The sequence below is a fragment of the Mercenaria mercenaria genome, chromosome 9, assembly GCF_021730395.1.
Source record: "Mercenaria mercenaria strain notata chromosome 9, MADL_Memer_1, whole genome shotgun sequence".
Classification (NCBI taxonomy): domain Eukaryota; kingdom Metazoa; phylum Mollusca; class Bivalvia; order Venerida; family Veneridae; genus Mercenaria; species Mercenaria mercenaria.
The window spans coordinates 266,721-338,809 of NC_069369.1; the positions used below are offsets into that span (position 1 = coordinate 266,721).

At 36.0% G+C, this 72,089-nt stretch overlaps 1 pseudogene; it reads left to right on the forward strand.

The window, feature by feature from the left end:
* The first annotated feature begins 20,630 nt into the window (after positions 1–20,630).
* LOC128559624 (uncharacterized) lies at positions 20,631–23,603 on the forward strand (annotated as a pseudogene).
* The last annotated feature ends 48,486 nt before the right edge of the window (positions 23,604–72,089 follow it).

The following is a 72,089-nucleotide window of genomic DNA, read 5'->3' on the forward strand; positions in this document are numbered from 1 at the left end:
TTTTCGCCATATTGTTCGTGATTTTTGCTATTGTGTCACAAACATGCCCCCTGACGTCACTTTTCGTGCAACGCCCAGTTCCGAGTGTTTTCGGCATTTTTCCTTTCCCGCGCTCTGAATGTCATATAAATGAAAAATACAAAATAATTGTCATTTTGCAAACAGAAAAAACTACTCAATGGTATAAAATTCAGTGAAATGAAATTGACGCTTAGGACATCAGTGACGATTTTGTGACGTCAGTACGGAAAACATCACATCAAGTTTTGCTATAAATTTTGCCTTAAAATTCAGTTTATTAAAAATCGGCTCGATAAAAAAACGTATAATTTTGGTATGTTGTTTCGCAATGTGTGTACATCTAGTAGACACATAAATACTTAAGGGTCACCGACTTTAATTTTTCGCAATATAACGTAACTTTACCCTCACCCCCAAATGGTTTGTGGCTATATGACGTTAGCGTAAAAAAGAATGTGTTTCAACTTGCACAACTCACGTTCGTATTAAAAACGAGATGTATTTATTATAAGAAATTTTCACGATATATTCGATCTCAATTTCAGATGCCATATCCTAGTGAAAGGAAACACCTTTGACAAAATGTATATCTTGTACAATTGTCCGTAAGTATTTGACCTGACACTCATCAGTCTTCGCTAATATGTTCGGACGTTTTCGTTACTTTACGCAGTATATTGTATCCTGAAATGATCTATAACTGCACAAATAACTTTTTAGTTAACCGTCTGACTTCCACGCACGTTACAACGGGTACGAAATTACCGCAGATCATTTTTTAAATTCAATATAATAAAGTGTTACCGTATTTGCTTTTATTCTTAAAATGTCTTTTGCAACGATTTTCACAAATTCTAATTGTTTTCTCTTGTATTATCTATTTTCGGGAGTAATTTGTCTTTTTATCTAAGATAACTTTAAAGATTTTATTCGACACTTACTACAAAATATCTTGAATACAAGTATATTTCTTTCAATAAATGAACAATAAAAAAATAAATAGATAAGTGTATTAATTTTCCGTCCTGTAAATTTGGAGATAAAATTTGAAAAAAAGAAAAGATGTTAGAGTGAGGACTACAACCCACAGCTCCGAGATTGATGGCTAATCGTTTTGTCCCCGCAGCTACTTGAACATGCGACATTTTTTAAATCATAAAGAATACTTACGCAGTAGTTATTTCTCTATCGAGGGTCCGGTCAATACTTCAAAATGGTCAAAATGCAGATTCGAAGTCTTTTCTGTTACTAATCTTCTCAGTCTAATGCAAAATGCTAACTTAGCTTTCTAAATAAGCTAGTATGTGGACAGTTGATTTGATTTCGTGAAAATAGATACTTAAACACGTTTTAAACATTTAGAAGTTTCGTTCATATGTAATTTTATGATCGAGGGTTTGCCTGATATTACCAGAAATATTTATTGACGCATGTCGGACTGTTGCTCCATTTCACATGTATAATCAGCACTAAAACAACATTTATATATTTATATAACATCAGATTCTATATCTGATATGAAATCAATATTTTTTACACGGATTAATTTATTGTGAATCATGAAACAAATTCTACCAATTGTGACATTAATCTCCACATCTAATTCGTGCGAGATTACGAGTTGAGAGAAGGGTCTGTTCTATACGCATAATGCTGAGCAACAGGTATCATTTTTTATATCCTTGGTAAACGACTAGCGATCAAAGTCTCGACCTTCCGCACGAGAGAGACAAAGACAGCGAGGTCATAGTAAGGCAGAGTAGCTAGTCCAGAGAACAGACTTTATTCTTTAAAAGAAAGATCTTCAGATGACTATTATTGCAGCTGGTCAGACGCAAAGAATTTATTCTTGAGACAGTGTCTTTTATTACAATCAAGCACAACTGCTGGTCCGATGCAAATAATTTATTTCTTGGCGGGAACCTCCTGATCAAGTGCAGTTACAAGCTCTTAAAAATGAATAATAAAAGATATTTCATAAAACCCTCACTAGTTGCAGCGTTCAGATTTAAGAAGTACGGAAAAAACTAAAAGCCATATCTGTTTCTCTGGATGCTCTGGATATATAGATGTAGAAATGTAGTTTCGTGTTCACAATCTAAACACCTGAATTTAAATAATTTTAAGTCATATCAAGGAATCAACACACATAATGCATGTTGATTAACCAATGATCAAAAGTCTTTTCTATATTGCGAAATGTCATTTACATAATATACACCCTTTATCAAATAGCTCATTAAGATATTTCATATATACAACTCTTCCTTTCAGAACAGGTCCGTAATCACCTGAATGTTATTACATGTTTTAAAAAATTCGACTTTTTTCTTTAACACTTTTTTAGCAAATCTCACCAAATGTCTCTCAATATTTTCATGTCGATTCATTTCATCAATTCATTCCGAATATACCGTTAATACATGCAGCTTCGCATATTCTTTAGATTATTTTGTTTAAAAAATGACGATTAAACGTGTCATTTCTTCATGGGGTAGGGGTAAAATATCGTAAAATATTGAAAAATTAAAGTCGGTGCCCCTAAGTATTTATGTGTCTGCTAGACGTGCACACACTGTGAAACAACATACAAAAATTTTACGTTTTTTTATCGAGTCGATGTTTTATAAACTGGATTTTAAGGCAAAATTTGTAACAAAACTTGATGTGAGTTTTTCCGTTCTGATGTCACAATATTGTCTCTGACGTCCTATGAGTAAATCTGAATTCGTTGAATTTTATACCATTGAGTAGCATTTTCTGAATGCAAAGTGACAATTATTTTGTATTTTTCATTGATATGACATTCAGAGCGCAGGAAAGGAAAAATGCCGAAAGCAGCCGGAACTGGGCGTTGCACGAAAAGTGAGGTCAGGGGCCATGTTTGTGAACCAATAGCAAAAATTACGAACAATATGTCGATAAAGTAAAACCGGAGCTCAATCAAATATATCTTGAAGTTTATACAGTATAAATTTCATGACAATATTCGGCAAAAAGAAATCGGGGCGCATTCCACCTTAAACCTTTTATTTTTTAAGTTTAAAAATAACATCACTCAAAATCATCTACTCGTTTTGTTGTGGCAATATCAGAAACAGACAATTTGTCGACAGTAAATTTTGATCTGACTAATCTTGTTTCTTGTTTTAAAAGGACATGTTTACTGCTGTTATCGCTTCTCTGTTATTAGTAATTGCATCACTATTCTCTTGTGTTGTGTCAATTGCAAAGTCCAGATTTTTTTCTATTTTCTTAATTTTAGTATTTAATTCACCGATAAGTTTGATTAAGTCGTCGTAATTTTTATTGTGGGTGCATTGACAATATTTACCAAGTCTTGAACCTGTCTCTTAAACATTTTAGATTTATCATTTAAGTCTTTATGAAGGTTATTTAATGCTGTATCTTGGTCATCACATCTTTGTAAAGCCGCTTGTAAAGCTCAGATTTATATTCTGCAAATTTACTTGAAATTTGTCAAACAAATCTTGATTCTTTTGTGTTATGTCGTATTAATCTTATTTATTTCTGTTCTGATTTCTCACTGATACATATTCGGTAACCCTCTCTCAGCTTCAGCATTCTTGTCTTTTTGTTATTCATATTTAATCAAACTATCTTTTGATAGTTGTAGTTTTTGTAAATTTTAATTGGCCCTAACTGCTTCCTTTATTGCATCGTCTGTCAAATCATATTTCTTTTTGCATGTTCTTCTATTGCATCGGACAGAGCTTTCATTTCTTTTTCAATTTTACCTTGAACTCAACAATAACTATTTCATAGTTGTTTTTACTTTTTTTTTTTAATTGTGGAATATTTTTCACTTCTGCTTCTGGTGTTTGTTTAATATGTTTAATGTCTTCGAGGCTGTATTTTGTATAAAAGTTACTCAAAGTTCTCGAGAATGATTATTTCATTACCACCCATGTCTAACCCATGTTTTCCAGTTCTTTGTTTTTATGAAGATATGATTCCTTTTCTCTTTTAAGACTTGTTTCCTGGTAGCATAATCGGCCAAATTGGATACAGAAACGGATTTGCCAGTTCTTAATGCCCTTGTGATGTTAAAACTACCCAGTATATTATGACTTCGTACACATTTCTTTTAATCAATGTCTCTGGTTTATCTAGATAGACAAAGTCATGCGTTTTTATCAGCAGAATTATAAACGTCTTTGTCCATATTTTGTTCTATACATAGCCTGTCAGTTTCTCGTTTAGTAGGACTCTAGAGGAATATGTAATGAGATCAGTCTAATCTTATATCCTTAGAAGTTTTGTAATAAGATTGGGTAAGGTAAATAACAGAACAGTCTTTTATGCCTGCCTTAAATAAAATACTTATTTAAGTCACATCGATTTTTTTCACATACATAATCGTCAAATATAGCCACCATTTAAAGGACGTCGTCCATTCGATCGATCGGAATTATTTCATCACATGACGATTAAAAAATATCAACAACTTTGGTTTTCCTAGCATTGTGTCCATCATTTCGGTTGAAAGATGACATTTCGGTTGTTCTAAGTTTTTAGCGTACGAATATATCTTATCCTAAGAAATTAATGGTTTTAAATGTGTATCAAAGCATAGGTCTTGCCAGAACCGGACGAATCACAAATTAAAGCCAAAATACTTATTTTGGCATAAAATCATAAAAAATAAACTTTCCGGCATGTTCCGCTTCGCTGCACAAAATAGCTATCAGAGCTAAAAATAGAGAAATCTTGTCGGCTTTCACAGGTCAAACCGCTAGCTGGATTTCGACGAAACATCACAGGAGTGATTTGTACAAATCTTAGTTGTGCATATCGCCGGCACGTTCCGCTTTGTTGCACAAAATGGCAGTCAGAGCTAAAAATAGAAAAAAATATTTCCGGCTTTCTCCGGTCAAACTGCTGGCTGGAATTCGACGAAACATCACAGGAGTGATCAGTACCAAGCCTAGTTGTGCTTATTGTCGGCATGTTTCGCTTCGCTGCACAAAATGGCCCCCAGAGCTAAAAATAAAAAATATTTTCCGGCTTTCACAAGTCAAATTACTGGCTGCATTCCGACGAAACTTCACAGGAGTGATCAGTACCAATCAAGCCTAGTTGTCATATCGCCGGCACGTTCCGCTTCGCTGCACAAAATGGCCGTCAAAGAGCTATAAGTAACAAAATCTTGTGCGGCTTTCACAGGTCAAACAGCTGGCTGGATTTCGACAAAACATTACAGGAGTGATCAGTACCAAGGCTAGTTGTGCATGTCGCTGGCACGTTCCCCTTTGCTGCACAAAATGGCTGCCAAAGTTAAAACTAGAAAAATCGTGTCCGGCTTTCACAGTTCAAACTGCTGGCTAGATTTCGACAAAACATCAAAGGAGTATTCAGTACCTAGCCTTGTTAACGTTGTGCATAAAGCTGGCACGTTCCGCTTCGCTGCACAAAATGACCACCAGATCTGAAAATAGAAAATTCTTGTCCGACTTTCACAGGTCAAAAAGGATTTCGACGAAACTTCACAGGAGTGATCAGTACCAAGCTTAGTTGTGCATAGCGCCGACACGTTCTGCTTCGCTGCACAAAACTGCCGCCAGAGCTAAAGGTATACATAGGGGAGACATATTTTTTTGTGAAAAAAGCACCTTCTAGATTTCTCAACAATTCATATAAATGCTATCAAGTCTAAAAGAAATCACGCAAAAAGAAAACATAGCCCAACAAAAATAAAAACTGTCTGAGATGGAATAAGAGAAGACAGAATAAGAAAAGCTGCTAGCCGGGAAATGTACGGCGAAATTTACAAACCGATTACAAAAGAAATAGGAAGTCAAAAGATAGAATTATCAAGTCGTCTAAAAACCTGCAAAACAACAATTAGAGTCGCTAGGCAATCAAATAAAAGATATACAAACATATCACGGTTTGAAACAGCTATTTCAAGGACCCGCGGTACCGGGTCCTGTGTTGCCTTCTCTACCACCAATTACAAGGAAACCAGAAGAGATGTCTGAAGATTATGAGGATGAGGAAATGGAAATTCGGGAGCAAGACTAAAGATATTGACTTAGATCTATTAGACGATAAAAAATACAACATCACACAAGACGTGTTTAAATTTTTTCGCAGCGAATCTGAAGATCCTAATGAAAAATGGACTAGGAAAGAAGTAGAGAATGTCATAGAAAGTGCAACAGATGATATTAACTATTTAACAGGAAAGATAAAGGGTGTTAAATAGAGAAAGACAGTAATCAAAGATAAGAAATGAAAACGAAATGCAAAATTTAAACGATAAAAGAGGTGTACTCAATCGATACAAAGATGTAGAGATATTCTTAAATGAGATTATGAATGAAATCTCACAAAACATACACACATTGTAATCTTATTATTGACTTAAATAAACTTTATCGTCAAATTAAGCTGATTGCAAAAGATCAGACCAAGAGATCAGAAGTCATGAGCGCCAAGATATAAGATGACTTTATTGATCTTATTGATAAAAGATTTAATGGTAATAAAACGTATTCAATACCTTGTATGGAAATATTTAACGAGTTAACAGAAAAATCTGTTTTGCCTGTCAACAAATTATTTTTAAATATCTATGAAATTCAAAAATGTCATTTTAGGCAAAGGGTTTAGAGGTGGTGTTTGCCTCTTTGATCCAAAATAATTATTAAATAATTTAGAATTAATATATGGATCTGTTGAATTTGGAATCAATAATGAAGGGTTAAAGAATAAAGGTATAAACATAATTGATGGGTTGTTGAAAATAAATACAATAACACCAGAACAACACGAATTTTTAAAGAAAGAATATTTTCTGTAATTAAAGATTGAGCAGAAAAATAGTTTTAAGTTCGACTTAACAACAAGATGAAAAGAATACACCATTCGATTTTGCCACAATATTTTATCGTTCCTTTGGTTTTGGATGATAATATAAACTATGTGGTCGGATTAGGTATTATTTTCCCCAAAGGTTCTTATAGTTACACCAATATAAACGATTTCATAAGCGAAACATTGGTAGCTGGGGGCAATTTTGATGGAAAATCTTCTGTTGCCCTAATAAGTTAAAAATTTGATCTTAATAGTTTTAAAGTTCTGATATCACTACAGGATGGATTTTTCAAGAATGTTTGAGTTTCATAAACTTCTTGGTTTTGAGAAGAAATAAAAAACAAACATTACTAATTCTTTAGATACAATTTATATCCATTGTGATTTAATTAATAGGTGATTTTGGAGATGTTTTGTATGTTTTGAGCACTGCAGATTTGTCAAGAAATTATCCATTTACAAAAGAGCCCATCAGAGTTTGTTACTCAGAAATTAATAAAACCCTTATCAAATCTATTAATATATATATATATATATATATATATATATATATATATATATATATAACCGACGTGTTTGTTAGAATTCTTATAGATCTCAACGGAGTTGACACTAGTTTTACACTAATTTTAAAGGATATTAACTAAATTCTATTAACTATTATAAATGTACAAAAAAGTTACCTTGCGTACCGTACATGATGGAGATAGAGTAATATGTGTTGTTGTTGAGCCTTTGACGAAGAATTAACTACAACGTTGAAAGGTTCTGGTACATTTGATACGCTTGCTTCGTTGGGACAAAAGGCGTATTCTTCTGCTGCAAGTGTTGCAAAAAAAAGGGTTTAACAACATCGTCCTAACAAGCTTTAGAAAGCAGAACAAAAAGAATCGGGACCGAAGTTGGAAATTTGGCTGCAGATAAGATGGTTGGGGCATTGAAGAAAAAAGTCGTAGATAAGGGCCATAAACAACCTGCTAAGCAAGTGTTAGTTAAAGCAGCCACGGAGTTAATTGCAAAAGAATTAAAACAAACAAACAAAAAAAAAAAAAATAAAAAATAAAATAAAAGAAGACGATATCAACTCAGAATAAATAAATTATTGTCTGGCCGGGAGCATAGGCGCAGTCAAAGTCTGTTTGGACATTCCTTAATCCCTATTTTTAACACTTAGATAGATAAGTTAATTAAATAATGTTATATAATATAAATGTTTAGATCTAAAAAGTGCTATTGCGAAATATATGAAATGACGCCTATTCAATTAGATACTGATTTAACCCTAGCTATTTGCGAATAGACAGTCTGGTTCTTTAATGTGCCCAGTGTATAGCACCGATACACGCGAAGCCGTCTTTCATGGGAGGAACCAGGGCATGCCTCTAAGATAAGTGGGAGACACTCAAGAGCATCTCAGATATTTCCAGTTCCTTGATCGGGATATGAACCCCGGACCTCTGGATTGACAGTCAAGCGTATTGCCACTAGACCACCGGCCTAAAGCAATAGTATTGAAAAGGACAAAGGAGAGGAAAAACGGGTGTAAATATTAAAATTCCAGCAACGCAAATGGAAAATCTGTCACAACGCGGAGGGTTTCTCGGCGCTTTAGCTGCCCTATTAGGTAAAAACATTTTACCAGTTGCTGCTCGCGTAGCTCCTACGTTAATGGCTTATTTTGGTGTCGGAGATAAAGTGGTTATGCAAGCACCGGTGCAAGCAAAATACTCGGAAATGGACGTGGACAAAGCCTCTAGGCTGGCGCAGGAATGATTTCGGTGGCCAATAATAAGAGAAGCATAATAACACCATATCTTACGCCTAATCAGTTCGAAAGTAAACAATTAATTGGAATCGGAGTAATTAAACTAACTAAGAAACAGAGACAAGACGGAAAATTCCTGGATATGCCCGCCGCTTCTCTCTGAAAACCTGTTATTACTTCGTTGTACGGAGTACCATACAGAAAGATTCCTATGACTTAAGGTGACCGGAACCTGCTTGCATGCGCTTAACCTCATGTTTTAAAAAATAAAAATAAAAGGGGTCTAAACGACCCCAAAGGTAAAGCAGAGAACCAAAGCCCTCGCAATAAAATGGACAGAAACGCTAGCAGAAGAATTACACAACCAAATTAAACGTAAAGGGTAGAGAAATTGTAATTGGTATTGATGATATTTGGTCGGTCGGTTTAGTTGACATGCAATCTTTTGCTAAATATAACAAAGAAGTAAGGTACTTGTTATTTGATAATTGACATATTTAGTAAATATGCTTGGGTTGTCCCATTAAAAGACGAAATGGGACAATCTGTTACAGAAGCGTTTGATAAAATTATTGATGATAGTTTCTGAATTCAGAAGACGTTATGAGTAAACGAAGGCATAGATTTCTTTAATAAAACCTTTAAGAAATTCCTGGAAGATAACAAAATAAATAAATATATATATGAGCTAGATGTTTCAAATTTCATGAAGATCAATTGAAAATACAACCTCTATTGCATACACAATGTTTTTCTTTGATTTCACCTAGTGACCTACTTTTTTGACCCCAGATGACCCATATTTAAACTCAACCTTGATAACATCAAGACAATCATTCTAAGCAAAATATAAATATCAATTGAAAAAATACACCTTCTGTAGCATGCACAATGTTTTTATTTGATTTGACCTAGTAAACTAGTTTTTACCCTAGATAATGAATATTCAAAGTAAACCTAGATTTCATCAAGGCAATTATTCTGGCTAAATTTCATAAAGATCAATTGAAGAATACAGCCTCTATCGCACACATATTCTTTTTCTTTACTTTGACCTAATGACCTACTTTTTGAGCCTAAGTAACCAAATGTTCCATGTCGGCCTAGATATAATCAAGGCAATCATTTTGACAAAATTCCATGAATATTAATTGAAAAATACAGCCTCTATTGCATACACAAGGCGTTTCCTTAGATTTGACCTAGTGACCTTGTTTCTGACCCCAGATAATTCATATTCTAAGTCAACCTAGATTTCATCAAGGCAATCATTCTGACTAATTTCATGAAGAACAATTGAAAAATAAAGCCTCTTTCGCATACACAAAGTTTTTCATTGATTTGACCTAGTGACCTTGTTTTTGACCCCGGATTTCGGTAGAGGCCCACAAGTCAATGCTACATAACAAATATCCATGGCCTATGTCTTGAGGTTTCAGGAAACAAGATTTTTCAAGTTCTTTTCCTATATAAGTCTATGCAAAACTTGCGACTTGCGATTATCAAGATAATCATTCTGTTCAAGTTTGTATCAAATCAAAGCATAAATGTAACTTCTATATGCCTGTAAGTGCCAAAAAAAATGAAACTTGTGCCCCTTTCAGGGACAGTAACTCTACAACCCATGACATAATCAAGCCGGTTTTCGAAAGGAATCGAGATATTGTGTCTTAACTTGTGTGTAATTGTGGTTATAATCAAATATAAACTGACACTTCTATCATGATCACAATTTAAAAATTAACAAATTTTGGCTCTTTCATGGGTCAATCAGGGGTTGTAACTCATGATTAGATCCGACATATTCATCATGGAATCTAAGATTTATTGTTATCGAAGATAATTTACAAGTTTGTATCAAGCCTGTCCGCTCAGCTCAGTAGGTAGAGCGTTGGTCTACGGATCGCGGTGTCGCGAGTTCGATCCCCTGGCAAGGCGTATGTTCTCCGTGACGATTTGATAAAAGACATTGTGTCTGAAATCATTCGTTCTCCACCTCTGATAATTCATGTGGAGAAGTTGGCAGTTACTTGCGGATAACAGGTTTGTACCGGTGCAGAATTCAGGAAAACTGGTTAGGTTAGCTGCCCGCCGTTACATGACTGAAATACTGTTGGAAAACGGCGTTAAATCCAAAACAAACAAACAAGTTTGTATCAAACCAAACCATAAATGAAGATGGCTGCAAAAGCCAGAATAGCAAATTTTTGGCCCTTGAAGGGATTATATAATTATGAAACCCAGGATACGATCTGGCCAGTTTTCAAAAGGAGTCGAGATATTATGCCGATACAAGTTGCGTGCAAGTTTGATTAAAGTCAATTGCAAAATGTTGTCTAAATCGTGTTCATAAGCCAAAAGGCAAGTTTTTGCCCTGTAATGAGCCATAATTCTGGAACCCATGATGGGGTCTGATCATATTTCAAAAGGAACCGAGATATTATGCAAATTAAAGTTTTATGCAAGTTTGATTAAAATCGATTGCAAAATGTGGTCTCAATCGTGTTCACAGGGAAATGACGGGTGATCACATAAGGTCAACTACCTGACAGGTGAGTTAAAAATTGAGATCTTATAAAAAGAAGAAAATTGAATTAAAGGAGATAATTCAAAAACTTGATAAGGTACAGTTATGATTTCTTGACACTGCACTTCCCGACAATAACCTCTATCATTTTGTGAAATTTCAATGAAATGCCATTAAAGAATTTTAAAGTCTTACTTTGAACAATAAAGGGAGATAATTCAAAAACTAAGTAAGTAGAGTTATTGTTCTTTGACATGTACTGCACTTCCCGTCAATGTCTCTATCCTTTCGTGAATTTTCAATGAAATGCTATTTTTACGGACAAACATTATTTTGTGTAATAAAGGGAGATCATTCAAAAACAAGAGCTCCGCCAAGCGGAGCAATATACGTCCGAAAGATTATATATCAAGCGCGAAAAGTAGCAATTAAGAGAACTAAGTTTGTAACGCGACAATTTTCGTGCAAACGTCAACTTATCGACTGAATTTATAGAGCGAAAAGTATAAACTTAAGTCTTAACTTTTACTTTTCGTGCTAGTTCTTTGGCCGATAATATGGCGATATTATCGCTTAAATTTCGACTTTTCGTTCTCGGACGATTCTAAAATACAACCCACAATACTTAGAATTGTGACTGTATAACAGCGTTGATTAACATTAGTTAGTAATAATCTAAGTATATAAAATTTAATTTTGAGTCGGTTCATCAAGGCTACAGCTTACTATTTTGCAAACAGATTTTCTACCAATGTAGTTCAACGAGTATAAATTTCCGATCTGTTTCATTTAAAACAGCAACTAATACTAGTGTCAATGGTTATGTTGCTGCAATGTTTTATGTAGAATTTTATTTATTTTGTTGAATTTAACGTCGCACCGACACATGACAGGTCATATGGCGACTTTCCAGCTTTAATGGTGGATGAAGACCCCAGGTGCCCCTCCGTGCATTATTCCATCACGAGCGGGCACCGGGATAGAACCACCGACCTTCCGTAAGCCAGCTGGATGGCTTCCTCACATGAAGAATTCAACGCCCCGAGTGAGTTTATGTAGAAAGAATTAAGATTAGTCAAATCAGTGTTATTTCCTCATTTTTAAAATTTTTTATATGTTGTCAACTCAAAAGCCTACATCTTAGGGGAAGCTTTCCAATATATCTAGTAGGAGCCCCTTTTCGGGCAAATGTTATCTAAACTTGTTGTAACCCTCGACGTTTTGGAGGGAGCAAATTACTCCGTAAGGATAAATTTCGAGTAGGCCCGTGAGGGTTATATCCAAAACGGCGGGACCTGTAGCTTATAAACACCCAAATCTTCAACATCATTATCGTCACGTTGATATTTTTGCTGTTTATTTTCAACTTATCAAATTCTGTTAGTTTGACACATCATCATAAAACAGGAATGCATAATGCAAACGTGATACTTGGATTTAAATGAAGTTTAGGTAGGTTTATATCTCAATGAAGAATATTATCATTATTATAATATCAAATTCAGTAAGTATATGGTGTTTGAACACTTCCCTTGACAATCCCATCGACAACCTTTTCAAGAGCCTATTATTCGCAAATGTAGTTTCAGGCACATGTAAAAAGCCGAACGTTTCCGTATAGAATCGTGTATTTCGTGACCATTCGTGGGATCCGGGTTCGGGTCTGGTGTACGGGGATTAGCCATAACCCCTGTGGTGGTGTAGTGACATCAAACCCCGGTAAATTAATCCTAGAAAAAAAGTCGAAATTTAAGTGATAATATCGCGAAAATATCGGCCAAAGTCTTGGTCGAAAAGTTTCAACATCTCGCGCTAGATTATGGGTCGACAAGTTGATGTTTACACGGCAATTCTCGGGTCAAAATCCTGAAGATTTCTACTTTACGTGGTACATCTTTGCGCGAGAAGGTGAAGTTAAGGCTTTTAAATTTCTACTTTATGTGCTTTATTCTAGATCGGGAAGTTGACGTTTGCGCGACAATTAGATGCTTAATTCCATGCTTCCGCGCATCTGTCTGGTCGAAAAGTCGATGGCGGAAACAGGATTCCGTAAATATACCTAAAGTTAAACATTTATGTTTGACAGTATGGGCTCAGTAGTGAGTACTATGATGGTTTTGGCGTTTTAACCCCAACTTGACCCCTAACCCTTTATGGAAGTTTACTGATAGTATAAATCCTCAATATGTTACAACAAAAATTGTAGACTTATGTTAAAAGCTCAGTTTTCATCCTGTGGTAATATAAAAACACAGTTTATGAAAAGTTTTGGGGGAGCAGCGAAGCGGCGGCAAGCCACCGGGGATCAAGATCCACTCGCTAGAGGTGCAATTGATATTCATAAAGCATAAACACTCCCAGGATATAACTACTGCGGACCAGGAAATCCTTTGAATAACGGACCTCATGTCAATGAACTGGACGCAGTATGTATGGACCATGACTTTTGCTATGACAATGATGTAAAAAAACGTATATGTGACAAGCAAATGCTTCTCAACTTAAATAACACTCAATCAAAAACATTTGGAGAAAATATTGCAAAACAAAACGAAATACAAACTTAGAATCGGAAAAAAGTAAAAAAAAACGGAAAAAGGGACGAGCTGAAAGCTCACTCAAAAAGACCCCCCCCCCCCCCCCCCCCAAATAACATCGAGTGATGAGTTAGCAGAAAAAATACATAAACCAATAAAACGACAATTTTCTTAACGAAGAGTGATAGTGATATTGATGATACTTGGTCTGCTAATTTAGTTGATATGCAAGCTTTTTCAAAATAAGATAAAGGTGTAAAGTATTTATTATCCGTTACTGATATATTTAGCAAATATGTTTGGGTTATTCCATGAACGAGTTTCCATTAACTTTGTAGTTTAAATGAAAATGAAAGTATTTGACTTATCTATTTCGAAAACAGTACACGGTTTGTTTGAGAAAAAAGCCGAATATTGTTTAAAATCCAATTTAACTACCCCTGTTGGCCTTTCTCGTAGCGTATGTATTCGGCCATGACTGGGACGATGATGTCGGTGTTCCCGGAAGTATTAACCTGCGCGTGCAATTTCACTTTAATAAAATAACAGAACATGGCTTCCAACGGCATTGCGTAGGTTGGCTATCGATTTGAACCGCAAGTAGGCAGTAGCGACGAGTTAAGTGAAAGTGATGAGAGTGAATCCGACGGCGAACCAGAGATCGAAATAGGAAATCTAACAATGGACAATTTAGATTGGTGCAGTTGTAGTAACTGTTGTGGAACACTGGTTGGATTAACTGCCCGGCGTTAAATGACTGAAATACTGTTGAAAAACGGCATTAACCCCAAAACAAAAGTAACCCTGGTTATATTATTGTAGAACTTTGTTTTAATGGTAGATTAAACATAATATTCTTTTAGATACATGTAATGCAGCGCACCGTCCTTTATCCGTCCCTGTAAATATCGTGTTGTCCTTGTTATTGATCTGTGACGTCGTACGTACATGTATTTGTCTGCCTAACTGTTGTATATGCCTAACTTTATTATTATCAAGGGTGGAGCGCTGTATAAAAATATCAAATATAATAATATAAATCTGTCCGTTTGTCCGTACAATCTCGCCGAATTTCATGCAATACTTGTATCTTTTTACTGTAAAGTCAGCAAAAGTGCGAAAGTATGTTAATATGATTTTATTGCTGTGAGCTTATTCTTTAATGTAAAATTTCAATTTTATATGTACATAAAGTACACAGTCAAAACATATCAGGTATATGAAGATAGGTCTGTCCGTCTGTCCGTACGAGCTCGCTGAATTTCATGAAAATCTAGTATTTTGCCGTAAAGTCTAAAGTGGTAAGGGTGAAGGTGTAATGGTGAATCGGTAATGGTGCAGGGGTAGAGTGAAGGGTGAAGGTTGAATGGGTGAGGGTTAATGAGTGAGTGTGAAGGGTAACGGGTGAAGGGATAATGGTGAAGGGTGAAGTGGTAAGGGTGAATTGTCTCGCCTTCCTGCTGATAATATCTGCTGTATAATATATGTCCGCGTAGCTCACGGAAGTACCTATACAACCGTGCTATTTAATTCGCAATCAGGTCGGTGTTATTGGAATGGGGATCAAATGTTCGTGTCAGTTAATACCTTCGATTCTTTATACCTTTTGGTAGAAAATATACGAAATAACACCTAAGAAAGCCCGTAATTATAGCTAGATATTACTTCTATTGAATGGAATAACTTTGAGTAACATCCGTCTGTCCTTACGCGTTCTAGATAAGGCACAATTGCTGCAAAACACTGAATTCTTGTGAGTTTCACTGGTTTTTTATTGCAAATCTATTCACCTCCAACAAGCTCTAACAAAATAGGCTCGAACATGGAACCCTCTTACCGGACTTGTCGTTGATTTGTCTACATTAAGCTATATAGGAGAGCGTGTTGAGAAGGCTCTAAGTTCACAACCGGTTGTGCTAGAGGTAAGACTGAGGTACCGTTGGACTCGGCAGGGTCCATGCTACAATATTGTGTTAAAGTCCAACTCGAATCCGGTCCGATTTCTAGTGTAAGGCTTAGTGAAACATGGGACGAAGCTAGACGAAAAGTAGGATGTGTGCAAGTTCATGTCATGATAAAGACTCGCGCAACGTTTTATTAATTTTTATCAAAAACAGAAATAAGTAAGTACTATTCTGTCTGTATGCCAGGGCTTCCTGCAAGGATTTGAACCTACGTTTTAAAGCATCTTAATTAAGAAATAATAAACATGTGCCTATATTTTATCAGTTAATAAAATACGGGCAGGAGTTCGGATGCGTAATAATTAAATCACGAGTGCGTAGCAGGAGCGGTTTAATATTCGCATCCGAACGACTGCCCATATTTTGTGTTTGGGTTTGTGTTCGGGTTTGGGTTTGTCTTTGGATTGGTGCGATATCAAAAGATCGGGCGTCTTGATCAATTGACTATTGCGTTTGGGTTTGACATTAGGTTTTCGTTTGTGTTTGGTTTGGGTTTAGATTACAGGGTTTGGGTTTAGGTTTGACTTCGGGTTGGGTTTGGATTTGGGTTTTCATTCCGGTTTGGATTTGGGTTTGGGTTTGGGTTTGGGTCTGACTTTGGTTTGAGCAAAATAGTGGATATGGGGTAAGGGTCATTGTCAATTGACAGTTCGGGTTTAGTTTGGGTTTGGATTAAGTTTACTTGGGATTCGGTTTGGATCTGAGAGTTTGGGTTAGGCTTTGGTTTTTCTTTGGGTTTCGTTTGGGTTTGGGATTGAATTTGGGATGGGTTTAGGTTTGACTTTGTGTTTAGGTTGGGATTTGGGTTGAAGTTTGGTTTGGGTATGGGTTTCAGCTTTTCGGTTTGAGTCGTGTTTGGGATTGATTTTGGGTTGGGTTTAGGTTTGGGTTAAAGTTTGCGTTTGGGTTTGCGTTTGCGTTTGGGCTTGTCTTTGGGTTCGGTTTAGATTGGTGCATTATCAAAAGGTCGGGTGTCCTGGTCAATTGACTATTGGGTTTGGGTTTTGGGTTTGGGTTGGGTTTGAGGGTTTCTGTTTCAGTTGTGTTTGGGATTGACTTTTGCCTAGGTTTAGGTTTGGGGTTGCGTTTGCGTTTGGGCTTGTCTTTGGGTTCGGTTTAGATTGGTGCATTATCAAAAGGTCGGGTGTCCTGGTCAATTGACTATTGGGTTTGGGTTTTGGGTTTGGGTTTGGGTTTGAGGGTTTCTGTTTCAGTTGTGTTTGGGATTTAATTCTGCCTAGGTTTAGGTTTGGCTTTAATGTTGGGTTTGGGTTTGTGTTCGGGTTTGGGTTTGTCTTTGGGTTTGGTTTGGATTGGTGCAATATCAAAAGGTCGGGTGTCTTGATCAATTGACTTTTGGGTTTGGGTTTGGGTTTCGGTTTGACATTAGGTTTTCGTTCGTGTTTGGTTTGGGTTTGGATTACAGGGTTTGTGTTTAGGTTTGACTTTGGGTTGTGTTTGGGTTTGGGTTTTCATTCCGGTTTGGATTTGAGTTTGGGTTTGGGTCTGACTTGGGTTTGAACAAAATAGTGGATCGTTATGGGGTAAAGGTCATTGTCAATTGACAGTTCGGGTTTAGTTTGGGTTTGGATTAAGCTTACTTCGGGTTTGGTTTGGATCTTAGAGTTTCGGTTAGGCTTTGGTTTTTGTTTGGATTTCGTTTGGGTTTGGGATTGAATTTGGGATGGGTTTAGGTTTGGGTTTGTGTTTAGGTTTAGATTTGTGTTGAAGTTTGGTTGGGCTTTGGGTTTGCGTTTGGGTTTGTCTTTGGGTTTGGTTTGGATTGGTGCATTGTCGAAACGTGGGGTGTCTCGGTCAATTGACTATTGGGTTTTGGTTTGGGTTTGACATTACGTTTCCGTTTGGGGTTTGGTTCGGGGTCGGGTTTCGGTTTCGGTTTGAATTTGGGTTGTGTTTGGGTTTGGGTTAATAGTCAATTAACTATTTGGTTTGGGTTTGGGTTTGACATTAGGTTTTCGTTTGGGTTTGGGATACAGGGTTTGGGTTTAGGTTTGACTTTGCGTTTGGGTTTGGGTTTTCGTCCCAGTTTGGAGTTGGGTTTGGGTTTGGGTCTGACTTTGGTTTGAGCAAAATAGTCGGTCTGGGGTAAGGGTTTTTAGTTTGGGTTTTTGTTTTTGGTTTCAGTTGTTTTTGGGATTGAATTTGGGGTGGGTTAAGTTTAGGGTTAAAGTTTGGGTTTGGGTTCGAGTTTGGGTTTCTCTTTGGGGTTGGTTTGGACTGGTGCAATATCAAAAGGTTTACAAGGTTTGGGTTTAGGTTTGACTTTCGGTTGGGTTTGGGTTTGGGTTTTCGTTCCAGTTTGAATTTGGGATAGGGTTTGGGTCTGACTTTGGTTTGAGCAAAATAGTCGGTCTAGGGTAAAGGTCACTGTCAATTCACAGTTCGGGTTTGGTTTGGGTTTAAATTAAGTTTACTTCGGGTTTGGTTTGGATCTGAGAGTTTGGGTTAGGCTTTGGTTTTTGTTTGGGTTTCAGTTGTGTTTGTGATTGAATTTGCGGTGGGTTTAAAGTTAAGATTAAAGTTTGGGTTTGGGTTCGAGAGTGGGGGTTTCTCTTCGTGGTTGTTTTGAACTGGTTCAATATCAAAAGGTCGGGTGTCTTCCTCAATTGACTACTGGGTTTGGTTTTGACATTAGGTAAACGTTTGGGTTTGGTTTGGGTTTGGGTTGGAATTTGGGTCCGACTTAGGTTCGAGCAAAATTGTCGGTCTAGGGTAAGAGTCATGGGTTTGGGTTTTCTTTCACTTTCATGGTTTAAGAATATGGTGTAGTATCACACGTCATGTGACATATGGCATCTATTTATAGCTCCGTAACTCACGTGACCTTATGACGTATTCTATATGCAATGAGACTAGTACGAACGCACGAACGCACGGCGAGTTCGTTCACACGGACGGACAATGGTCTCACAAGTGCCATTTTCGTCCCAAAAACGGGTTCGAGCACTGATTTCTTATATAAAAATGATTAAAACAGCCAAATCAGCATTGATACCCGTCTTGCATGTACATTCAATAATACCTGCGAGCAATTTTATGCATGCTTATGATATTTCTTTCGGAAATAAATGCAGCGGACCAACAGAAACATCTTTGCTCGTAAAATTCCAATTAATTATACATTTCTTACCTTTTCATTAATGCAAAAATATCAAAAATATTACGCTTCTATATTCCTACTGCATTCACTATGTAGCAAAAATGGCGTCTTTTTTATCAACAACTTTGAATTCAGCCAATCAGAGCACGCCATCGCATGATGACATATTTTACCCATAATGCATTTCTCGCGCATGCGCAAACATACTTCCGTGAACGCTTTTATGCACGGAATCTTCCTCTCACTAATACCCTAACCCTAACCCTAACCCTAACCTAACCCTAACCCTAACCCTAACCTTTCCATTACACCTGTCATGTGCTAAGACTGTTCATAAAGCTCAAGGATCTACTATTGCTGAAGCTGTAATTCATTTTGTTACTAGAAAAATAGATCATATGCATTATGTTGTTTTGAGCCGTGTTAGGAACTTAGCTTCAGTAAAGGTTTTAGATTTAAATGCAAATAACATTTCTGTGTCATCAGCTGTTGTTGGTGAAATGGAAAGGTTGAGAACAAACTCTGGTGTGAAATTGGCGATTCCTCTAGTATACTCATTTCCCACAGATTCCTTCACAATAATGTATCACAATTGTCGCTCTCTCAACAAGCATGTCCTTGACATACGAAATGAAATGAATTTTTTAGCAGCAGATGTTATAGCATAGTCTGACACAAGACTTCATGCCAATTTACCTTCGGAAAATTTTGTCTTACCTGGATTTAAATTATTAAGAAATGATGGTTGTTTAAATTCCATGAATGGTCAAGCTTACCATGGATCTGCAATATATATGAAGAACTTCATTTCAATTCCAGATGTACACAATACATGTGATATTGAAATAACAACCACATACATATCTGATAATGAATTGGATACCAGAATAGTAATAGTTTACTGCCAACCAGGTAAAGCAACTATTGCAACTGTAAAATAACTGTTTTCTAACTTGGACATAAAATTAGATTTAAAAAAAAACCACAATTGTCCTTGGTGACTTCAGTATTGATGTAAGCCGTGAACATCTCCTTCCTGGCTTTTTACAGAAACACTATCAATTGAAACAAATAATAACATCACCTACCACAGATTATGGCAGTTTATTGGACCACATTTATACAAATTTAACCAATGACAGAATTTTCCAGTCTGGTACTCTAGAAGCTTATTTTTCTGACCACAAACCAATATATATAACAATTAAATAGTAATGCTGTTTCTTAGAACTTTTCTCAATAATGCTATACCTAAAACTTTGTAAGTATTTCAAGATTGTGAAGCTTTTGCTAAAACTTGTTACTGGACAGTCTGAGGTATGCCATTTGGACAAACACAACCTTTTTAATGTCTTGAGGGGGGGAATGGTAGCGTAGACTAATAAAGGAGGCGTAAATTGCAACGTCACCACTGAAATTTGGGAAACTTGTTTTGTGGTTAAACCCATTATTTTTTCATAAATACGTAACACTAGGAAAGAAAATAATTTAAAAGCTCAGTATCTTAAAGTTTTAAATGGTACAGCTATTATCATGTACATCTAGAAAGGGTTATGGTAAAAAAAAAATCAGATATTTTCTTCTTTTTTCCCCCAGAAATTGGGGAAAACAACATCTATTTTTATTAGAGAATTGGTCAGAATTTCAAACTGAAAAACACTGAACAATCCAGACTTTTATTCATTATCCTTTCGTAATCATGTCTATTTCATTTTGGCAAATTGTTCTTCTTCTACAGAATGAACACAGTTCAGAGACTCACTGACGAAACCATAATGGTCTGTTAAAGAGCCCCCTAAGGGTTTTTGTAGCAGCAGTAGGAACTGTCAGACCCTATGGCACCTCGGACAAGAAAATGCTTCACGTAGGTGTTTGTGACGCTACGGATGTTGCGAAGGCTGTTATCTTCGATGAAATGAAGCTTGGTCAATTCAGAAAAAGAAGCGGGCTTGTTCTACACAATGCCATCTTCAAAAACCGGGAGCTGATCATAAACACGCAGACGAAAGTATTCCGTTGCGGGATTCAGGATGTGCCAGACACAATCATGTAGGAAGCAGTCAATTTGATCCGACCGCCTGCACCACCAGTGACATCAATAAAGGATGCCAGAAAAAGCCCTAGCAAGGCCAGGATGTCAATCAGAGGGAAGATAACAAGTGTAAGTTTATAAATACAGTACAATATACTTTACAAAATAGAAATTAAATGGTTTTTTCATAGTATTTGTGTTTATTGTAGTATAAATGTTTTTGAGAACTTTTTATTTAAAAATGGCTGTTGTGCATATCACTGAATTGTAAATGTAGAACTCTACATGCAATTTATGTATTCTCTAGTAGAGTTAAATTTACTTGCTCGGTATTTCTGTTTCTCAAGTTCTAGATGTCCATTTGATGTCTTTAATATAAAATAATCATAATATTAAATCAATCATTTGATTCCGGCAGTTCCATCACTACTTTCAGTAAACCGTTTTCTTACTTCCAGCACATTTCAATTTCTTCTTTCAGTGTGATTTCTTTCATGTTTTGTGTTTTTTCTGATGATACATTTACAAGATGATACTTACACAATTATGACCAAATTCATCCACTTCCTTCACTAATTATAAAACATTTACGAAATTGAACTGTTACCAAGCTTGAGCATTATTTTACCATTTCTTAAACAGTGTGTTTCCAGAAAATTAAGTATGCTTGTACTTTTATTTTACAGGATGGTTTGACTAAGCCTGTCTCAATAAACGGGCGGCAAGTGGAGGTGAAGACTATCACGGTCCAGGACACGGAAGATGAGATCAAGGTCAGTCTCTGGCAAGACCTAGCACAAAAAGAGATACAGTTAGGAGAAGTAGTGGAGGTCACGCATGTGGTAGTAAATGAAAAGCGGTACAATGGGGAGGAAACCTTGTCAACAACATTTCAGCGAGATAAATGTAAGTATTCATGTAATAAGGGGTTTTAAGTACATTTCCATTACTTCAAGGTATACAATTGAATAACAGTTGAGAAAATTTTAACCTGACTGGCTTGTAAATTATTGCGGTGGCGGTTTAAGTGTAGCACAGTTTTTTTTCATACGTATTTCCGTTACCTAAGAGTTGGCTCTTCACCTGTGTTCCTGGATTAGGTATAAGTACTAACTTGTTCTCCCCAAGTAACTGCCAACTTCCACAATTTGTAAAGTTTGATAAAGTGTAAAACTTTGTACATATGTGGCTTGATTGGGAACTGCAACCTGCTCTGTGGAATTTCATCATATCTGGTCTGTATGCTGATGAGGTTGCTTTAACTAAGTAATAATGCCTGCATTCACAATAATCAAGTTCCAAATGCTCTTAAACGGTCATTATTTAAGTGTTCAAAAACTTTGCAAATATCTTCACACTCATTATTGACAAATTGACTTGTATTGACCGATCAACCAGCATTGACCGATATTGCCCACTTTAGGGAGTATTGAACGGGATGGTTTTGACCAGTTTTAACCGCCTAACATTGTCTGTAGTATCTTTGCAGGTTACTCTCACAAGTCTGTTCAAATAGTTTTGCATGTTCCCTTTATTTTGCATACCCGAGCTAAATAGAAAGACCTTATAGCAAATTCTCATGCTACGTTCAAAGGTTGTAAGCCGAACAGTCTGTAGCATCCTGGCAATTTTTTTCTCCAGTTCAAATAGTTCTGCATAACAACTTAAACGTCAACAAAACTAAGAATAGTTTTTAAACATTTTAAACTAAGAATAGTTTTTAAGATATAAAGTGTTTCTTAAAATTGTCTGATAGATTTTTATCAATCTTTTGTCTGCAGCATACTGGCAAGGTAGTCTCATAATGATTCAAAACATCGGTGGGGATGGCCTTTTGAAGCCACCAGTTACCCTTTTGCAATGATTGTTGAGCTTTAGTTTGATCCTGGCTATCTTGCATATATGCAGTGTCTTTGCCAACTTATAAAGGAATGATTTATGTATGCAAACACTTAAATTAGAACTATCTATTGAATTTTAACAGTTAAATATTATGTCTTGGTATCTATTATTGTGTCTTTTAGAAAGCAGAATTGCCAACAGAAGTGTCGGAGTATGAAGTGCTTGGAATCGAGGTGGAGTGTACCACCTGCCAGCTTATGGCATTAGAAAATGGGGTTTTATCCAGTAACACGGAAGCATTGTTAACACATTTTCAGTGTAACCTAGAAGAGATAGCAGACAAATTCCCTTCCAATCTCAAGATAAAGGTAAAGGGACAAGAAATTGTACAGTTTCTGTAAAAGGACACATATTATGCACGAACCAGTTACGTTATGGAGCGAATTGATAGAGTCTAGACAAAGATTTCAGCAACTAACGGCTTTTTAACATAATATCAGTGCTATCTGAAAGTAAACAAAACTTTTTATAAGGAAATTGAAATGCTGTCACTTTTTAATCCCCCACTACAAGTGGTATGCGGGTTATAGGAATGGTCTCCGTCCGTTCGTCTGTCCATAGCACTTTCATGTCTGCTCTAACTTTGGTCAAATGATCACCTCATCAGGACATGTGCAGAACCCATGAGTCGGCCATGCTGACTCAAGGTCAAGGTTACAACTAAGGGTGAAAGATCTGAGCCTTCCATTTTGTGTCTGCTCTATATTGCCTAACCCCTTTCATCAAACTTAGGTCAAATGATCACCTTATCAAGGCGATGTGCAGAACTTAAGAGTCAGTCATGCCAACTGTATTCTCATTCATCTATCTAGTCAATTCAAATTTAAGAAATGTCCCTGTTTCAATTAGTTTAATTGTTCCTGTTATTCCTGATTACAGGTAAATATTTTGTGATTTTGTTACTTTGGAGATTTTTATGCAACTTCATCACATAGTTTCATAGACATGCCACTTAATTTTCATGATACATTCAATAATTTTGCACCATTCGTGTACTTGCTACATTTCACACTTTGTAAAACATTTTATACTGATGGGGTATTTTCATTATATTTTTGATAATTTTGTTTCTATTACCCAATCCATAGAACGCTAAATTATAAAAGATGCACAGTTGTTTTTGTTTCACTTTTTATATACTGAAAAGAAAATAACAGTTCGATGCAGGAACAATGTTGTATTAAGCTTTTCTTTTTTTCTGTTTAGTTAAAAAGGCTTTCTATTAAAACCTTGGAAAACATTGATTAGTACCGTAGAACATTTTTATTCATCTCTCTAGTCAGTTCAAATTGAAGGAATGTCTCTGTTTCGGTTAGTTTAATTGTTCCTGTTAATATTCACCCTAATTACATGTAAATATCTTATAATTTTGTTACTTTTGATATTTTTATGCAACTTTATTACATAGTTTCTTTTACATGCCACTTAATTTTCAAGACACAATCAATAATTTTGTAACATGTTCCATTTCACACTTTGTAAAACATTTTTTACTGATAGGCAAGATCGATAAAAATTTCTTTGACATACTGTCAGTTTTTATCATACATTCATATTTTTTAAGTTAAAGATTTCACATAACCATTGGCTCTGTCCTAAACTTTTTGTTATGGACCGAAAGAAAATGATAGTTCAGTGTTGAAATAGTGCTGAAACTGTTAGGTTTAACGATTAAAACCACAAGAAATACAAAAATAATTAGTACCATAAAGCATTTTATTCACCTCTAGTCAAGTTTATATATATATATATATATATATATATATATATATATTTTAAATTGACCCTACCAAATAGTTTGATTATGTTCTTATGTATATACTTACATGTTAATATTTGTGATAATTGGTTTCATTGTAATATGCAACTTTATATATTTGTCATACCAATTATTATATATAATCATAATTATTTTCAATATACATTTGATAATTTTGTTTCTGTTACCCAACCCATGTAATATTTCAAAGATCAGTATTACAAAAGACGCATAGTTATTTTTGTCACTTTTTATATACTGAAAAGAAAAAACAGATTAATAGAGGAACAATGTTGTATTAAGCTTTTCTATTTAGTTAAAAAGGCTTTCTATTAAAACCATAGGAAACTTTAATTATTACCATAGAGCATTTTCATTCATCTTCTAGTCAGTTCAAATTTAAGAAATGTCCCTGTTTCGCTTAGTTTAATTGTTCCTGTTACTATTCACCCTAATTACATGTAAATATTCTATAATTTTGTTACTTCTAAGATTTTTATGCCACTTTATTACATAGTTTCTTTGACATGTCACTAAATTTTTCATGATACATTTAATGATTTTGTAATATTCATTCGTTTTCTCCATTTCACACTTTGTCAAACATTTTATACTGAGAGGCAACATCGATACAAAAAATTGTCAATTGAATGCTCAGTGTCATACTGTTTTGCCAGTACTTCAACTTGGTAAGATATATGTTAGTTTAGATATATATGTCGTAGTCCAAACTAAAATCTAGGTAGATCCGGAATCTGCCTAGACCAAACTAGAATTCTAATTTCTAGTTTGGTCTAGGCAGAATCTGCCTAGATTCCAGTTTCCATGAAACAAATCCATTTTAAGTCCAAAATGTGTTATGTCTGCATTAAAGGATAAATATTTAACAATAACTGATAACTAATTATGTCTCAGTTTGTCGGAAAGGATTTTGACACTGTAATAGTTATTTTGTTTACTTCTTTTTACAAAATAAAAAAACAGCAACAAAACTTTGTTCTTCATTCTCACTCATTATTATTTAACAAAACTACCAAACACCTGGTCTTACTTTCACACAAAAGCTAAAGGTATTACTTGGCAAAGTCTGTTATTTCAAATGCATGTTTTTTAGCCAACCATCATTAGATGGTGGGCTATTCAAATCACTCTGTGTCAAGGTCCGTCAGTCCATCCGTTAACAATTTCTTGTTATTGCATCTTCTCAGAAACTACCGGGGGGATTTTGACCACACTTTCTCAGAATGATGTATTGGTACCCTAGTTGTGTCCAATTGAAAAATCAGACTGGTTCAACAATTTTTGAGTGAGTTATCGCCCTTTGTTTAGTTTTAGCTCACCTGAGCCAAAGGCTCATGGTGAGCTTTTGTGACCGCTCGTCCTTCGTCAGTCGTGCATCATGCGTCCATCAACAATTTCTAAAAAAATCTTCTTCTTGAAAACCTTTGAGCAGAATTACACCAAACTTCACACAAATGATCCTTGGGTGGCCCCCTTTGAAAATTGTTGAAAGAATTTAATTCCATGCACAACTGGTTGCCATGACAACTGAAAGGAAAAACTTTAAAAATATCTTCTTGTCCAAAACCGAAAAGCATAGAGCCTTGATATTTGGCCTGTGACATCATCTTATGGTCCTCTATGAAGATTGTTCAAATTATGCCCCTGGGGTGAAAAAGAGGCCCCTCCCCGGGTGTCACAAGTTTTACATAGACGTTTATAGGAATTTTTTTTTTAAAAATCTTCTTGTCTTAAACAGCAAGGCCTAGGCTTTAGATATTTGGTGTGTTGCATTGCCTTATGGTCCTCTATAAGATTATTCAAATTATGCCCCTGTGGTGAAGAGACCCTGCCCTGGGGGTCCCATATTTAACAAAGACTTATTTAGGGAAAAAATCTTCTTGTGCGAAAGTTCAAGGCCTAGGCCTTCGATATTTGGTGTGTTGCATTGCCTAGTGGATCTCTAACAAGATTGTTCAAATTTTGCCCTTGGGGTGAAAAGAGGCCCCGCCCTAGGGGTCAATTGTTATATGAGTTATATAGGAGTAAATGCTTAAAAATATCAGATCATATTTCCTACACTGATAAATTATTATTACCTGATGACTGCAAGTGATTAGGGGTCACTTGACAGTGACCTTGACCTACTGACCTACTTTCTTGTTTTTTTAAAATACAGCCTTGAAAATTGGATGACATGTACAGTTTTGCACACCGATCTTCAAACTGACTTTCAGTGACCATGAATGTGACCTACTGACATACTTTCTAATATTTTAGCATCAGTTTGGCATTTTAAACATGTGACTCATAATACTGAAGTGAGCGATTCAGAGTCATCATGATCCTCTTGTTAAAATTTACATATAATTATATAGGGAAAAACTTGGAAAATCTTCTTGTCCTTTCCACAAAGCGTAGGGCTTTGATATTTGTAATGTAGCATCATTTAGTGCTTTTCTACCAAGTTTGTTCAAATTATACCCCTAGGGTAAAATAAGGCCCGGCACTGGGGGTCACATGGTTCATACAGACATATAGGGAAAAGCTTTTAGAATCTTCATGTCCATAACCTACAACATTCAAATTTGGACCACATGTATAAGTTTGTGTGGAAAGATGAACTTTGACATGAGTTGACCTTCATCTTGACCTAGTGACCTACATTCACATTTCTGTAGCTACGGCCTTCAAATTTAGACCACATGCATAGGTTTGTCTACGAAAACAAACTTTGAACTTGACATTGATCTACTTCCACATTTTTGAAAATACAGGTTTCAAATTTGGACCACATGCATAGTTTTGTGTTCCGAAATGAAATTTGACCTTGATTTTGACTTAGTGACCTATTTTCACATTTCTCAAGCTACAGCCTTCAAATTTTGACCACTAAATTCCATGTGCTATCTCTACAACCTGTAGTCATTTCCTGTACCATATACACTAAAACCAGTACATCAATCACTAGCCGACTCTCAGGCTCTTCAGGCCTTTGATTTTATGTTGGTTTCTAATCTATCATAACTATTCGAATTCAGTATGAAAACAGTTCGATTTTTCTACTTAAATATAACATCGATACATGTACACGTAGTCACAGAAAGCACGGCTACAGAAGGCACGGCATGGAAGTCACGTGCAACGTTCCCGCCAAAATACGTATATTTAACAAGCGGAATTTGGTTATTGTTTATAATACATGTAGCACTGTTTCAATGAAATGCAATTTTGAAATAACTATTTTCAGTCAAGAGCATCTGCACATTTAAGAAAGTTTGTAATTCATGTCGTGGTGCCTCGAACATAAGCCCTGATTTAGTTAATCAATTTAAAGCAGTTCCATAATGCTAATGATAAGGATTTCATGACATGCTTGTCGCCGCAAAACATGTTTTAAAAACCTTTTTCGATTAATGGGTAGATCTATGACACGAAAATTACTAGTTTGTGATATAATTTGGACACGTAACGATTTTTATGAATAACAAGAATGGAACAGTTTGGACAAATGAAATATTCCGCAGGTCTAATAGTAGTCTTATTTTTGTTTTGACTGAAATATATACCAAATTTTTGACAATGATAGGCACTTTTATTTTCACGGTGATATTGTCAGAAGCATTTCGAATGCTGAAAGATAAGGCAAGACAATAATGCATACCAGCAGTTAAATTTTACCAACTCATAGCCTTAAATAGTCTGAACATTCTTTATTACGTATTTAGCAACTTTAACAAAAACAGTTTTAGATGCAAACTTGCTTCGGCGACGGGACAATTCAACTGAGAAATATGTAAAATTTCTAGTGTACAACAGTTTTATTGAACATTTGATTTTTTCGTAACGTCTTTGCCAGCGAATCAGATCCGGTCACTGGTAAAAATTGCATTTGTGGATATTTTACATATATTATCAAATCAACACAGTCCTCATAAAACAACGCAACGTGTGTGAAACTTGCAAGAATCAGAAACCTTTCTGTCAATGTCGTAACAAATGATATAATACCCGATAACATAAGTAATACATTGGTGCACGACAAAGTGAAATTATGGTACATTTTTGTTCCAGAAACTGTTATATTTAAACGCAGTAAGTGCCGTTAATTGTTCGAAATTCTGGATATTTGTTTACCTTTCATGGAAAATACGGTTCAAAGTTGGATGGCCTGATCTAAAGTTCGAAACATCCATTTTAAACATCATATCGCATTCTTTCAGACTAATTGAAAAACTGTTGTCCCATCTCGATAGAGGGAAAGTATGTATGTAACTTTTGTTAATTGTCTGTCTGCAAAACGTATTCAGCTGATTCAAGATATGTTCAAAGTAACGAACTTCGCCAGTGAAGTCATTTCCTTCTTTTTCTATCCTTTTGTCAAGTTCTTTTGAAAAATAATTATAAATTCCATAGTCCAACCTGTTTGTAGTTCTAAGGTGTTCTGTCTGCTTTTCATTAAGAAACACTGGTATATGATTATTTGTCTTCCTTTTTGCATATAATATATCAATAAATGACCAGTTAAGAAGTCGTTTCAAAAGAACAAGGGACTCGTTCATTCTTTCTAAAATAACTACAAGTAACAATTCAGACTTCAGATTATTTAAACATTTCTGAAAATGATACTGATCAATATTTGTATTGTTTATTCCAAAGAAATAGGACATTTTATTCTGCATTCCGTACTTTGATGTATTGCTCACAATTTCATCGATAAAACTTTGTGCAGAAAGTCCCATCTTTTCTCTTAATGCCTTTTTTTGTTTATCAAAGAAGGTCTCACTGATAATCCTCTGTCCTGGTTCACGTACACTTCCGATTATGGCTGGATCACGAACGATATGAGTGAAAAAGTGATAGTTATATGTTGTGTGTGAGGCAAAAATATCAAAATGTTTCTTTTGCTCCAATAAAACATTTTGCTGAGGTTTCGTTATAAAAACGTCCCGATAAAGAAATACTTTAAGATTATGTCTTATTCCAAACCTAATGAATATACATGAAAGTGTGCTTGAACCAGTCTTAGGTACTTTTATATAGCTTACTCTTTTATGTTTACCTAGTTGTATAGATTTATTTCCAAATACGTCGTTGTTGAACAGTTGTGTTTTTTCTTCATGCACAAGTGTCCAACCATAATATGTCAATAACACAAGTAACAAAGTAAGTCGAACATATCTTTTGTACCTGCAATAGACAAACAAAATCTGTATTTACACATTTTGTATGATTCAAATTAAATATTAACGCCATATTACTTCAGTAAAGTCATTATATTATAAAACAAAGCTATAAGAATCTTTAAGCGGATATTTACATTTTTGCAGTCCTATATTATAAAGCAATGAACAGTATGCAAAGGGATATATACCTTAATGTCTAATGACGAAATGGTCACAGCTGATTTCCTGGTTAAAATGTTAAGGAAAGAGCTTAAATAGCATTCGCCGTTTATCTGCAGAAATATTTAAACTAATAAATCATAGAACAGATTTTGCAAAGTATTGAAACTATTGTTGTCAAAATGAAAATATCTATGCTTAACTTCGTAACTTTTTATCACTACGAAGCTATATGGGTAATAAAGTTAATATTTTTTGCAGTATTTGTTGAGTATACATGTAGTTGAGATGTCATTTACATATGATCATTCACATACAGAAACATGTGTTCGTTGAATGTGTGATGAGCAAACCTTCGATGATAAATAATGTCCATGAGGTTAAGTATAACAATCTTTTAACAGGTCCGTGAAGTTCTTCTAAATACCAGTTTTGATGTCGTTTATTGTAAACAAAGGTATTCTAGTTAAATACTTTGACAGAATAATTATATTACCAAGTAGTCCGTTTTAACACATAAAACCTAAATATTACTCACACAACTTGAAAATAACTACAGGGAACGAGCATAAAACCCTGAGACATTCTTTAAGAGGAAGTGACAACTGATTACAAATATTTAAGTATCAAAACTATACCTGAAAATTTGACCTAATAAAAGGTACCAGTTAACAATGCTACTATTGTAGTGTTAAAAAAATGAATAGTTCACATACTTCTTAATATAAATAAGTAATATATATATATAGTAAATAAATAAGTTTCATCATTTTCCGAGCTAAAATGACCTTATCAAAGGCAGCAATGACAAATTGTCAGGACAATATGTGCATTTATTTCTGTATTTGACAATTTGAGAGGTTACCTGCAAATATCGCATAACACATTTTTGTCAGAAAATATCAGAATCTTCGATAAGAAATCCTAATTTCTTATTTAAAAACAAAAAACCTGTTAAGTGTCAAAACATATGGCACTATATAACTGTAAGTTAAATATTAACTTTGATTTATTGGCACATTATATTGAACCATTGTTTCAAAGCACATAAAATGGTACAATTCCTATTTTTTTTGTACATTAAAAGGTTATTCGTTCATTACTTTATTTGACTTATTTACACTTCGGTAGGTCAGTCTGGGTGGTTATCGAACTTGGCCGAGATGTTATGCCTACAAACATTGTCAGCAAGTTTGGTGAAGATCGGATGAAAACTGTTCGACTTAGAGACGGGACAGGGCTAAATTCGCATTTTTTTCTTAGTAATTCAACGGCCATATCCAAGAGTGCCTGGGGCGATTTAGGAGGTAATCGAACTTGGCCGAGATATTATGCCCACAAACATTGTCAGCAAGTTTGGTGAAAATCGAATGAGAACTGTTCGACTTAAAGAGCGGACATGTTTCGCACGCCGACCGAACACCCGCCCGCAACGGGTGTTCATATAATACGCCCCTCTCTTTCAGAGACGGGCATATAAAATTGGTGTAGGTAAAGTCAAACTTGACCTGTATTTTATGATGTTACGCCTATGTACAAACATTCATTTATATCTGTCAAGCCTTTCATGAGTCATTGCCGAAAACCATATAAACCAACAGACCGACGGACAGACCGACAGGCTCATCCTAAATACCCACCACCATCGTTTGCTGGGGTATAATGATGCCAATGTGACATATGATGCAGGTCACTACACTGGTTCGCACTATTTATAAATGCAAGTCACTACACTGATCTACACATTAAGCATGTCACTACATTGGTGCACAAATAAGCATGTCACTATATTACATAAATCTTGACAAATCACTAAAGATGATTCATATCCCAAAAGTCATCTTGTTTATATTCACTAGAATTCTGAGAATCTGATATGAAGCCTGTTTGAAGTCCAAACCATCTGCAAGGAATAAAGGCCAATGGGAAGATCTTGCAACAATTCTTGTGCAACTATCAACTTAAGGTACTAGACCCCTAATAGTAATGTTTGAAAAATGGTATTTGTTAGGTATATTCTTAAAGTTAACTGTGCTTTGCGCTTTTACTGTGCCGTTTTTTTAATAAATTTTGTAGAATTTATGGTATTTTCTCAAGTTCAAGTAGAAGCAAATTCATTATACGATTAATTTTAATAAAAGAAACACCAAACTATTGATAAACAATAAAAAAAACAGAAAATAAAACTGTCGATATCATTTTATTTCTAGGGTGTTTCAAGTAAACGTATTTAATGAGACAGAATTCTAACTCCAACATTGAAAAATTATGGTCGAGTCCTGTAGACTGTTTTAAATTTTGCTCACTTCATTTAAAAATAATCTAGGGTTAGGGTAAGGGTTTAGGGTTAGGGTTAGGGTATAAGTGGACGAAGATTCCGTGCACAAAAGCGTTTACGGAAGTATGTTTGCGCATGCGCGAGAAATGCATTATTTGTAAAATACGTCATCATGCGATGGCGTGCTCTGGTTGGCTGAATTCAAAGTTGTTGATAAAGAAGACGCCATTTTTGTTACATAGTGAATACAGTAGGAATATGGAAGTGTAATTTTTTGGATTTTTTGCATTAATTAAAAGGTAAGAAATTTATTATTAATTGGAATTTTACGAGCAAAGATGTTTTAGTTTGTCTGCTGCATTTATTTGTGAAAAAATATTATAAATAGGGAAAAAATTGCTTGCATGTGTTAGTGAATGTACATGCATGAGCGGTAGCATATAGTAATGTTGTTTGACTCATTATTTATATAGGAAATCAGTGTTCGAACCCGTTTTGGGACGAGAGTGGCACTTGCGCGAGCATTGTCCGTCCGTTTGTCTGTCTGAACGAACATCGCCGTCCGTCTGTGCGTTCGTAGTAGTCTCATTGCATATAGAATACGTGTTAACGTCATGGCGCGCTCTGATTGCCTGAATTCACGTGATCAATTCATGGCGCTCTCTGATTGGCCGAATTCAAAGTTGTTGATAAAGAAGACACCATTTTTGTACCCAAACCTAAACCAAACACAAACGAAAACCTAATGTCAAACCCAAACCCAATTGTCAATTGACCAACCCGAACCCAAACCCAAACCCAGATTTAAACTCAAACCTTAACCCAACCCAAATTCAATCCCAAACACAACTGAAACCGAAACCCCCAAACCAAACTTCAACCCAAATCCAAATTCAAACACAAAGTCAAACATAAACCCATCCAAAAATCAATCCCAAACCGAACAAAATCCAAAACCTAAACCAAAGCCTAACCCAAACTTTCGAATCCAAACCGAACTCGAAGAAAACTTAATCCAAACCCAAACCAAACCCGAACTGTCCATTGACAATGACCCTTACTCCAGACCGACTATTTTGCTCGAACCTGTCAAACCCGAGCCCATACCCAAATCAAAACCGGAATGAAAACCTAAACCAAAACAAAACTCAAATGGAAACCTAAACCCAAACCCTGTAACCCTTACCCAAACCAGACCCAAACGAAAACCTAATTTCAAACCAAAACCCAATGGTCAGTTGACAAAGAGACCCGACTCTTGATATTGCAGCAATCCAAACCAACCCAAACCCAATACTAAACCCGAAGACAAACCCAAACCCAAACTTAAACCCAAACCTAAACCTTTGGGTTAGGGTTAGGGTTTAGGCTTTAGGGTTATGGTAGAGGTGTGATGACGATTATGTGCGCTATGTTCAGGGAAGTGTGTTTGCGCATGCGCGAGAAATGCATTATTGGTAAAATAAGTCATCATGCGATAGCGTGCTCTGATTGGCTGAATTCAAAGTTGTTGATAAAGAAGACGCCATTTTTGTTACATAGTGAATGCAGTAGGAATATGGAAGTGTAATTTTTTGGATTTTTTGCATTATTGAAAAGGTAAGAAATGTATAATTAATTGGAATTTTACGAGCAAAGATGTTTTTGTTTGTCTGCTGCATTTATATGTGAACAAAATATTATAAATAGGGAAAAAATTGCTCGCATGTGTTATTGAATGTACATGCATTAGCGGTAGCATATAGGAATGTTCTTTGACTCATTGTTTATATAGGAAATCAGTGTTCGAACTCGATTTTGGGACGAAAGTGGCACTTGTGCGAGCATTGTCCGTCCGTTAGGGTTAGGGTTAGGGTATTAGTGTGATGAAGATTATGTACGCTATGTTCACGGAAGTATGTTTGGGCATGCGCGAGAAATGCGTTATTGGTAAAATACGCCATCATGCGATGGCGTGCTCTGATTGGCTGAATTCAAAGTTGTTGATAAAGGAGACGCCATTTTTGTTACATAGTGAATGCAGTAGGAATATGGAAGTGTAATTTTTTGGATTTTTTTGCATTAATGAAAAGTTCAGAAATGTATTATTAATTGGAATGTTACGAGCAAAGATGTTTCTGCTTGTCTGCTGCATTTATTTGAGAAAAATTTATTATAAATAGGGAAAAAATTGCTTGCATGTGTTATTGAATGCATGAGCGGTAGCATATAACAATGTTGTTTGACTCATTGTTTATATAGGAAATCAGTGTTCGAACCCGTTTTTGGGACGAGAGTGGCACTTGTGCGAGCATTGTCCGTCTGTTTGTCTGTCTGAACGAACATCGCCGTCCGTGTGTGCGTTCGTAGTAGTCTCATTGCATATAGAATACTTGTTATGGTCATGGCGCGCTCTGATTGGCTGAATTAACGTGATCAAGTCATGGTGCTCTCTGACTGGCTGAATTCAAAGTTGTTAGACGCCATTTTTTGTATGCAAGGAAATACAGCCTGAGTTTAGAATTGTATTTAGATGGATATTTTGCACGAATTAAGAGGTGAGAGGGTTAGGGTATAGGCAGTTTGACGAGATGAACCCTGCCAGATTAGCCCTGATGAGCCCTGTGTGTTTTGATTGGTCGAAAGATATCACATGATTTTTAAATGTTGTATGACGTTTGACATGCGGAAATATCCTCAGACCATATTTGGAACTATGGTCCTTTGACTGTAGAACAGTTCTCATTGGTTAAACGTGTCCCGTGTTTGTCTTGATGCGTGCGCAGATGTTATTTCTAAAAGGCTGAACCGTTTGATTTGTGCTTTGGATGCCTTTTTGTACGCATATAGTAATTTTTGTGATTAAATATTATCTTGTGTAAAAATTTGGAATTGGGAAATTGATGTAAGTTAATGTAGCATATTATATTGAATAACAATACGTTGTGAAATATTTTGATGCTCTTGTTTTGCGAAGATGGTGCGAATGATGATGTGTACGAGAATTTACAACAATTTTGCTGATGATTATAATTGGTGATGATGATGATGATGGCAGTTATGATGACGATGATGGATGTTGAGATATTTGATACATAATACTTGATATTGTGCCGTTAAAATCACTAACTTTCATCATTCATAATTCGATCTTGTCCAGATAATGGCAAAGACAATAATGATTAAAATGATGATGTGCATGGTTATGTTGATGATGATTATGAAGATGATGAAAATGATATTATTGATGATGATGATGATTGACCAAGTTTATGATGAAATAGATTTACAAGTATAACAATTACATGAAAATGCCAACTTCTTGTCTGTGATATAGCTACATTTATGGAGAAAGCGAATGGGTTAACCTTAGTACAACTCGTTACTAAATATAGATTCCTTTGTTTAAATTTGGCGCGAAATATGTGTGTGAATCTAATCTGAACCTTTACCGTTAAACCTTTTCACCCCATTACACCTTGAGGGTTAGGGTTAGGATTTAAGGTTAGTGTTAGGGTTAGGGTATTAGTGTGATGAAGATTATGTGCGCTATGTTTACGGAAGTATGTTTGCTCATGCGCGAGAAATGCATTATTGGTATAATACGTCATCATGCGATGGCGTGCTCTGATTGGCTGAATTCAAAGTTGTTGATAAAGAAGACGCCATATTTGGTACATAATGAATGCAGTAGGAATATGGAAGTGTAATTTTTTGGATTTTTTGCGTTAATGAAAAGGTAAGAAATGTATCATTAATTGGAATATTACGAGCAAAGATGTTTCTGTTTGTCAGCTGCATTTATTTGTGAAAAAAATATAAATAGGGAAAAAATTGCTCGCATGTGTTATTGAATGTACATGCATGAGTGGTAGCATATAGCAATGTTGTTTGACTCATTGTTTATATAGGAAATCAGTGTTCGAATCCGTTTTTTGGGACGAGAGTGGCACTTGTGCGAGCATTGTCCGTCCGTTTGTCTGTCTGAACGAACATCACCGTCCGTCTGTGCGTTCGTAGTAGTCTCATAACATATAGAAAACGTGTTATGGTCATGGCGCGCTCTGATTGGCTGAATTAACGTGATCAAGTCATGGCGCTCTCTGACTGGCTGAATTCAAAGTTGTTACACGCCATTTTTGTATGCAAGGAAATACAGGGTTAGGGTTAGGGTTAGGGTTAAAGTACGGGGAATGCGGTTAGGGTTAGGGTATTAGTGTGATGAAGATTATGTGCGCTATGTTCACGGAAGTATGTTTGCGCATGCGCGAGAAATGCATTCAAAGTTGTTGATAAAGAAGACGCCATTTTTGTATGCAAGGAAATACAGCTTGAGTTTAGAATTGTATATAGATGGATATTTTGCATGAATTAAGAGGTGAGAACTTTATTATATATTGGAATCTTACGAGCAAAAATGCATTTATTTTCTTGCTGTATGTATTTCTGAAAGAAATATGAGAAATCTGCATAAAATTGCTCGCATATGTTATTGAATGTACATGCATGACGGGAAGCAATGCTGATTTGGTTGTTTAATCATTGTTTATATACGAAATCACTATTCGAACCCGTTTTTGGGATGAAAATGGCACTTGTGAGACCATTGTCCGTCCGTAGGTCTGTCTGAACGAGCTCGCCGTCCGTTTGTGCGTTCGTAGTAGTCTCATTGCATATAGAGTACGTCATAAGGTCACGTAGGTTATGGAGCTAAAAATAGATGCCATATGTCACATGACATGTGATACTACACCATATTCTTAAACCCTGAAATTGAGAGCAAACCCAAACCCATGGCCCTAACCCTAGACCGACTATTTTGCTCGAACCTAAGTCGGACCCAAATCCAAACCCAAACCCAAACGAAAACGTAATGTCAAACCCAAACCCAAACCCAATAGTCAATTGACCAAACCTAAACCCACCCCAAAATCAATTCCAAACACAACTGAAACCCAAACAAAAACCGAAGCCTAACCCAACCTCTCAGATCCAAACCAAACCGGAAGTAAGCTTAATCCAAACCCAAACTGTCAATTGATTATGACCCTTATCCCAGACCGACTTTTTTGCTCAAACCAAAGTCAGACCCAAACCAAAATCCGAACCGGAATGAAAACCCAAACCCAAACCCAACCCAAATTCAAACCTAAACCCAAACCCTTTAACCCAAACCCAAACGAAAACCTAATGTCAAACCCAAACCCAAACCAAATAGTCAATTGACCAAGATACCCGACCTTTTGATATTGCACCAATCCAAAACAAACCCAAACCCAAAATGAAACCTAAACCCAAACTTAAACCCGAATCTAAACCCACACCAAATTCAATCACAAATCCGACTCAAACCCAAACAGAAACCAAAGCCTAACCGAACCAACACTCTCAAATCCAAACCAAACCCGAACTAAACTAAATCCGAACCCAAACCAAACCCGAACGGTCAATTGACAATGACCCTTACCACACAAAAATTTTGCTCAAACCAAAGTCAGACACAAACCTAAACCCTAGGGTTAAGGTTAGTGTTAGGGTTAGGGTATTAGTGTGATGAAGATTATGAGCGCTATGCTCACGGAAGTATGTTTGCGCATGCGCGAGAAATGCATTATTGGTAAAATACGTCATCATGCGATGGTGTGCTCTGATTGGCTGAATTCAAAGTTGTTGATAAAGAAGACGCCATTTTTGTTACATAATGAATGCAGTAGGAATATGGAAGTGTAATTTTTGGATTTTTTGCTTTAATGAAAAGGTAAGAAATGTATTATTAATTGGAATTTTTCGATCAAAGATGTTTCTGTTTGTCTGCTGCATTTATTTGTGAAAAAAATATTATAAATAGGGAAAAATTGCTCGCATGTGTTATTGAATGTACATGCATGAGCGGTAGCATATAGCAATGTTGTTTGACTCAGCATTTGTGCGAGCATTGTCCGTCCGTTTGTCTGTCTGAACGAACATCGCCGTCCGTTTGTGCGTTCGTAGTAGTCTCATTGCATATAGAATACGTGTTAAGGCCATGGCGCGCTCTAATTGGCTGAATTAACGTGATCAATTCATGGCGCTCTCTGATTGGCTGAATTCAAAGTTGTTGGTAAAGAAGACGCCATTTTTGTATGCAAGGAAATACAGCTTGAGTTTAGAATTGTATTTAGATGGGTATTTTGCATGAATTAAGAGGTGAGAAGTTTATAATACATTGGAATCTTACGAGCAAAAAGGGATTATGGTTATTGCTAATGGCTGGGAATTCCTTCTTTGAACGATCATAACTTCTGGCCTAAAATCGTAGCTTCTGACATTCGACCGTATCTTCTGGCCTTTTGGGATCGTAACTTTTGGATTTCAAATCGTATCTTCAGGCCATGGACTGTATCATCTTGTCTTTCAACGTTTTGAAAATAGTGTGTCTTTAAGGCCGCAGGGGTTTTATTGAAACGCGCTGTGGATATTTTATATTTAATTTTGGGTGTATGAAAGATGATATTATGTCATACTTTGTTGCTTTACCCGAAACACAAATAGAACAAAAATGACCCAAATAAAACTGAAAAACGGGACCCATATAGGAGACCCTAGAAATAATAGAGACAACTAAGATATTAAATTATAATAGCATTTATCATACTTTTTTTAAAAACTAATATATTGACATCAAGTATAGGGTTGTCTTTTTATGAAATTTATTCAACATTTTATGAAATATTTCCAATTTTGTAAGGAACTCAAAAATGAAGTCCAGAAGATTCGGTAGTATTAAAATAGTGAGAAATGAGTTTCTTGTTAAATGGAGGTTTGAAAAAAATAGATTTCAGTGTACTTTTGTTCTCATTGCTAACAAAGTACCATATTTGACTTACTAATCCCTCCAATAATCTTGATAAGAGCCGAAAAAGGAGTTTTCCTCAACGTTTTTGCAATACTTATAACTGTTGGAAACACTCTTACTTTGCTATTAAATCAATGTGTTATAATTAACCTTTTCTTACAGGAAGTATTTTTAAATATTTTTTACCTATGAACATATGTTATTTTTTTCACATTTTGCCCTAATATGCATAGAACTTTGCATCAAAATCCATTATTACTGCTTCAATTCAACTGAAAGTTCACATACTGATAAGTTATCTATATCTATATAAAATTCAGTAAAAAAATAAATAAGTATTGGCAGAATAGCAAGAAAGAAAGGCCTCAGTAGACTGAAAATGATGCAATTCATCAGATTTGGCCATGTATAGAATTTTGCATTAAATACCATTATTACTGCTTCAATTCAACTGATATCTCGCATACTGATAAGGTATCCATATCTGTATAAAATTCAGTAAAAATCAAAGATGTATTGGCAGCATAGCAAGAAAGAAAGGCCTAAGTAGACTGAAAATGATGAAATTCATCAGATTTTGCTATTTGCCCTGCTATTTCTGTAACTGAAAGAAGCCTAACTTTGCTATTAATAGCCCAATAGCTATGAGTAAGCCTTCGTTAATGTGCAAGCCTTTGGAGTAAGCCTGTGCCGCTCGTTTACAAATAGTAATGGAAATATGTTGCATAAAGAGAAAGGTAGAATTAGTATATTACCTTGTAATCTTGCGGTTATATAGAGAATAACAGGCTACTGTCTTTTGATATCAACCAAACCCCTTCCAGCCCATATCAACTTCGACCTGATAACATTGATATCAAAAGACAGTAGCCTGTTATTCTATTTATCATGAAAATCATTCAAACTACCTAGAACAACATATGTCCTCATCTCTTATTACGTGAAAATATTCTGAAGCAAAAAAATGATAAATTTATATTTTACGGATTTGAAAATTCATCCGCCCCTAAAATATCTGAACGAAAAAATACGGCAGCCATATTGAATTCAACTTCGACAATGTTTCTTGACTTTCTGATATTCTTGTAAAAAAAATAACCATGAAATAAACTCTTACCTGCATAAGAATCAAAAATCATCCTCTTGAATAAACCAGAACATGCTTTATTTCCCCATTATTAAACATTTGACTCAGACAGCTACATGTCCTATGTGCTGAAAATTTCACTTCCAGTCAGAGATACTTTCAAATTTAATCACTAAACTTACACTGATCCAAGAATTATAACTAACTGAACCAAAATGATAATTAACACAAAAACATTTGCTAATAATTAATATAATGTCCATGCCTTAAGTTAGGAACAAATCAAGAAAAAGTAAACATTATCCAGTGTATTGTAAACCTTTCCAAGAATCGATCCAGGTAAATATTATGATGTCATGATGAACGTTTCACAATGAATATATTCAGTGTTTTTGTCTCTACGATAAATGTAGAGACAACCTTATTCAAGGATATTTGTTAAGATTACAGAATCTATTTAGAACAAGAAATATCTTTAAAAATGATAGTCGGCGAATTGTAATAAGGAAAGAAGTTTATTAATTTTTCATCTAACATTCATCTTTCATCTAACATTTTTCAAATTGCAAAACTAAACACCGCACTTTAACAATTTAAATGGTTCTCTTTTAATTTTTTCGCAAAGGTTTCGTAGGGTTGCAATTTTGTTTCGTTTATCCTTAGACGAATAATTACAACAGTAGTTTGATGAAGATTCATGAAGCGGTTCATGAGAAGAGGTCATTAAACGTATTTATATTTTTAGCTAAATTGGTCCCTATCCCCATATGTAACAAAATAGCAGGAGACCTTACAATATTGTTACACATCGAGTTTGATAAAAATCCATTACATTTTAGTGGTTAATGCGAAGAAAGGCATATCTACTTTTAGCTATAGTGGTCCCTAGTAGTGCCCAAGTTCCTATATAAATAAATTTGGAAGAGGACCTTATAATGATGCTCCAGACCAAGTATGACAAAGATCCACCAAGCTGTTTATGAGACGCTGTATAAAGGCATTTCTAGCTCTAGCAGCCCCTAAAAGGGGTCAAATGTCCCAGCTGAACAAAGTTGGCTGCGGGCCTAATAAAGATGCTACAAATCAAGTTTGATTAGAATACATGAGAAAAAATCAATTAAAGGATTTTTTTATTTATTATTTTTATTTATTTCTAAAATAGGCCAACTGATCCCGCTTTAACAAATAGCATATTCGCTATTCACGAATCTTTGGACAATGACGTCACACCTATAAAAAGTGAAGGTCAAGCAAAACATACAAACAAAGTTTGACCGTAGTCATATCACATAGATAAACTGTATGCAGCGTACCTTCATATCAGTGTAATGAGATTCAGTCATTATATAGCATATATATAATAAAACAGATTTCAACTGAGTTCAATATTTGCATACCATACTAAAGAAAAATATTCATGTATAATAAATCAGTCAAATAATATATAACAAATATATCAAAGCAAACAAGTACTCATTTTAATATGCAATCTGAATAAGTCACAAAAGCAAGAAACATTTTCATATACAGACGACAATTGTAACAAGGAAAATCTTTTAATGTGCACTTCTCTACATAAAAGACTCTTATCACACCCTTATTCATGTGATACGCAGACCGTATTCAGCTCTTTCTTTAATTTGATATATGTTGGTATTTAAACAGGTTTTTATCATATTTATTAAACTTACTTATCATTTTGAGATATATCAATATTCTTGCTAAATATACTGAGCCAAAGTTAGCTTTAAAACTGTGAACAGCGTCGTTTAGGATAAACGCTTTGTCTACATTTCACTCAGCGTAGCACATTCAACAGAGTGAAAGAAATTGACACTCTCGTCCAATCAGGCAGAGTGTTACATAAATCTTCCACTTTGATAAATTATCTATAATGCGTTATCAAGTAGTTTGATTCGCAAACTGAAGTCACGTGGCATAGGTAACGAAAACGAATTTAGACGGCGTCGCCGAAAAAAGTTGTGAATCATCGAAACTGGGCTCTGTAATAAAATTCAATCTGGAAGTTTCTACTGTAAAGACTAGTCCGTCAATATGAGCGGAGCTTAATTTTGATATCAGGTCAATGATTTGATATTGTCACAAACTGACATACGGGCCTCAATGTATCTGTAGTGTAAATGCAGGTATTGCATCATTTTTTTTGTAAATTTTTGAGTTATTGAGGTAAATGTCTGATTTTACGCATAAAATACCTCTCATGTTTTTTCTGCATTTCATAACTTAAATTTCCATGTAAATTTTATTAAATTCGGTTCAGTAATAAGAAAGTTGATATTTTCTAAACTTCAGTAATTCATGTTTTTATCCCCAAAACCACTATAACGGGTTTACATTGTCCAGTTCAATCCGCGCCAAAGTAGTCAGATTTCCCGGCTATATCGTGATTCCCGTGGAAATGCAAATAGTCAGAGTACACGCATTTGTCGTGAGTCCCAAGAAATTTAGTATTTGGCGGGACATAACCCTACAAATAGACTGGACTAGAGATTCCTAGTGCACACCACTTTCGACATGAGACGAATTTACGTCAAATTGATTTTTCTTGGTAGAAATTTATGCTCGATCGAGTTAAGAAATTTATTTGTTAGTTTTTTGTATAACTTTGAATTACGATTTTTATTTAGTAAATTTTTGTTCATTCTACAGAATTTTGGAACGGGTACTTTTCGGCATTATATTTTAGCTAGTTTTGGTATGTCAGGATAATTTATTAAATTTTTCAGACTTTTGTAAATTATTTTGAAAGAGGAATCTAAAATGTTTCGTTTGTATTGGCTGTAAGATTTGTACTGCAATTTGTGTAACATGGTAATTGTAAAGTACTCTTTGTAATAAGCATATGTCAAACATTTCGTTGTTAATTATGGAACGCTGATACTGCATGGCATTGTGATGTATTAATCTATGTGGCAAGTCCAGTACCGTGTATGTAATATGTTATTGTAATTTGAAATTATTGTGTGCCAGTCTATAGCATATCGAGACAGTGTCCGTTTTGTTGAATGGAAATTGGTATTATATTCCTGCTAGCTTTTGCATAACGTTTATTTCGCATTGCATTGTGTTAATTTGTAGTTGTAAATAATAGCTGCAGTTTATCATTTCCTTATCTATACTTTTCATATCTTTTCCATACTTTAACTTTAAACTTTTAAGTAATTAATTTTAGAAATAATGGATATAAGAAGTGACGTATTTTAATCACGTGACGTATGAACTTAGTAGCACTCATATTTTGTATAAGTAGCACGTATTATTTATGGGAGCCTACGGAGGTATGGTGTACCTAAAGGCGAAGTTTTATGCCCTTACTTATTTGTTTTGCTATGGTTCTTACTATATGTTATATATTTTAGCTTCTTCCACCAGACGAGTCTTACCTTGTGATGATGTCACGACCCGGAAGTACAATACCCGAGGTTATTTTATCTTCACTCGCCTGGATGTGATTTTCCAAGCGCAGAGCTTTCGTCCCATGGTTGTGCCGTAACCCGCAAAGACGATGATTTTTGCTATCAACTGAAACAGCTCAGGGATGCAAACACCTACCATCATTGGGAGCCAAAACGGAGTCAACGTTTTCACGGTTTACAGGGACTTGACATGAAGATATGTTGTTTATTTTGGTGCTACTTAAAGTTCGAAGTTAACGGAAACACCTGTGTCACGGAACTAATAGTGTTACGACTTTATACCTGTTAAAAAGAGATACTGAGCTAAGATTTTTTTTTGTTAACTCTTTCTTAGAATAATATTTTTTTTCCACTTTCCATTTATTCATTGTACCTAATCATTTTCTGTAAATAAATTTGTAAATATCGTAATGTGTGTTGATTTGTTCTGGTAGTTATTGTCCCCGGTACGTCCATCCTGTCACAGATATCAAAACGAAATATCAGGCAAGTGATATAAGGCATTTTGCATAGTAGTTGCATGATAAATTCCCATATCATACAAATCTAAAGAGTTTTCAAGCTCATCTGAAAAATTTGAAAAATATGAAAAATATTAGTTGGACTTGTTTTGCGCTGAGGCTAAATATTGGGTCACAATTGTGGCCATTAGAGTGTGTAAGCAAGCTTTTCCTTTGATCTTAGTTTTTGACCCAACATGACCCAGATTCTAACTTGACCTATAGATTTTCAAGTCAAACATTCTGAGTAAGTCTCATGAGTTTCAAACTTAAATAATGGTATCTAGAGTGTTGACACGATTTTCCTTTGATCTGGCCTAGTGACCTAGTTCTTGATCTCACATAACCCAGTTTCGAAATTGATCTTGAAATCACCAACTGTGGCCTTTACAGTTTTCACACGCTTTTCCTTTGCTTTGACCGGTCGACCTAGTTTTTCACCCCACTTGACCTTGATTCAAACTTGACCTAGAAATTATCGAAGCAAACAATCTGACCATGTTTCATAAATATTGAGTCACAACTGTGTCCTTTAGTGTGTTCCCAAGCTTTCACTTTGATTTTACCGGGTGAGCTTGCTTCTGACTTCACATAACCTAGATTTAAATATGATCTTTCGGAAGCACCGAGAACAATGCAAACAGTGAACATTGCAGACTCGGTTTGGTTGAGTATGTTCATGAGCAGTAATTACCAAGTTTCATAAATATTGGATCAAAAAAGTAGCCTCTAGAGTGTTCACAAAGTTTTCCCTTGAACTGGCCTTCTGACCTAGTTTTTGACGCACAAGATAATACCAACATTTTTGAAATTAAACAAGAGAGCCCTGAAGGCCCTGTTTCGCCCACCTGAAGAAAGTAGGTCAGAAGGTCACATTCATAGCCAATGAAGTCAGTTTTAAGATCGATGTGCAAATCTGTACATGTCATCCAAATTTCAAGGCTGTATCATAGAAAACAAAAAAGAAGGTCAGTAGGTCACATTCCACATGACCCAGATTCAAACTTGACCTAAAGATCATCAAGATTAACATTCTGGCAAAGTTTCATGAAGATACAGTCATAAATGTGGCTTCTAAAGTTTTAACAAGCTTTTCATTTGATCTGACCTGCTGACCTAGTATTTTATCCCACCTGACTCAGATTTGAGCTTGACCTAAAGATCATCAAGATTAACATTCTGACCAAGTCTCGCGAAGATATGGTCATAAATGTGGCTTCCAGAGTGTTAGCTAGCTTTTCCTTTTATTTGATCTGGTGACCTAGATTTTGATCCACCTGACCCAGATTTAAACTCGAACAAAAGATCATCAAGGTTAACATTCTGACTAAGTTTCATTAAGGTCAAGGTCAAGTCATAAGTGTGGCCTCTAGAGTGTTAACAAGCTTTACATTTGACTTGACCTGGTGACCTAGCTTTTGACCTAACCTAACCAATATTTATACTTGACCTAAATATTATCAAGTTAAAATTCTGACCAAGTGTCATGAAGGTATGGTCATAAATGTGGCCTCTAGAACGTTAACAATCTTTACATTTGATTTCACACGGTGACCTAGTTTTTGACCCCACCTGACCCAGATTTTAACTTTATCTAAAGATTATCAAGGTTATTGTTCTATTTTATTGAACTGTCAAATTTTAATCTTCGGTAGATTTGCGGTACATTCCGTTTAGTATACGGAAAGTAACCAGTAATTAAAGTGGTTTATATTAAAAGCGTGTATACAGATGTATGCAAGTCACAATAGCTCAGTGGCCATCAATAGCTTGAAACCTGGAGTTCGTAAGATCGAAACCGTTCAGTGTCTATGTTTATCCCCCCACAAATTTCAACAAACACTTTGTACATTTTATCCAATATTTCCTTCATTGTATTTTCACTAGTATGCTTTTATTTTTATCTCTTGTTTTACTTTCTCATTTATATATATATATATATTTATGATAATTTCTAGTCACAGTTCATTTAACTACATTACAAATTTCATAAATATAAATTACAACTAGCTAAATTCATCATTCAGTTTAGGTCGCGGTGTCGGTACTGCTGTCATCGGAGTATCATATAAACAATTTAAATGAAAAATAAATAAGTTCGCGCTAATGGGCTCGAACCAGGGATTTCCCGCATACTAGCTATGTGCTGTAACCACTGAGTCACAGATATGAACGACGAGTGCGTGTTTCACTTAAAATACCAATAGTGACATTTAGACACTTAAGCAAATTTTTTTCCCGTAAAACATACGAATAGCATCGAAGTTGAGCCGAATAATATAGCGTGTAATGTATGCACATTTGACAGGTTAAAAAAGTAGTACAATAACATTTTGACCAAGTTTCATTATGGTACGGTCATGAATGTGGCCTCTAGAGTATTACCTAGCTTTTCCTTTGATTTGACCTGGTGTTCTAGTTTCTGACCGCACCTGACCCAGATTTGACCTGGACCTAAAACTTATCAAGGTTAACATTCAGACATATTTCATATAGACATAAATGTGGCCTCTAGAGTGTTAACAAGCCTTACATTTGATTTAATCTAGTGACCGATTTTCTGACTTCACTTGACCTAGATTTAAATCTGAACTAAAGATCATTAACAATAACATTCTGACCAAGTTTCATGAAGATACCGTCATAAATGTGGCCTCTAGAGTGTTTACAATTTTCTCCTTTGAATTGACCTGGTGTCCTAGTTTTTGACCCTATCTGACCAAGATTTGATCTCGACCTAAAGAGCATCAAGCTTAACAGTCTGACCAAGCTTCATTAAGATATAATCATAAATGTGGCAACTAAAGTGTTAACAAACCTTACCTTTGATTTGACCTGGAGACCTAGTTTCTGACTCAACTTGACCTAGATTTAAACCTGACCTAAATATCATTAAAAATAACATTCTGACCTAATTGCATGAAGATACATTCATAAATGTGGCCTCTAGAGGGTTAACAATATTTTCATTTGATTTGACCTGGTGATCTAGTTTTTGACCCCACCTAACCCGGATTCAAACTTGACCTTAAAATCATCAAGATTAACATGCTGACAAAGTGTCATGAGGATACAGTAATAATGTGGACTCTAGAGTGTTAACAAACTTTTCCTTTGATTTGACCAGGTGACCTAGTTTTTGACCCCAGATGAGACCCAATATCAAACTCTTTCAAGATTTTATTGACAGTAACATTCTGGCCAAGTTTCATTAAGTTTGTGCCAAATTTGTGACCTCTAGAGTGTTAACAGTCAAATTGTTGACGACGACGACGGACAGACAATGGACGACGACGGACGACGGACACAGGGCGATCACAAAAGCTCACCGTTGAGCACAACGTGCTCACGTAACTAAAAAAATGTAATAGTTCATCAAATTAATGGATGATTTATTGCCGGCGTCCCTGTCTCCCGTTATCTTAGTCACATTTTTCTGTCTTATGTATATTTTGTGATCTTTCACGCTACAGCAAGTACACTTAGAAAATATAAATGTCATTCAGGGTAAAGATGAATTAGTTTTGTGACATGTTTATATATCTCCAAATAAGTGTGTGAAATGATGTGGAAACGCCTTAAAAGTGTCCAAGATACGGACTCCATAGCATAAAGAACGCAACCAGATGTAACGGTGTTTCCGAAACCAGCGAAATGCAGACTTTAACAGTGCTTCATTATCTCCAATTAGTCGTATCATATGCAATACTACTTACCGGGTCTCTTCAGCTTTCCGCTTGGTACCTCACTCCTCCTCTCTCTCCTCTTCTTTGTCATCATCTCCATCCTTCTGTCTCTCTTCCTCATCTTGCCTCTCTTGTCCAAAAACCTTCTCCCCTGCTCTCACAACCTCGTCAAACACCTCCTTGCATCTACACAGTATGCATGATGCCTCGTGCAATTCAATCTGTTTTTAGGTCCCTTACCTTGAGTCTTAAAACTTCAATCTCCTGGTCTTTTCTTGCGACCAGAGTACATATATTTGTTTCTTCGCTTTTATGTCTTTCTTCCGTTTCCTTCTCCGTCCCCTCCCACTTCTGTCTTAGCCTCTCCTCAATTTCTCTCTAAGCCTCCTCTAGCTCAGTAATTCTCTGTGTCATCTTTAATTTCATTTATTGCATATGTGCCTTGGCCTCGTTTACTTTCTCGGCACAAAATTGTTCACAGTTGTGAATCATCTCTTCGATGATTTCCTGTTCCATCTCAGCATCTGATTCACTCATTGTTCTGAAAATAGGCATACATACAAAGTCTGTTTTCGTTTCTGAAGATCTTATATCTTGATAGATTTACAAAAAGGTGCATTCGTTTATAAGGTATACAATTTTCAGGCTTAGAATATGAAATCTCGAAATTAGGTCAATAGGTCAAATCAGTTGTGACTTTTATTGGGAAGTCAGGAAGTCATGGTCTTTCATTAAGAATCTGCAATTATTTTTGACCTATCACAACTCGTGTTATAAGTCACATCCAGGCGCAGAATGCGAAGTATCGAAATTAGGTCAATAGGTCAAATTGGTTGTGATTTTTATAAGACAGTCATCGTCGCTGATTACAAATCTGCAATATTTTTTTACCTATCTCAACTCGTTTTAGATATCAAATTCACGCTCAGAATACGAAATATCGATATTAGGTCATTATGTCAATTGGTCTCTGATTACAAATCTGCAATTATTTTTGACTTATCACAACTGGTTCAATATGTCAGATCCAGACTCAGAATGCGAAATAGCGATACTAGGTCAATAGGTCAAATTGGTTGTGACTTTTAGAGGGAAGTCATGGTCGCTGATTACGAATCTGCAATTATTTTTGACCTATCGCAACTCGTTTAAATATCAAATCTAGGCTTAGAACACGAAATCTCGAAATTAAGTCAATAGGTCAAATTCAGTGTGATTTTTATAAAAAAAAAAGTCATGGTCGCTGATTACAAATCTGCAATTATTTTTTACCTATCTCAGCTCATTTTAGATATCAAATCCACGCTCAGAATACGAGATATCGAAATTAGTTCAATAGGTCAAATTAGTTGTGATTTTTATAAGGAAGTCATGGTCGCTGATTATGAATCTGCAATTATTTTTGACCTATCTCAACTCGTTTTAGATGTCAAATCCAGGCTCAGAATATGAAATTCGAAATTAGGTCATTATGTCAAATTGGTTGTGACTTTTAACGGAGTCGTGGCCGCTGATAACGACTCTGCAATTATTTTATAAATATCTCAATTCGTTTTAGATGTAATATCCAGGCTCAGAACAAGAAATCTCCAAATTAGGTCAATAGGTCAAATTGGTTGTGATTTTTATAAGGAAGTCATGGTCGCTGATAACGAATCTGCAATTATTTTTGACCTATCTTAACTCGTTTTAGATGTCAAATCCATGCTCAAAATGTGAAATTTCAAAATTAGGTAATTAGGTCAGATTTGTTTTGACTTTTAACGGGAAGTCATGGCCGCTGATTACGAATCTGCGATTATTTTTGACCTGTCTCAACACGTTTTTGATGTCAATTCCAGGCTTAGGCAACGAGATCAAGAAATTGGTTGTGACTTTTATAAGGAAGTCATGGTCGCTGATTACGAATCTGAAATTATTTTTGACCTATCACAACTCGTTTTAGATGTCAAATCAAAGTTTACAATACGAAATCTCGAACTTAGGTGAATAGGTCAAATTGGTTCTGAATTTTATTGGAAGTCATGGTCACTGATTACGAATTTGCAATTATTTTTTTTATCTATCTCAAGCCGTTTGAGATGTCAAATCCAGGCACAGAATACGAAATATCGAAGGAAGGTCATAAGTTCAAATTGCTTGTGACTTTTAACGGAAAGTCATGGTCCCTGATTACGAATCAGCAATTATTTTTTACATATCTTAACTCATTTAAGAACACGTTTAATGTGTCAAATCTATGCTCAGAATGCGAAATATTGAAATTAGGTCAATAGGTTAAATTGGTTGTGAATTTTATAACGAAGTCATGGTCGCTGATTACGAATCTGCAATTATTTTTGACCTATCGCAACTCGTTTTAGATGTCAAATCCAGACTCAGAATACGAAATATCGAAATTAGGTCAATAGGTCAAATCGGTTTTGTTTTTTATAGGAAGTCATGGTCGCTAGTTACGAATTTGTAATTATTTTTGAACTATCTCAACTCGTTTTAGATGTCAAATCCAGACTCAGAATACGAAATATCGAAATTAGGTCAATAGGTCAAATCGGTTTTGTTTTTTATAGGAAGTCATGGTCGCTAGTTACGAATTTCCAATTATTTTTTATTTATCTCAACTCGTTTAATGTATAAAATCCATGCTCAGAATGCGAAATATCGAAATTAGATCAATAGGTGAAATTGGTTGTGTCTTTTTTAGGGAAGTCATGGTCGCTGATTACGAATATTCAATCATTTTTGACTTATCTCAACTCGTTTAAGATGTCAAATCCAGGCTCAGCCCCGCGTTCACACAACCATAAGACAACGTTGTGTTTTAGTTGTATGTTAGTTGTGTTATTTTACAACGTTGTCACAACGTTTAGAACTATTCAAAGTAGTGATTTGAAATGTATAGGAGAAAGTCCTTTGCAAGCAATGTGTAAATGGACTGAAAAGACCCTATAAAAAGACACACCGATTATTTTTCTGAAACTTGTAAAATCTACAACGTTAGTACAACGTTGTGCAAGCGTTGGGCTACAACGTTGTATACATAACAGTGCTGTAACGTTGTCACAACGTTGTTAAGAAACGTTGTCACAACGTTATACTCAAGTTTGAATCACAACGTTGTTAATGTAACGTTATATTAACATTATTACAATGTTGCCAATTTTCAGTGAAAGAGTAGTTATGAAAGTATATTCAAAACTACTCCCTTATATACTAATTTATTTTAGCTTGATTGTGAGGAATGAAGCTTCGAGTCACTCTCAAGTCCGCTTCCGGGAAAAACTAGTTATGGCGTTTAATGAGGAGGTTAACTGTCATGACCAATTAGTAGGGTTCAAACCCACGGCTCCGTGGTAAGCGGCTGACACCTTATCTCAAACACCACCACTCCCCTTCTGCCGCAAAACATTGCCAATTATAGGGTAATTTCTACAGCATATGCTGTATGTAGGTCAAGAATTTTCTCATTTTTACGGAAATTCTATAAATATATGTACAATCCATAAATCTTAAGATTTTTCTATCTATAAATTTATAGATTGGTTGTATGAGATTACAAGCAATTAGATAAAACTACATCTAACAGAATTTCATACAGATGGTTCACTTTTTTTTTTAACATATTGCAAAAAACCAAAGTCGTCAATATTGACCGAAAATCACAAGAAACCTTCTTACGCACTCTAAGTTTAACCTTGCGGTTTTGAGTAAATTGTAATTCAGATTACATGAATACACCAAATCTTTAATTATGATAAATTTATTGACGGAATGATGTTTAAATTTATGGATAGAATTAAGCTTCTGCTAGAAGAGCAGCTCAGCTCAAAGGATAAGTATACTGTACAAGTCCCCAATTGTTACTGCGAGAGTCAATTTTAAGAAGGATAATTAAATGTAGCCCCCCACCCATACCCCTCCCCCCACGACCAGGATTCATACTTGGGACCTACGCTTAAGCAAATTATGTATTTATGAGGGTACATCAGAAATGCTTATGACCTGAACTTCAAACTTCTGAAAAATAAGCTTGTTTCTTGAAATAAATTATATTATTTAGTAGTGATAGTATTGTTGTTGTTGTTGTTGTTGTTGTAGTATTTCATTATGTAAAGCTGAGTTCATAGCGATAGATTCGAATTATATTTTGCCATTATAATTTTGTTTATTTCAATTTATGTTGTCGAATATACTATAATATCATTGAACATAAATATTGTTTTCGTAAATTTACTTTGAGTATCTCCTTCTGAAAAAGAAACGTTGATTCGGATATACTGTCACCTGCGTGCGCGCCGAAGTAATACAAATGTTTACAAAGTCCGTTAGTATTATAAATTTAATCTTTTGGTGTTTTTCGGTGATATTGTTACAACTGAATAATATCTCTTTTTAATTAACTGTCGATATATCTGATGTTTTACATAAGATTGATGTAAGTACGTTTATAATATATCTTAACAATTCATTTTAGCGACAAAGTTATCCCAAGACTTGGGCCAAGTCAAGATTTTGTTGCAGATTAAATAGCCCATATATGCGTTCCTTTACAGGAACTTGTGAAATTTAATCAGTAAAACCCCATAAGTCTAGTTTCTGTAAAGAATAAAAAACGGGGTGCAAATTGCAGCCGTACCCCACCCACTTCTACAAAACAAGAAACTTTCCATATAATATTCAGCATTGACTATTTAGTTTCTGTTTAAAAGCCTTTATGTTTTTAATTATATAAGTTCAGAGCTCCAGATAAGCTGCGTACTTATGCAAACATAGTTTCAGAAAACCTGATTTTCCTAATGAATAAGTAATGATACCTGTTATTTACTGAAGAATTAGATGTCGATACTTATCTGCAAACAAAATTTTGTGTTAATGCATTCTAAAGATTTACTTTTAATCGTCTCGAATAAATCGCTGCATTATTCAGCGGATAGAACGAAAGTTTGTAAAAATGCGAGATGGCCGTGGTGTCGCTCACTAAATTAGTTGCAAGACAATATCTTTATTGGATTGGAATTTTTAATCTTTAACAACTTTTTCACTGAATTTTCAAAATTAAAAAAAAGTTTCTAAATACTTATAATTTTCTTATTGTACACATTATTTTGTTGAAAGACAACTATTTATACCTTATGTAAATAGCAGTTAAAATTATATAAAATCATTACTTATTCTTTAGGAAATCTATCAATTACCGGACAGCTATAAAATCCCCTGAGGATTAGCTAGTCGTCTGGTAACCAAACGGCTAGAACTCAGGCTAGACGTCCAGTTACCGATAAGTTAGACACTTTGTAAACACAAACAGTTAAAATTCAGAATAGATCTTTAAATGGAGTTCTTTGAAAGTCGCTTGTGACGTTGTGTACTTCATTTTCCTGATATAGAACGGGTACGAGACTTTAAACCAGACAATAGACTGGTTATATGTTACGGCAGAACAGGTAGCTTTTTGTAGGAAACACAAAATACATATAATATGTGGATGCTTTTATGTAGTAAACCTAAGTCAAGTTTAAAAGCTCATGTTTTTTTTGCAGTCCTCAGTCCTGTTTACATGGAGAGGTGGCGAACACCTTAAATGGTACGATCCTCATGCCAAGTAGGCAAGAGGTGGAACAAATGCATGTAGATACTTGGGTCATATTAATTTAATTATAAACTCATTCTAGTGTGAAAGCTATCTATGTTTGTTTGTCAATTGTTTAGGCCTTTTTACATGGAGAGGTGGCGAATACCTTAAATGCAGGTACGATCCTCATGCCAAGTGGGACAGGAGAGGCCTTACAAATGCATGTAAATATCGAAACTTGCATGTCAACACTAGATGCATCATACATAGTAACCTAATTCAAGTCTGAAAGCTATCTCGTGTTTCTTTGTCAATCCTCAGGCCTGTTTACATGGAGATGTGGCAAATACCTTAAATGGTTCGATCCTCATGCCAAGTAGGACAGGAGAGGACTTTGAACGGTATGCCCTCTCTGCGAAGTTGATTGATGACAATACAAGCATCTGCCGGTGTGTAGAAGGCGAACCCAAGATCACCTAAAACCGCACACTCAGTGACGTCTTTACCTCGGACAATGTCCGACAGTCTGGCAAAACAGACAAAATCTTCTACCAGAAGGAGCGTATGCGCGTCTCTAGGTTCAACAACAACAACTCTTGCCATCGTCCAAAGATGTAATAAATGTCGCTTCGTGGCAGTGTGCCTTTTATACCAGACTCTATGGGGTATCTATGTCACTAGGAGACGGCAGAGAACCATCCAATCAATAGACGGCACTGGAAAATGAGCCCCGCCTACGTAGAGATGTGCGCGTCGGCGGGACAAATTCAAGCCGGGTACAGTAATTGCATCCTTCAGAAAAACATGCTCGCCGACGCGCAGTATGTTTCTTTTCTAAGTGATTATTTAACTGTTTTATTAGGGATTCTCCCCTTCCTTAAAGACACAGTAACTATATTTTAGTCATATTAGGATGTCCAGATACTGTAGCTAAGTAGTTCGTATAAAACCCAGCGCTGTTATAGCACTGAGCAGTATTGATTGTTTATTTGGGTCCTCTAATACGTTCAGACAAACGTGAGCACTACTAATCTATACCATTAACTTAAATGCTAAAAATGAAAGAGCGCGCACGCGGGACAAAATCAAGCTGAGTACAGTTATTGCATCCGGCGGAAAAAAAAAACACTCGCCGACGCGCAGTATATATTTTTCTAAGTTTTCTAAGTATCGCTTTTGATACTTTATAATTGGTTCTCTTGGTCCATTTTAACGTTCAGATAAACGTGAGCACTAATTATGCCACAAAATTAACTAACATGCTAAAAATAAAGGTGCGCGTCGGCGGGACAAAATCAAGCTGAGTACAGTAATTGCATCTTGCGAAAGAAAACACTCGCCGACGCGCAGTATATTTTTTTACTAAGTATGATATAAATGTTTATTATGTGTTTCCTCTTCTTTTAGACCCTATCTACTATTGTATGATAGTCAGAGTATGAATACTGACCATTTTTCTTAGGTGGGTATCGACAAAAAGCTTTTAATAAAAAGATAACGTAAACATACAGTTATCTAAAGATACATAATATGCACTGCTCGCCGAGGCGCAATAAATATTTTTCCTAAGTGATGATTTAAATGTTTTAGAAAGGGTTCTCCCCATCCTGTAAGACACGGGTATTATTTTAGTCACATATATGCTAGCAAGATACTGTAGGTATGTAGTGACCAGCATGTCGTCGGTAGTAAAGCTAAAACTCGCTGTAAAAACGGCAAAAACGGCAATTTTCGTATTTCTGACAGGCATGGGTCTCGAACTTTTGTTCCTGTGTTAAGTTACACTATACATGCACCGCTATATATGGTATTATTTTGTAGGTAGGGCTTTTAAGAAAGCAAATATATATCATACCTTACGGTATGACCTGCATTTTATCGGCAGTAAAGCTAAAACGCGCTGTAAAAAGGCTAAAACGACAATTTTCGTATTTCTGATAGGCACGGGTCTCGAACTATTGTCCCTGTGTTAAGTTACACTATACATGCACCGCTATATATGGTTTTATTTTGTAGGTAGGGCCTTTAAGAAAGCAAATATATATCATACCTTACGGTATGACCTGCATTTTATCGGCAGTAAAGCTAAAACGCGCTGTAAAAAAGGCTAAAACGACAATTTTCGTATTTCTGATAGGCACGGGTCTCGAACTATTGTCCCTGTGTTAAGTTACACCATGCTTGCACCGCTATATATAGTTTTATTTTGTAAGTAGGGCCTTTAAGTAAGCACATATATATCACAATATAATATGAGCAGCATGCGACCGGCAGTAAAGCTAAAATGCGCTGTAAATAAAGCTAAAACGACAATTTTCGTATAGTAGCACTGAGCAGTTTGCAAGTAAATGTTTTTTTTGTTTTTTTTTCAAGTATGGCTTTTAATACTTTATAATTGTTGCTTTGGGTCCTCTAATACGTTCAGAAAAACGTGAGCACTACTAATGCTATAACATTAACTTTAATGCTAAAAATGCAAGTGCGCGTCGGCGGGACAAAATCAAGCTGAGTACAGTAATTGCATCCGGCGGAAAAGAAAGCTCGCCGACGCGCAGTATATATTTTTCTAAGTTTGATTTAAATATTTATCAAGTGCTTCTTCCTCCTCCTTTAGACTCTATCTACTATTTGTATGACAGTAAAGTATGAATATTAACCATTTTTCTGATGTGGGTATCAACAAAAAGCTTTTAATAAAAAACGTTATCTTGAACATAGAGTTATCTAAAGATGCATCATATATACTGCTCGCCGAGACGCAATAAATATTCTTTCTAAGTGATGGTTTTAATGTTTTAGAAAGGGTTCTTCCCTTCCTTTAACACACAGTATTTCAGCCACATATATGACACCCACTAAAACGTTCAGACAAACGTGAACACTAATTATGCTACAACATTAACTTACATGCTAAAAGTAAAGGTGCGCGTCGGCGGGACAAAATCAAGCTGAGTACAGTAATTGCATCTTGCGGAAAAAAAACGCTCGCCGACGCGCAGTATATATATATTTTTTTAAGTTTGATTTAAATGTTTATTATGTGTTTCCTCTTCTTTTAGACCCTACCTACTATTGTATGATAGTCAGAGTATGAATATTGACCATTTTTCTTATGTGGGTATCGACAAAGAGCTTTTAATAAAAAAAGATAGCTTGAACATAGAGTTTTCTAAAGATATATAATATATACTGCTCGCCGAAACGCAATAAATATTTTTTCTAAGTGATGGTTTTAATGTTTTAGAAAGGGTTCTTCCCTTCCTTTAACACACAGTTACTTTTTTAGTCACATATGTGCCACCCAGATACTGTCCTAAGAAAGTCGTATAAAACCCAGCGCCTGTTATAGCACTGAGCAGTATGCATGTAAATGTTTTTTCTTCTAAGTATCGCTTTTGGTACTTTATAATTGGTCCTCTTGGTCCTGTAAAACGTTCAGTCAAACACGAGCACTACTTATGCTATAACATGAACTTACATGCTAAAAATAAAGGTGCGCGTCGGCGGGACAAAATCAAGCTGAGTACAGTGATTGCACCCGGCGGAGAAAAAACGCTCGCCGGTGCGCAGTAATTTTTTTTCTACGTTTGATTGTATGAGAGTAAAGTATGAATATTGACCATTTTCTTATGTGGGTATCAACGAAAAGATTTTAAAAAAAGAGAGATAAACAGTAGAAAGAAATAGATGCATATCAGCTAGACAGTTGGCTCGGCGGGCCATCAGTGCACAGTTGAATTGCAGAGACTGATTTATTTATTCAAACATCAGCCGCCTGCACTGTGCTAGGATCACGTCACCAGCTTAATAGCATTTACGCATTCTATTCATTAATTATTTTTTATTTTTTTATTTCTTTTTTTTTTCAGAAGAGGCTAGACAATACATAAAACATAACCATAATGCAGACTACAGACTAAGGACAGCGACAATGAAATAAGAAGATTCAATATTACGACAGATACAAGTGACAGCTACATGTATCTTAGTGGCAGACAAAGTCTACAAAAAGGAGATTAGCATGTCTCAGAAGCAAATGGACGAGCTAGAAAAAAAAGTTCACAGTGAAGAAGGACGGTGATACAGAAATCAGAAAGTTTAATAAACCCACAGGTACAAGTGACAGTTACATGTATCTTAGTGGCAAAACATTTTAAGCAGCCTTGAGCGGAATTCTATTATATACATATATAATAGCAGACTTGGTTTTATTAAGTCTGTTCATAAGAGATCATTTCAACTCTTACGCCCCCTAGCACCTGCAAAAGGTGACATTCTTGCAAGTATGAGGATAACAAACTGACACTCTATGCAAACACAGCCAATATATAGACCGCAGATATATTTTTAATCACGCCGTCGGCGCCGGTTCTATGCCTTATACGTATCTCGCGGGGTCCCAGCAATCCCCCGTCTTCATTCATGCTTTGCTTTAACATGTGAACTGCTGTGAAGCTCTCTAGTGCCTTTTTTTAGAAAGCCGCCAGCGTCGGCAACAAGCTGTACATACATTATACGGGGTCCCAGCGCATCCCCAAATACGTTCTTGCCCAGCTGTAACAACTGGAAAAGTCCCAGGTCAAAACAGTGACCTTAATTCTCCGTTACGATATTATTTGTCACGCCGTCGGCGCCGGGACCATACCCAATACATTTGTAACGGGTCCCAGAAGAATCCAATATACGTTATTAATACAATTGTTTTTGTACCTTACATCAATAGCTACGAAATTGGCACTAAAAGCCTGTAGAGCCCTGTCGAGTTGCAGACCTCCGACGCCGTCGGCGGGATACCGAGACGCCGGCAACATGACAAAAACATCTCCAGCAGGGTCCCAGCACAACCCTGTAGACAATATATGTACGTATACCTCTTCAAAAAACGAAGAAACATGCAAGTACAGTCTGCTGTACCCGAAGTACAGTTTACTGACCCCGAGCATTTTCTTCCAGGTACAGTTTACTGTACATAGGAGCAGTAAACTGTACCCGAGTGAAGCTCAACAGGGTCTTCTTTCCCCGCTGGTGTGTCAAAGCCCGTTCCCTTCGCTGTGGTTTCGCTAGATAGTAGATAGGGACAGTGGGAATCTCGTTAATCCATTCATGCGCGTCACTAATTAGATGACGAGGCATTTGGCTACCTTAAGAGAGTCATAGTTACTCCCGCCGTTTACCCGCGCTTGGTTGAATTTCTTCACTTTGACATTCAGAGCACTGGGCAGAAATCACATTGCGTCAACACCAGGTGACGGCTATCGCAATGCTTTGTTTTAATTAGACAGTCGGGATCTGCCAAATAAATCTGTTGACATAAATGAAATTTCAGATCAGTATCTTCGTTAGTTACGGAGATATACCCATTTTAATTTGAAACAAGGCAGTCTGGAAGACAGCTAAATCCCCCGCCACTGCTATGGATAGTGAAAGGGTAAACCTTTGATTTTAGCTGTGACCTTGACCTTGAACTGACATGGCTGACTCATGAAATTCTGCACAACGTCTTGATGAGGTGATCATTTGACCAAAGTTTCATAAAAATCCTTCAAGGGGTTTAGGAGATACAGAGCTGAAACCTTTGACCTTCAGCTGTGACCTTGACCTTGAGTTGACATGGCTGACTCATGAGTTCTTGATGAGGTGATCATTTGACACAAGTTTGATGAAAATCCTTCAAGGGGTTAAGGAGATACAGAGTGGACACCAAATGGAAGGCTCAAACCTCCGACCCTTAGTTGTGACCTTCACCTTAAGCTGACATGGTTGACTCATAATTTCTGCACATCGTTCTGATGAGGTAATCATTTGACCCAAGTTTTATAAAATTCTTTCAAGGGGTTTAGGAGATATAGAGCGGACACGAAATGGAAGGCTCAAACCTTTGACCTTCAGTTGTGACCTTCACCTTGAGCCGACATGGCTGACTCATAAGTTCTGCATATCGCCTTGATGAGGTGATCGTTTGACCCAAGTTTGATGAAAATCCTTCAAGGGGTTTAGGAGATATAGAGCGGACACAAAATGGAAGGCTCAAACCTTTGACCCTAAGTTGTGACCTTGACCTTGAGCCGGCATGACTGGCTCATGGGTTCTGCACATCGTCTTGATGAGGTGATCATTTGACCCAAGTTTTATAAAATTCCTTCAAGGGGTTTAAGAGATATAGAGCGGATACAAAATGGAAGGCTCAAACTTATGACCTTGAGTTGTGACCTTGACCTTGAGCCAGCATGGCTAACTCATGGGTTTTGCACATCGTCTTGATGAGGTGATCATTTGACCCAAGTTTTATAAAATTCCTTCAAGGGGTTTAGGAGATATAGAGCGGACACAAAATGGCAGGCTCAAACCTTTGACCTTGAGTTGTGACCTTGACCTTGAACCGACAAGGCTGACTCATGGGTTCTGCACATTGTCTTGATGAGGTGATCATTTGACCGAAGTTTCATGAAAATCCTTCAAGGGGATTAGGAGATATGGACCGGACACGATTTTGTTACGGACGGAGGGACGGACGACGGAAGGACGGACGCAGACCATTCCTATAATCCCTCTGCCACGGCGGGGGATTAATAAAGGGAGGTAATTTGACATAAAATCAGTCCATAGTTATCTACCCTGATTGGCTCAGTCCAACTAATGACAATAATGGAATTTCAAATAAGTCCTATAAGTACTTACTGATATAAATCCATTTTGATTACAATCAGGGGAGGTAATCAGATATAAAATAACTCTGAACCTAAGCTTGGATCTGATTTGTCATGAAATCCAAGAATTATTGTTGTTGAAGTTATTTTGGAAGTTTGTATCAAATCAAACCATAAATGAAGTCTCTATATGGCTGCAAAAGCCAAAATAGCCTATTTTGGACAGTTAAGGGGCCATAACTCTGGAACCCATGGTGAAATCTGACGAGTTCAAGAAAGGAACCAAGATCTTGTGGTGATACAAGTTGTTTGCAAGTCTGGTAAAAATCAAATCATAAACGAAGCTGCTATTGTGCAGACAAGGTCAAAATAGCTAATTCTGGCCCTTTCAGGGGCCGTAACTCTGGAACCCATAAAGGAATCTGGCCAGTTTAAGAAAGGAACCAAGATGTTATGGTGATACAAATTGTATGCAAGTTTAGTAAAAATCAAATCATAAATAAAGCTGCTATTGTGCAGACAAGGTCAAAATAGCTAATTTTGGCCCTTTCAGGGGCCATAACTCTGGAACCCATAATGGGATCTGGCCAGTTCAAGAAAGGAGCCGAGATCTTATGGTGATACAAGTTGTGTGCAGGTTTGGTTAAAATAAAATCATAAATGAAACCACTATCGTGCAGACAAGAAATTGTTGACGGACGCACGCACGGACGGACTGACGACGGATGAAGGGTGATCACAAAAGCTCACCTTGTCACTATGTGACAGGTGAGCTAAAAACAGCAACTTTTGGCCCTTTAAAGGGTCATAACTCTGGAACCCATGGTGGGATCTGCCTAGTTTTCGAAAGGATCCGATATATATTCTGCCAATACAAATTGTGTGCAAGTTTGATTAAAGTTTGTTACAAAATGTGGTCTCTTTCGTGTTCACAAGCCATAAATAGCAAATTTTGGCCCTCTAAGGGGCCATCTGGAGCCCAAAATGTGATCTGCCTAGTTTTCGAAAGACAACGAGATATTATGCCAATACAAGTTGTGTGCAAGTTTGATTAAAATGGATTTGCAAAATGTGGTCTTTATCGTGTTCACAAGCCAAAAATAGCAAATTTTAGCCCTTTAAAGGGCCATAACTCTAAAACCAATGATGGGATCTGTCTAGTTTTCGAAGGGGACCGGGATATTAATATTATACTAATACAAGTTGTGTGCATAGTTTGATCAAAATTGATTGCAAAATGTGGTCTCTATCTTATTCACAAGCCAAAAATAGCAAATTTTGGCCCTTTAAGGGGCCATCACTTTGGAACCCGTGATGAAATCTAGCCAGTTTTCGAAAGGATCCGAGATATTATGCCAATTTAAGTTTTGTGCAAGTTTAAAATTGGTTGCAAAATGTGGTATCTATCGAGTTCACAAGCCATAATTAGCAAATTTTGTCCCTGTAAGGGGCCATAACTCTAGAATCCATGATGGGATCAGCCTAGTTTTAAAAGGAACCGAGATATTATGCCAGTACAAGTTGTGTGCATAGTTTCATCAAAATTGATTGCAAACTGAGGTCTCTATCATGTTCACAAGCAATAGTGGACGGACGATCACAAAAGCTAACATTGTGACAGGTGAGCTAAAATGCAGCCCCTATTCCATACACACAGTTTTCCTTTGATTCGACCAGGTACCACGTTTTGGAACCCAGTTAAGCCATATTCAAACTTGACCTAGATTTCCTCAAGACAGACTGATCCAATTTCATAAAGATCAAGTGAAAAATGCAGCCCCTATTGCAAACACAATGTTATTTTATTTGAATGGGTGACTCAGTTTTAGTCCAAGATGACCCATATTCATACTTGAGCTAGACTTCCTCAAGACGTACATTCTGATCAAATTTCATGAAGACCTAGTTTTAAATGCTGCCCTATTGCATATATAGGTTTCTCGTTGATTTTTAATCGGGTAACCTACTTTTCAAATTTCACCGGGAAGTCATCAAAACAAACATTCTGACTTATTCTCATGAGTTTCAAACTTACGTGGTCTCCAGAGTGTTAACAAGATTTTCCTTAAATCCGGCCTCATGACCTAGTTTTTGACCCCACATGACCCAGTTTCAAACTTGGCCTAAAGATAATCAAGACAAACATTCTGATCGAATTTACCGAATATTCAGTGAAAAATGCAGCCCCCATTGCATACGCACAGTTTATCTTTGTTTCGACCAGTTGAACTATTTTTTTACCCCAGATGATACAAATTCAAACTTGAATTAGATTTTATTAAAACAAACATTCTGATCAAATTTCATGAAGATCAGTGAAAAATGCGGCCTCTGTTGCACACAAGGTTTTGCTCTTTTTTATTTGACCGGGTTACCTATTTTTTTTTTACCCCAGATGACCCATATTCACAATTGATCTAGATTGCATCAAGACAAACATTCTGATCAGATTTTATAAAGATCCAGCATAAAATGCAGCCCTTATTGCATACACACAGAGTTTTCTTTGATTTAATCGGGTGACCTAGTTTTTGACCCAGATAACCCATATTCAAAGCTGAACTTGATTACAGCAAGGTAAACATTCTGATCAAATTTCATGAAGATTCAGTGTAAAATGCACACCCTATTACACACACACATACAGTTTTCCTTTGATTCGACACAGAATCAAATTTAACCTAAAACAAAAAATCTGACTATCAAGAGTTTCAAATTTAAAAAGTGGTTTCCAGAGAGTTAACAAGTTTTTCCTTTAATCTGGCCAAATGACCTTGTTTCTGACCTCACTTGAACCAGTTTCGAAACTTTCCTAAAGATTATCAAGATAAACCACTGCTTAAACGTAATAAGCGACATATAGAGAATAAATACTCGGTTTGCTGTAGCAGATGAAAAAGTTGATTTCATACAGACATGCTATTTTCATTTTGATGTAAATGAGCTGCTAAACGAATTCTTTTACCGCTGTTTGGCACCATATAATTTCTCCTGTGTCTGCTGTGTTGGTACCGTAAATAAAATCAATATACATGAAGTCAAAAGCTAGGTCACTAAATTAAATTATAGGAAAACATTGTTTTCACACTAGAGGTTAGGTTTTCTAATACTAGTAGATCTTCGTAAAACTTTGTCAGAATGTTTATATCTTTATGAAATTTTTGTCAAGTTTTAAACTGGTTTACCTGAGATCCTAAACTAGGTCACAGTGTCAGATCATAGAAATACAAATTAACGATCTAGATGCCAAATCTATCATTTGAGCCGCGCCATGAGAAAACCAACATAGTGGCTTTGCGACCAGCATAAATCCTGACCAGAGTCTGGTCAGGATCCATGCTGTTCGCTTTCAAAGCCTATTGCAATAGCGATCCATGCTGTTCGCTTTCAAAGCCTATTGCAATTAAAGAAACCGTTAGCGAACAGCATGGATGACCAGACTGCCCAAATGCGCAGGCTGGTCTGAATCCATGCTGGTCGCAAAGCCACTATGTTGGTTTTCTCAGGGCGCGGCTCAATTTTGATCATCATAGAAATTAGTCAGAATTTTTGTCCTCATGAAATCTTTGCCAATTTTGAAATTGCTTTACCTGATGTCAGCACTAGGAAACTTTAGTCTTCAAAATCCCTTTCTAGTTGATCATCATAAGTTATTGATTTCTCTCTATGAAATCTATGTCAAGTATCTAGATAAATATTTAGGTCACTAGGTTAGGGCGATTCCAGAATTAACTGTATGGGGGTGTCGGACGGCAACAGAATTTTCTATTGACGGGTGGTGGGGACTATCGGAAAATCATAATTATGGGTGGTGGGGTCCATCAGAAAATCATAATCATCGCAAAAATCGTCTTTATGGGTGGTGGGAGGATTGTAAAAATATTAAAACTGTGTGTGTGTGTGGGGGGGGGGGGGGGGGGGGGCGTGTTTGATCATCTCTCTTCATTACTTACGGACATTTTCCTTTATTGACCGCGATACACGGAACACAAATTTTGACATTACCGATCTAAGAAATTTGATCTTTTTTTTTTATTTCTGTTCATTAAATATTTCATTTTTCTGTCTCATTCCCGTTGAATTTGCAGTCAGCGTCCATCATCGCCGAAGGTTTGTCAGTCAACATTTACTGACGTGATATAATCGTGTCACCGATTATGTCCTTTATCTCGCACTTGTGTAGAATTCAATGAAATCCCTGAAGACCGATTGATATTTCCTTTTTTCCGCCTTTCATTCACACTCGTATATTCTGACTGGCACGTTACGTTGTTATGCCACCAGTTAAGGATGTTTCGCATACGCCGGGAAAAGAAATAGAATGTGAAATCGAGGCAGGCCGAAACGAAAACATGCGTGAATTGAGTAAAAATTATTTGCATGAAGATCAGTCGAATTTTTCCATGCTCGCACAAATACAAAAACTGGCGTTCACATTCCACGTGAAATCGTATGTTAATAGATCAATGGTATCGATTTCATTATCCGATGCCGACATAAATAACATATCGTCATTATCAATATTAAGGACATATCTGACTCAGGTATTTCAATATGTTTATGAAGCACTAGCCGATTCTGAAACCTTTTTACAATAAATTGTGTAAGTCGCTAAGAAAACCAACATCTTAAAATTCAAAATTCGCGTTTAGCCACTTAAAGGCACTGACCCGCAGATTCGCTAAAAGTTTGTCATATTTTGGACAATAGAACATGAGATTTTGTTTTTAATCTGTCTTAAAATGCCAAATCAAGAGCGAGAGAGAAAAAACATGCTCGAGTTGGGAATCAAACACAGGCCGCCGCGGCAATAAAAATTTCCTGCGGTCCTGACCAATACACCACTGAGAAATATGCGCGTAGCGGTCTTTAAAATAAATATAAAGGCAGTTTACCTACACTATACCAGTACTTTGAATGGAAAAACTCGCAAAAACAACTAATTCTTAGGTGTTTCTATAACATAATCTGTCAATAACTAAGTCTTAAAACCTTAAGAAATACAACAATAGTTGTTTTGATATCTAACTTTTTTTCTTTTTTTTCTGTTGTCGTACGATCTGGAGGACAGTGTCTTTAAAACAAGTTTACCAAAACATGTACTGCGTGAAGTCATTATTCTAAAAACGGTTGACAAATATTCCATATATCATGTCCAAAGAAATGACAAGTCTTGTCGGCGTGGGGCATGATACGTGTATGTTTTATGACTCAACATGATATTTCAGTAGAAACTACTAGATCGATATATACATTTTCGTACATTGTTCGGAAGATTTTCCTAATGTTTGATTGAACACACCTGCAGATGTTAACGTTAAGATGGAAACGTGAATAATAAAAGATGAATATGCGTAAAAATCGGGCCTTCTTGATAACCGGAAGCAGACGTTTCTTCTTTGTATTTAGGCGGGAAAACTGCACGTGCCTTCATATTTTACGTGTGAGGTTATAATAAATCAGGTGGGTGGGGTATAAACATTTTTCTATTCTAATGGCGAAGTTTCGAAGCGGAATGAAGCATTTTGGTGACTCTTCAACGTTTTTGAGATATAGAAAGGGAAAACGGTAAAAACTACTGCCATCGGTTATAACAATAGACCTCTCCATGTTTCGATTTTTGTACATTTAATAACAGGGCCGGATCCAGAAATTTTTGACGGGGATGGGGGTGGGGGATGGGGGCACAAGTCTTGAACGAGGACATCGACGCCGAGACGCAAGGTTTGCGAGGGGGCGCCTATGCTCAGGTTAGGTAGGGGTTCAGGGGTCAGGGGCGAATCAGATTGACTCCCCCCGGAAATTTTTTAAATACATGCATAAAATGGTGACCTCTGGTGCATTTTAGGTCTAAATTTTGAGGTATTGGAGGAGTACGATACTCCCCTCTTGAATGGGGGTGGGGGTTGGGGGATCTCCCCCTGGAAATTTTGAAATACAGGTATGAAATGGTGGCCTCTGGTGCATTTCTGGGTCTAAATTTTGAGGGGCATCTTTGATGAGTACATGTCACTTCTCGGTCAACTGGGGGGGGGGGGGGGGGGCACGGGCCCCCTCGGCCGGGCCTGAATAATTATAGGTGGTGGGAGTTAGTGGAAAATTCATAATTATTTATGGGTAGTGGAGGAAAATAAAAAAATATGGGTGGTAGGGTTTTTCAAAAAGTGCCTTCCGACCCCATTATAATTTATTCTGGAACTGCCCTTAGAAAATAGAAAGATCTTGTGTCCACTCAAAAAGGCATCATTTTCAATCGGATCTTCTTGAGACTTTATGATAATGTTTGTCTGAATTAAGGATGTACGAGCTTTTTTAACGGTATTCGCTATTTGAAGAAATGTTTCGTCGAATATTGCTTTCTAACAGATTTTTTGCCAAAAATTAATGCTAAATAATTAAAATATGGTTAATAATGTACCATTTTACCAAATATATTATGCTTTTTGCGAAAATAAAATGTTCACCCTTATTTTTAACTGGCATTTGTCTAAAATTGACGTAAAATTTACAATGGGGTAGGGGTAGGTAATTTCAAATATCTATTAAAGTAGATCAGGTTTGGTTTTGATATTTTTTCTGACTGATACATATAATGTTAAGCTATAAATAAAATAAAAGTTTTCAAGATAGCACTTTATATTATCTAGAAACTATAAATTAAAAAAAAAAAAAAAAAAAAAAAATACCAAAATTCACCACTTTTTAACAGTTTTTTCTTAATAAATCTCTTAGATGCACGGTGACCCCAACTTTTTTTCTTTCCATTTTGAAGCATTTTTGTGTGTCATTAATGCTGCGAAATATTTTGAAAATTTTTGTAGATCTAAATACGTTTTTCCATAGAAAGTAAAGTGGGTAGGGTAATTATGTCAACATGTAAAAATTAAAAAGATTTGTTAGTGACATTTATGCTTATATAATACTGACATCACCATATATTCATATTAACCTGTAAGACCTGAAATCCCTGTAAGATAATGTGGGATATTATAAAGTACCAACATTTTTTCAATTTTACAAAATTTCAAAAAATGCGTAAACAGTGGGTGAAGAAAATACCCTATAAAATTAAAACAAGTTCGGTGACCTATGTTTTTTTCTGCTCTTGTTTGTCTTAGAAACTCGTGTTCTTCAAGCTCACAGGGTATGAAAAAATTCTAAACGTTAGAAAAAATTCGCTCGTACATCTTTAAATGCTGGATACATGTTAACTTCGGTAAAAAAACAAACAAGATCACTAGGTCAAATCAAAAAGATGTACGGTAAAACTTCATAGAATAATAACCCTTAATAGGTATGTTGTTTAAGTTTCAAGGTCACACTGACATTGACATTGGACTTGATTTCCGTTCAGTAACTAACGAACACTTTGGCCAACAGTTGTCAAACTTCACATGATAATTGTATATGTGCAGATGATGAATCCTATTTTGGAGGGGGGATCAGTATGTGCAAAGGTTAAGGTCACAGTGAACGCGAAACTGAGATTAGTTTCAATTCGGAAACGTTTGAACCCTTCGACATCTTCAAACAGTTTACGTTGACTGCCAGGGGTCAGTTAATGACCATTATTCATTTCTGAGTCAATATGTCCGAGGTCAAGATCACAATAACTTTTACACTGAAAACAGTTTCAGCTCAGTAACGCTTTTGAATGCAGTCACAAACTTTATAGGATAATTCCACGTGGTCAGTAGATGACCCTTTATTTTTGGTGGTTAGTAACTCGTGATGATCTAAGGGCTGAAAATGAGTCGATATGGATTATGGAGGACGCATTTGTTTTACAAACTGATTTGATTCAAACTTTAAATTTTTGTACCACATCACCACCCACATCATATGATACAAGGGCAACGGGGACTCCATTTTACACAGGATCTTCATGAAATTTGACCAGAATGTTTGAGCGTATGCAGTTAACGTTAACTTTTTGCATGAAGGCACTTTACTCGCGAACCACTGTACCAAGGACCTTCAAACCTCACATGCTGATAGTACTTATTGAGTTCACCACCCCTTCTGACTTTGGGGTCACCAGGTCAAAGGTCAAGGTCACAGGTCCAACGTTAATTTTTTGCATGAAGGCACTTTACACGCGAACCACTGCACCCAGAACCTTCAAACTTACCATGCTGATAGTACTTATTAAGTATACCACTCCTACTGACTTTGGGGTCACCAGGTCAAAGGTCAAGGTCACAGGGACCAACGTTAACTTTTTTCATGAAGGCACTTTACTCGCGAACCACTGCACCCGGGACCTTCAAACTTCACATGCTGATGGTACTTATTGAGTACACCACCCCTACTGACTTTGGGGTCAAAGGTCAAGGTGCTGCGGGGGCATTTGTCACCATTAGTGACAGCTCTCGCTCAGTTGGGGTTCATGAAATTTGGTCAAAATAATTATCTTGATAAAATCTAGGTCAAGTTTGAATATAGGTCACCTTGGGAGAAAAGCTAGGTCACTAGGTCAAATCAAAGAAAAACCTTTTGTAAGCAACATGGACTGCATTTTTCACCTTATCTTCATGAAATTTGATCAGAATATTTGTCTTGATGCAATCTAAGTTGGCTTAGAATATGGGTTATCTGGGGTCAAAAACTAGGCCACCTTGTCAATCAAAGAAAAACCTTTTGTACGCAATAGGGGCTGCATTTTACACTGGATATTCATAAAATTTAGTCGGAATGGCTGCCTTTATAAAATCTAGGTCAAGTTTCAATATGGGTAATATGTGGTCAAAAACTAGGTCGCAATGTCAAATCAAAGAACACCGGATCTTCATAACCTTTGATCACAATGTTTATCTTGATGACTTCTAGTTCAGGCTTGAATCTGGATCATGTTGGGTCAAAAACTAGGTCATCCAGTCAGATCAAAGGAAAAGCTTGATAACACTTAAGAGGTCACGTTTATGACCATCTCTTCATGAAATTTGGTCAACATGTTCGAATGTGGGTCACGTGGGACAAAAAACTAGGTTACTAGGTCAAATCAAAGAAAGTTTGTATACACTCTAGAGGTCACTTTTTTTGCTCAATTCTGTCTGAACCTTTTTGTCAGAATATTTGTTTTTATGAAATCTTGGACAAACATGAATCTGGGTCATGTGGGGTCACTAAATCAAAGAAAATACCTGTTTACCCTCAAGATGTTTGGTCCAGTTTTAATGAAAATTGTCAGAATATTTGTTTCAATGAAATCACTAGGTCAAACATGTATATATTGTTATGGTGTGTTTCTCAGGTGAGTGACCTAGGGTCATCTTAGCCCTTTTGTTTATGATTTTCTCACTGGTATTGATACAGCTTTGTAGAATTTTAAAATTTACTGTCCCTTGCCCCCATTTCCTTAATAACGCCATTAGAGTTTAATGTCTGATAAAATTAATAGTTACTAGTGTATTATGATGCCATGACTTGTATATTGTGAAACATGTTATATATAAATCAAAACTAATAAAAATGTATAGATTCAAGAATTGTATTCTGTTATAACTGCAGTTTAAGAAATAATAAATAGCAGAATTAAGTTATTATGTATTAAGACAATGTTAACGATAGGTCAGTGAGTAGTGTCCTGTACAAATGTTTAGTCCTAGCGTTCAAATAAAATGGCGTAAATAGTATATACAGTATACACTTTATAGTAGGTACATTGTATGCACGACATACACTGTACATCGAGGTACCTGTTCGTAGCATAAACAGGGTATGCATAGCAGGTCTTTTCCTGGTAGATACGATGTATGAATTTAAATCCCTTTTCGTAGTTTAAGTAGGGTATGCATTGCATACCTTTCGTAGTAAATACATGGTATGCATAGCATACCTTTTCGTAGCAGATACATGGTATGCATTACATATCTTTTCCTAGTATAAGCAGGGTATGCATTGCATACCTTTTCCTAGTATAAGCAGGGTATGCATTGCATACCTTTCCCACTATAGTATAACTATGGTATGCATAGCATACCTTTTCGTAGCAGATAATTGGTATGCATTGCATACCTTTTCCTAATATAATCAGTAGTATAAACAGGGTATGCATTGCATACCTTTTCGTAGAATTTTCTTTTAGCAGAGTATGCATAGCATACCTTTTCCTAGTAAGCAGAGTACCTATTCGAAGAAGGATCAGGGTATGCATAGCATACCTTTTCGTAGTAGATACAGGGTATGCATGGCATACACTGCGGTTAATATAAAACTATGATGAACACATGGAAATGCAGCTTATATGCAGAACTGTATCCAAACAAGACAAGTTTTTCAGAGGCATCCCATTATTGCGGGTTTCATGTATTGTTATATGAAGACAGTTTAATAAAAGGTAAGGCCTCTGCAACACCTTACTTCAGCAATATGACTATTTAAATCAGATTATGGTTATCATCCGGTAACCTTACTTCCAGTCCGTCCCGTTACTTTGGACAACATCATTTAACAAGGACGAGTGAAAAATCCATCAGTAATTTATTTTAATGAGACACATGTTCCGGCGGCGAAAATATGTCCACAGTGAAGGGTTTACACATGTGAGGTTGGACATTTTTTCTCAAATTGATAATAATTCTGAATCTATAAAATAGCTCGTTATGTAATTTTGCAGTGAAATATTTTGTAAAACTCACTTGTAACGGCAGTATTGGTATTCCAGGCTGACTGAGCGGTTTTACCTTCTTGTAAAGGCAGGACTGATATTCAAGATTGACAAAAGAGCTGTTTTCTCTGGTAAAGACAGTAATGGTATTCCAGGTTGGCAGAACAGTTTTATCCTCTTGTAAAGGCAGAGCTGGTATTCTAGGTTAAGAGAACATTTTATCCCCTTCCAAAGGCAGAAGTAGAAATTTCAGGTTGACGAAACACTTTTATCCTCTTGTAAAGGAAGACCTTGTATTCCACATGTCAGAACAAATTCACACAAAAACTGTTCTAATCGAAAAAAGCAGTTCCGTGACCATACTTAAATATAAATATAAAAAGAAAAATGAAAAGTCAACATAAGAGCTAAGTTGCAGTCGCTGTACAATGTTGAACAAATATAAATTATACGTTACAATAACATTACTGAGCTTACCAATTAATGCCAATAATTATTCCGATACATGCCGTTTACAGAAGAAATTTTTCACGGAAATGTAGTGTGGTATTGAACTTATTTTTCAGTGTTATGATTATATAACGAGTACTTAATTAAAGGATTTTATAACTTTTTTCTGTGTGCTAGATGAACTTTTTAAAATAAGGTATTAGATATTTAAACAAATGTTGAATTTGAAGATTGTGATCATGTGTACAAACAGTAAAACAGAGAATTTTCATTTCAATGCGATTTAAATTTTATAATGTAAATAATTCCTAAACTTTAAGTTGGCTAAATATTTTTCTTCATTTATTTGACTGCAATGATTTAGTGATTATCATATAGATGTGGAATAAGAAAGAAATACTAATAATAACGATCAGAGGTTACTATACTACTTGGCTGTGCCTTCTTGCCATAATGACAGACTTAGTGCCATAAATGCCCAATGGCTTTTGTCCGAGGGCTGCCATTATTGCTAAAAGGCACACACTAATCGTTTAGAAACTTTTCTATTTGATACATTTTCTTTATATCCGTCTTTATATTTTCATTTTTCATCATTTCTGCAAATTTATAAAAAAATATTTGTATTATTTGTTTAATTAACAATGCCATTATTATTGTAGAATCGATCTGGAAACAATTCAGCACACTTTTTAACTGCCTTAATGACATTGCTACATAACGTCAACTTCCGAAGGCGAAAAGATTCCATTTACCCGTGGTCATTATGGTTATGGCGCGTGAGGTACATTGAGTCATTATTCATTCGTCATACCGAAGAATATTCCTCCGGCTATTGGTAAAATTTTGTCGAACCCACATACCGTTTATTTTCACTGATGTTTTTTTTTTTTTTTTTGTTTTTTTTTGTTTTTTTTTTTTGTAGTGTTATATGCAGACGATCCAATAATTCCGCGCGAACATGCATTATCGTGATTTATTTTATGTTTTCCAGTGAATTATAGAGTTTTCTCAGTGAAATAAAAGTGATAATCTACAGTTTTGAACAGTAGATTATCATTTTTATTTTTCACTGTTTTTGCCGAACTAGTTCCGGTCCTCCGTCGCGATTGAAGTCAAATTGTATACCGAGCGTTATGAATACCGGGGACCATAATGACGATGACGTCATTTTATTTGTGTTATGCTTTCTGCTG